General features: G+C 38.0%; 2 protein-coding genes across 2 annotated transcripts; both read right to left on the minus strand.

Annotated features, from left to right (window-relative positions):
- Positions 1-205: 205 nt before the first annotated feature.
- On the minus strand, positions 206-14590 carry LOC149831808 (pectinesterase-like). Its single transcript, XM_090014155.1, has 3 exons — positions 13869-14590; positions 2379-2748; positions 206-1114 (listed from the first exon to the last, which is right to left on the minus strand). The coding sequence occupies exons 1-3, from the start codon at positions 14544-14546 to the stop codon at positions 426-428; spliced, it is 1737 nt and encodes a 578-aa protein (XP_089870281.1). The 5' UTR covers positions 14547-14590; the 3' UTR covers positions 206-425.
- A 40348-nt stretch (positions 14591-54938) lies between these two features.
- Positions 54939-57238, minus strand: LOC149831809 (pectinesterase/pectinesterase inhibitor 3-like). Its single transcript, XM_090013083.1, has 2 exons — positions 56564-57238; positions 54939-55355 (listed from the first exon to the last, which is right to left on the minus strand). Exons 1-2 carry the CDS (start codon positions 57236-57238, stop codon positions 54939-54941), a joined length of 1092 nt encoding a protein of 363 aa, XP_089869209.1.
- Between the last annotated feature and the right edge of the window lie 14851 nt (positions 57239-72089).

Below are 72089 nucleotides of genomic sequence, written 5' to 3' on the forward strand. Positions count from 1 at the left end.
TACATACAGATAACAACAGACAACAAAACCAAGCTCAACCAGGATCTATTGGATTAGAAGGAACCACCGATGAGTGAACGTTGATTAGAGGGAAGGAGAGGTCTTTAAGATGCATACTTAGAATCACATATACATCAACCAAAATTTTATGGACAAGATTATTAAGGAGAATCGGAGTTTGACGAAAAATAGCATCATTGAGTGCCATCCAAACAAACCACAGATATGCTTTTATTATAATTACCATGATCAAATACATGATAGGACACCAGGGCATACTGATTAAAGTCCACCTAGATAGAGAGGCATTTTGTAGACAAGATAAGGAACTATATGGCACACAGCCAGAAGTTGCTACATAAACCTACATTTCAGCACTTAAAAAAAAAGTTTCCACACATGGACCTAGCAGCAGCAGCAGCAGCTCAAACTTCTGTTTCCACGGGGAAGCCCGTGGCCTGTACCCAGTCTTTATCATACTCGAGGAACTGACTCACACTGAACTCTGAGGCCTCTTCATAGGTCATGTTGGTGATTGCCCATGACACCCTTCCGCTCGTGTTCGCACCCTCACCCGTGTTGTTGTACTCAGCATAGTACAGTGTGTCGGTGGTTGTGGAGCTATTCCATACAGTCCAGCCAACAGCGCTGACAACCTCACTTAATTCGGACAGAAGGTAGATGACTCTTGAGTAGTTGCGCCACGGGCGGCCTAGGTACGTGTTGTACTCATCCAAGACCGGGATCAGCTCCTCCGTCGCGTTTATTGAGCAATTCTGAAAGACGTAACCGGTGTCTTCGGTATCTTCATCCCTCTTCTGAGCTGTTATCGAGTTAAACTGGCCTTGCAGTGGCTTCCTCACGTAGATGGAGCAATTCTGGATGACCGCAGCTGCATTGCCGAAGATAAAGTCGACGGTCCCATATATTTCGCATTCCCTGAGATACTGCCGATAGCTGTGCAGGTAGAGGGTGTCTTGGTAGCCGGTGGCCTTGACCTTGTAGAATGCACCTAGATCCTTGCTCACACGAAGTGCTGTTGCTTGGTGATTCTCTGCGCCGGCAGTGTTCTCCACTGTCAGATCACGACCAATGAACCCTGATGCTCCTACACCTTCACCCATCAAACTACACTTTAATTAAGAAGCTACATGAATAGACTATATATATATATATAGGGTTCCTTTGGTCTCTTTTTTCGTTAAATCTCATTAGGCTCATTCAAAAATCTTAGTTTAAAGTATTTTTTTGCACGTCTAACACCGTAGATGTGATCTATAGGTTTTGTTTAGTAAGAACGGGCTTTTGGATCACCAGAATCTGACGTGCAAAATCAATAGCTATGAAAGTACCAGCTTTTCCCGGCTCATAAAAACGTGTATTTTTGTTGAAAAAACATGATCAAGGTGTCAATTCTCACTAAATGGATCATGCTAAAGACATCTAACGGTTCAAATCTAACATAAAATACTTAAAACTTATAGGGCAGAATGGAGCAAAACAAGAAATGGAGCGTAATATGTTCAGTTTTCATATATATTTTTCTGTTTGAGAAACCGGACAGCAGTTTCCAAAGGGTTTTGGAGAGTAAAGTGGGATTAGGATTTTGGAGGGACGGTGAAATGGATTTTGTTTTTCGTGTTTCAGGACAAACTGGGGCTTTATTAGATATCAGGTTAATGGGCGGGTCACCTATACCAGATTGACTCGGGCCAGCCTGATGTCTCCTCTCTCCAGTCATGTCATACTATCATCAATAACAGCTGGCACCTTACTTTTTTGTTTTTGTTTTACTGAAGAAACTGCCTCAGGTGTAGAGATCTAGGCGCGCTGGTCTTTGTTAATGTCGGCATAAAACTCCAAGAGCTTACCCCTGGACCCCAAAGAGTCGCCAAGCTTCAGCTTACGCAGGTAGGTGACGCCCATGGAATTTGAACATATGTGGTGATTTTTTGTACTTTTTACTTTGTGTTCATATGTGGTGATTTTTTTATGTAGCACTGTTGTTGATGACCATTCATCTCAACAATTTCTCAAGATAGACACCACACCCATCTCGAGAAATGTGAAGATCGGTGGTTGTCAAGCTGATCGCTGCATATAATATGAATATAATATATATAGTTTATATAACATTAACCTAATCAAAATGATTAGTTTTTTATAGACTTTTCATCATTTTTTCAGTTTGGACTAACAAAAAAAACAAATACTTAAAAAAATACCAATCTTTTAAAAATATTTTAATCATTTTAATAAGTTTGAATGCAGCTAATGTTAAATGCAACCAATCCCATTTGCCCTCTTGCAGGTCCCATTGCTGATGACAGCTTAATTAGTGGACCAAGATGATGATGAGAGGGGATGAAGAAACTTACAGAGAGTGCATGTATAAAATGTAGACATGTTGGCGGTGTTATAGTTGTTTCCTGTGAGTATGGTCTGATCGATCCCATCGCCCACGAACGTGATATTTTTCCTGCTCGAGTTCAAGGTGACAACTTCATCATAGGTTCCTGCTTTGATGTAAATCACGAATCTTGTGGTTTTTGATGGAGCTGCATCAACAGCTTCTTGGATGGTGCTGTAGTTCCCACTTCCATCTTCAGCCACTATCAGATCTGCTGTTATATTAAGTTCTGATTGGAAAAACTTTCGGTCTTCATGTGACAACCATTCCGGAAAACCTTCTTGCAGTTCCAACAAATCTGACACCATTTCTTCTATGATCCCCTCCTCGCTCCTCTTCTGTTCGTTCAGGAATCAAATGATCATTTTGCTCTGACTCCTACTCTTCATGGAGACACTATGCCACAAAGACACACCGACGCTAACACTTTTTTTTTTAAATTTTTAATCAATAGAAAACCAATTATGGATATTTCAATATTAAAAAATATATTTTATTGAAATAATACTTAAAATTTAAAAAAATATTAAAATATAAACAGTACGTGTTAGTGTTAGTGTCAGTGTGCACGTGTCTGAACGTGTCCGCTCGTGTCACCATGGACATGCCACAAAAAATGGCGTGTCATTGTAACATAGTCGAGATGGATTGAATCGATAACTGAAAATGACCCTCTCTCTCTCTCCACCCATAATTAATTAAATTAATGCATAAAACGATGAGTACAGCTGGTTCAGGGGTTCAGTCTGTTCGTCACATTCTATGCGTGACAATTCGGGTCCAATGAGCCCATATTTGATCTAAATTGGATCTAGGCCAAGCCAGACCTTATCCAAATTGATTAAAATCTGAGATTTGACTTAAGATGGGTCAGTGGACCTAATTGACTTGTAGGGCTGTCAATGGATTGGGTTTGTCTGAGGTACCTGAGACAACCAGAACCTAGATATTCAAGTATGGGCAAAACGAGAAAAAAATAAGGCCAACAAAAAATTTAAAAAATACCCTTTGAATTTTGTGAGCTGGGTGTGGGGTTCTACTTTTCGACCCCACATAACCCAAAACTGGGTGCTTATTATTTGGGTTGGTTTGGGCGCACCATGATGGGTCCTATACCTGACCCATTCAGAGCCCTAGATGTGGATCTTAGGCATGCCCTCGTGGGTCGCCATAGCATTTCTCCAATTTAATTTAGTATAATTTTCCTACTAAAATCACTAAGCTAGGCATTGACTCAGTCGACAGTGAGGGTCTGTTTGGGAGTCTGTGACAGGCAGCGTGGTTGGTGACAACATGGGACACGAATCAGTGTATTTCGCAACAACGTCATTGCGTGGATGTCGGAATCAGCCGATTTCTACTGCTTCACCCTCTTGATTTCTCTCCCAAAATCGGGAAACCAAGCAATGGAGATGGAAGGGGGAGTCCTTGAATCCTGGTCACCACTAGGGGTGGCAAAATCTGACCTGACCCGCCAACCCGCTTCTTACCCGGGTTAGGGTTTAGATTAAATGGGTTCGTGTCATAAACGGGTCGACCCGCCTAACCCGTTTATTAAACGGGTCGTGTTCGTGTTAGGGGTATGCCAACCCGTTTGACCAGTTTAATAAACGGGTTAGGCGGGCCGGTCAACCCGTTTACATGAACCCATCAACCCGCAACCCGAGTCCTACCAAATACACGAACACGAATCCTATTATGGTAATCAGGTCCCATCACCAAGACCGGCAGGTTCTTGAGGGAGATTTCGGCCGATGAGAGCCCCCCGTTGGAACCCTAATCCCCCACCCGAAGCTGACAACGACGTGCTTTCTCACCGAAAAGGCGCTCCTCGCGCAGATCTCGACACTAGAGAATAGGTCGTTGATCACGGCAGCAAACAATCCTGATGCCACCGCCGATCCATCGCGCTGCTCGGCCGCGACCACTCCTCCGTTCTCGCAGAACCCTAGCCGGAGACGATCGACCGATCCTCCGCCGTTGTTCTCCTCCAAGAGACCGTTTACCTCCAAACCCTCGCCCGTTTTTCGATCAAAGAAGGCACCGACATCATCGAAGAATCCGATCGACGACGATCTGGCCGTCTTCTTGATAGAGAATTTGTCGGCCCGGGGGTTGAACTAAACAAAGAACTTGGGGTCGCGGCCGTCGCGGAGGAGGTCGAACTCGGCGCTCATGGAGAGCGGGGAGGTAGCGTGGGAGTAGAAGGGGCCGATGTCGGTCTTGACGACGAAGTGGAAGGCGTTGGAGGGGTCGTTGGGGCGGTACGAGAGGCGGACGGAGGGACCGACATCGAAGGCGGTTGCGAGGCTCATGCAGAGCGCGGCGGCGGAATCTCTGGCCGAGACCCCTTTTATTAAACGGGGTAATTACCTGACACAACACGGTTAACCCGTTTAATAAATGGGCCGTGTTCGTGTTTGGCACATCCGACCCGTTTAATAAACGGGTCGTGTTCATGTTGAGGTATGCTGAGCCGTCAACCCGCCAACCCGACCCGATTGCCACCCCTAGTCACCACTCCGTCATGAACTCCCAAACAGAGCCCAAGACTACATCAGGGAAGCAGAACCCAATCAGGTGGAGCCACTTAGTGGAAGAGAGAATCGGGTGCAATATGATTGCACAAAAATTGTGCATTAAGCAAAGAGCTTCCCTAATAAAGAGCGGCCCAGCGTACTGCCCCTCCTACCTCAGCACTTCTAATCATATTCTAAGGGTGCGTTGGTGGAGCCAGCATCAGGTGTGTAAAATAAAAGAACACAGCAAAGAAGCAAAGAAGAAGACTTTACGTGGTTCAGCCAGTATGACTTACATCCACGGTACAACCAGAGAGAATCTTTTTTCATATGAAGAACAAAAAATACAAAGGGCTTAATATAGCCCAGCCATAAGAGGCGATAAGCATAAAGAAAAGGAAAGCTAATCTTTCCAAAAAAGAGAAAAGGAAAGCAGCTCAGGTTGCACAAGGAAAGACAAACTTAACACTCCCCCTCAAGTGGGGAATGTATATCAAAACAACCCCACTTGTTCAAAATGATTTTAAATTGAGCACAACTTAATCCCTTAGTGAGAGCATCGGCAAGCTGATCTTGACTCTTGGTAAATGGAGTACATATTTCTCCTTTTTGAATTTTTTCTCTAATGTAGTGGCAGTCAATCTCGATGTGCTTCGTTCTTTCATGAAAAACTGGATTGGCAACAATATGAATAGCAGACTTGTTATCACAATACATATTTATTGACAATTCAATGCTAACTCCTAATTCAGTGAGAAGAGACTTGGTCCATATCAATTCACAAGTAGTAGAGGCCATTGCACGATATTCGGACTCAGCGCTGGATCTTGAAACCGTGTTTTGTTTTTTGCTTTTCAAACAAGTAATATTTCCTCCAACAAAAATACAATATCCTGTGGTAGACTTTCTGTCTGAAGATCCTGCCCAGTCGGCATCAGAATAGCCTTCAATTTTATGATGGTTATTTTTGGTATAGAGGATACCTTGCCCATGACTACTTTTGATGTATCTGAGAATACGATCAATAGCGTTGACATGGCATGGCTTTGGATCATGCATGTATTGGCTAATAACGCTGACAACATAAGCAAGATCAGGTCTTGTCATAGTAAGATATATAAGCTTTCCTACCAGCCTCTGAAATTGTTCAACATCTCTTTTTGAAAGACTTTCTTCATCAGTATCAAACCTAACATTAGTCTCAATAGGAGTATTGGCAGGCTTAGATCCAGTTTTACCTGTTTCTTTGAGAAGATCCAAGGCATATTTTCTTTGAGATAGAAAGATTCCCTTTTTTGAGTAGGCAACTTCTATTCCAAGAAAGTAGCTCAATTTTCCTAAGTCTTTAATATCAAAGGCTTCATGAAGGTACCTCTTGGTATTGAGAATTTCATCCTCATCATTTCCTGTTATTATAATATCATCAACATATACCAATACAACAGTGAGATTGTGACGATTTTTAAGAACAAAGAGAGAATTATCAGAAATACACCTTTTGAAACCTTTTTTCTCAAGAGCAAGACTGAGTTTAAGATACCAAGCTCGTGGAGATTGTTTTAACCCATAGATAGCCTTTTTTAATTTGCAAGCAAGTTCTGGATTTCCTTCTTGGGGGTGTCTAGGAGGTAACTGCATATAAACTTCTTCTTCTAGATCTCCTTGAAGAAAAACATTTTTAACATCAAGCCGAAACATTTTCCAATTATAATTGCAAGCCACAGACAAAAGAATCCGAAGACTATTCATTTTAGCCACTGGGGCAAACATTTCTTCATAATCAACACCATAAGTTTGAGTAAATCCCTTGGCTACAAGGCGAGCCTTAAAGCGCTCTATAGTACCATCACTCTTATATTTTGTTTTATATACCCATCGACATCCTACAGCCTTTTTATCTTTGGGTAGCTTGCCGATTTCCCAAGTTTCATTTTTATTCAAGGCATATAATTCTTCCATCATAGCTTTAATCCAAACATCTTGACTTTTTGCCTCATTAAAAGTGCTAGGTTCTTGCACAATAGAACTAAGAAAAGCAACATACCTTTTTGAGAGATTGTTGTAGCCAATGCATTTTTCAATAGGATGCTCAGTTGTCATGTAAGTGACAAAATCTCTAAGATAGCTTGGTGGCCTAATAGTCCTCTCAGATCTTCTTATAGATTGCTCCTCTGACTGATTTAATGAGTCACTTGGCTGGGTGGCTTGGATATCACTTGGCTGAGTATGAGTTATAGCTTCAGTGTTGCTAGCTTCAACAGATATCACATCATCAAAAGAGCTAACATTAGGAAGGACAATAGAATCAAATATATTTTTCTCCCCCTGATGAAGATTTTTGGTTTCATCAAAGTTTTCTGAAAAATAGGGAGAAACTTCATCAAAACTAACATCTCTAGAGATATATAAACGACTATGAGTAACATCATAGCATTTATATCCTTTCTTGGACGAAGAATATCCTAAAAACATGCACTTAATAGCACGAGGAGTCAATTTGTCCTTTTCATATGGGCTGGTGGATACAAACACAGAACAACCAAAAGTCTTAAGATGACTAAGACTCAATTTCCTTCCTTTGAGAATTTCCATCGGAGATTTTCCATTAAGACGTTTACTAGGGATCCTGTTGATTAGATAACATGCAGTAAGAACAACATCACTCCAGTAGTATTTAGGAACATTCATTTGAAAAAGTAAGGCTCGAGTTTTTTCCAACAAATGCCTATTTTTCCGTTCGGCGACTCCATTTTGTTGAGGTGTCCCAACACAAGAAAATTGATGGTCAATACCATTTTCTTTTGCAAAAAACTCAAAGAACTGATTTTTAAATTCAGTTCCATTATCAGACCGAATAGCTTTAATCTTGGCCCCATATTGAGTCTCAACAAACCTGTAAAACTCCCTGAATTTAGAAAGCACTTCATTTTTGGTTTTCAACAAGAAAATCCAAGTAAGTTTGGAGAAATCATCTATAAAAGTGACGTAGTATCGAAAACCAGAATATGAATCAATAGGGGCTGGTCCCCACACATCAGAATGAATCAATTCAAACATGCAAGAAGAAACAGTCTCTAAAGTAGAAAAAGGACGACGTGATAATTTTGCAAGTCTACAAATATCACAATTATTGCAATCAAACTTATAACCAAAAAATAAGCTTTCAAGAGCATAATTGGATGGATGTCCAAGACGAAGATGCCATAATTTACTCTCTTCTCCCCTTGACATGAACGCTCTACAGTTTTGCTCAAGAATATAAAGCCCATGAACTTTTTTTCCTTCACCAATCGTCCTCCTCGTCTTGCGGTTCTGAAATAAAACATTAGTTGAAGAAAAGGTGACAGTACAATCGAAGTCTTCAACTATTCTGGCAACAGACAACAAGTTTGATGTAAACTGAGGAATGTAAAGAACTTTGGAAATAGTCTGATTGTTAAAAAAGTGGATTTTTCCAATCCCTTCCACTTGAATGACTTTTCCATTGGCAACAGTAACAAGTCTCTTTCCATGATCATAACTGAAATCTTCAAGAAGAGAAACATTTTTTGCAATATGTTATGAAGCTCCACTATCAATTATCCAGGTGTCATAAGAGTTAGAAGGCATACCTTTATTTGTAGAGCTTATGGCAGAATGGGAGAAAGCAGTTCCGGTCTGACCATCTTTTAGAGATTGGAGAATATCAAAGATCTTGTTTAAAGACCGAGTGTTATCAGATCTTTGTTCTATAGCAGCATGCACCAGTTTTTGCTTTTCAGTGCCAGGTCGACCATGAAGAACCCAACATCTCTCACGAGAGTGTCCCTTTTTTTTGCAATGAGTGCAAAACCATTTCTTGTTTTTAGCCTTTCCACGATCATCAAGAGTTTTCAAGGCTTCTGTTTTACACTGAAGGCAGTTTTATCAGAAGTTTCAATCCTGCTGACATGGTTCATAACCTTCCTTCTTGATTCTTCTCTCATAAGAGTAGCAAAGACAAAGTTTAATGAAGGAAGCTCAGAATTCATAAGGATCTGGCTTCTCATTTGTTCAAAATCAGATCCAAGGCCAGCGAGTAATTGAAAAATGCGTTCTTGCTCTTTGGCTTTATGGAGAAGCCTAAGATCAGTGATAGTGGGAGAATAGGAGTCCAATTCATCCCACTTCATACGCATTTTACTAAAGTACTCACTAAGAGGAAGATCACCCTTTTTTAAATCATGTATGTCTTGAGATAATTGATATATTCAGGCAATATTATATTGTTCTCCATACAATTCACTAGCTGACCGCCAAACATCTTCAGCAGTATTAAGAAACAAAAAACCTTCAGCAATTTTTGGTTCCATAGAGTTAAGTAACCATGACATAACTAAGTCATTATTGGATTTCCATTCATCATATTTTGAATCTAAGGTACCAGGATTAGTGATCTTCCCGTTTATAAAGCCAAGTTTAGATTTGCCACTCAAATAGAGTGAAACGGCTTTAGACCAAGCAATGTAGTTTGTCCCATTCAATAATATAGAAGTGATTTTGGAGCTAGGGCTGACCTGTTCGTGCACAAAAACAGTTGTGCTGGATGAAGACTGACTAGGATTTTCATAGTGTCGATCCGCCATGATAACAAGAATGACAATCCCTCTAACTAATCTGACAAGCTTCAGCCCTTCTAACTGATCTGATAAATTCCAGCAATATGAACACACTATTCGGACAATACTGGTAGCAAAAAAACACAGGCGACTATTCTTGGATATGCAGCAGCGAACTCCGAAGAGGCAAACACAAACAGGGAATGCAGCAGCTACTCTGGCTGGAAGCATCAATCAGAAATCTGCAGAGATCTTTTGAAACACAAAAGAAGTGTGACTGCCTTCTCTCATTCAGCAACCTGTAATCAGATCTGGGTGCAGGAAGGCATCAACAATCAACAAAAAAAAACCCGCAGAAGTGTCTGCTATCATATCCGGATGCTGGAAGGTGTCGGCTATCAAATCCGAACACTGAAAGTCTCCACAATGATGATCTGGAATAGTAGCAGATCACCCAAACATGCAGGAATCCTGAGAGCTTTGATACCATGTAAAATAAAAGAACACAGCAAAGAAGCAAAGAAGAAGACTTTACGTGGTTCAGCCAGTATGGCTTACATCCACGGTACAACCAGAGAGAATCCTTTTTCATATGAAGAACAACAAATACAAAGGGCTTAATATAGCCCAGCCATAAGAGCCGATAAGCATAAAGAAAAGGAAAGCTAATCTTTCCAAAAAAGAGAAAAGGAAAGCAGCTCAGGTTGCACAAGGAAAGACAAACTTAACAAGGTGCCATTACATGACACACTTTGAGTATGCCAGTTGAGGGCAGCCAGGTGCATAGACACACTCAAACTGTGCCATCTGATGGCACCTGATCCTGGTTCGCATTAGTGTAATGTGGACGGGTACTCGATGCTGCAATCTATGCAGAGTGTCCTTCCACGGTAAATAAATCGGGCCAACCCCTCATGGGAATAGTTTTCGTGACATGCAAACGGGCATTAAAAGATACAAAGGGCTAAACAGAAACCGTCACAAAAGAAACTAGGGGCAATGGCGAGCTCTTTCTTTGTTTTTTTATTGTTGATGATTCTCCGGTGTTAAAACCGTAAACTGTTGAGGTATACTATTAGAAATATCAGCATGGCGTGGACAAGAACTGCTTGTCCTATTAGGGTGTGTTTGAATGCGGAGGATGCCACTGACGCGTGGGATGCGCCCGCATTCAAACAGGGGACGAGGAACGTGCGCCCCTGCATCCCTGGTACGCCGAAACGGCATAACACCCCGCCTGGAACAGAGAAGACAGAGACGTTATTCACAGCAAAAAAATAACAAACTCAAGAGGGGAGGGTATGCCCCCACTCTCTCTCTCTCTCTGTATGTGGGTAAGGGGAATCAGAAATGTAAACCATAAAATGAAGGTGGTGATGAAGAACAATTTTAGGGCTAAACATTGAGGATTTTGAATTATTTGTGTTTTTGATGCATTTTAAGGTTTGATTGTGAATGACATGCGTTTTTGTTCAGATTAAAGTTAAAAGTAGGTATAAAATTAGGCTTTGGCTATTTCTAATGGAATTTGACTGATTTTAGGGTTCAAATCTAGGGTTTTTGCATATTTTTTAATGGATTATTTTATAGTTTATTTTATGCTTTTTTTATTTATGGTTTATTTTTTTTACAGTTTAAGGTTTTATATGGTTTATTTTTCTTACAGTTTAAGGTTTTATGGTTTATTTTTTCTTTAATTTTATCACTTATTTTTCTTGTAGCTTAGGGTTTTATGGTTTTTGCATTGGAATATCAAACAATATGATTTTTTTTCTTTCAAATTACCCAAAAGTTACATATTTTTTGATACTTGGATTCAGTTTGAGATCCATATCTGGGGCTAAGATCCATACTTTTTTGATAAATTTTTATAATTAGATTCAATATGATACCGATTAAAGCATTTATATATAAAAAATGTCAATTCTTATTTTTTTTAAATTACCCAAAATTTTAAACATTTTTTGGTATTTGGATCTAACCTGAAATCTATATTTGAAGCTAAAATCCATAATCAGTGTTGTGAAAAGCATTGAGGCGTAGCGAGGCGCTCCACCAAAAGTCAAGGCGAGACGTAAAGTGTAAGCCTCAAATAATTTTTTAAAAAACTTTAAAAAAAAATCTAAAAATCTAAAAAAATAAAGAAATGCTTTATTGATGAAATAACAACCAATAAAAAATAAAAAATCTTAAATAAGTACTAACATATAAAAGTAAAGATAACTAAAAAAATATGAGATTAACAAAAAAAAGTTAAAATATACTAAGAAACTGATTACATAACTGAAATAACTAAAAAATATATGAGATTAACCTACAAAAGTTAAAATATATGAGATTATTCTAAAAAATATGAAATTAACATATAAAAGTAACTAAAAAAATGATTACATAATAGAAAAATAAATGAGATTAACCAACAAAAGATAAAATATACTATGAAACCGATTACATAACTGAAAAATATATGAGATTAACCTACAAAAGTTAAAATATATGAGATTATTCTAAAAAATATGAGATTAACATATAAAAGTAACTAAAAAACTAATTATATAACTAAAAAATATATGATATTAACCAACAAAAGTTAAAATATACTAAGAAACTGATTACATAACTAAAATAACTGAAAAATATATGAGATTAACCTATAAAAGTTAAAATATATCAAATTATTCTAAAAAATATGAGATTAACATATAAAAGTAACTAAAAAAATGATTACATAAATGGAAAATATATGAGACTAACCAACAAAAAATAAAATATACTAAGAAACTGATTGAAATAACTAAAAAATATATGAGATTAACCAACATAAGTTAAAATATATGAGATTATTCTAAAAAATATGAGATTAATATATAAAAGTAACTAAAAAACTGATTACATAACTGGAAAATATATGAGATTAACCAACAAAAGTTAAAATATACTAAGAAACTGATTACATAATTGAAATAAGTGAGATTAACCTACAAAAGTTAAAATATATGAGATTATTCTAAAAAACATGAGATTTACATATAAAAGTAACTAAAAACTGATTACATAACTGAAAAATATATGAGATTAACCAACAAAAGTTAAAATATACTAAAAAACTGATTATATAACTCAAATAACTGAAAAACATACGAGATTAACCTATAAAAGTTAAAATATATGAGATTATTATAAAAAATATGAGATTAACATATAAAAGTAACTAAAAAACTGATTACATAACTGAAAAATATATGAGATTAACCAACAAAAGTTAAAATATATTAAGAAACTAATATTACATAACTAAAATAACTGAAAAATATACGAGATTAACAAACAAAAGTTAAAATATAGTAATATAGTAAGAAACTGATTACATAAATGAAATAATTGAAAATATGTGAGATTAACCTACAAAAATCTTGTTGATCATGTCTCAAAATTCTTATTGTAAAAATTTGTTTTTTTTTGTTTCAGGCTTGCGCCTTGAGGCACAGAGGGCCGCGCCTCAAAGCACATTTTTTGATAACAATGTCCATAATAAACATGTTAAAACACCCGTATGGTGGGGGTGAATTGGACCGTATGATTCAAAATAAAGCTATCCAACCCATTATCCTTATGTATCCAAGTTGTCTGCACACCAAGCAATTAAACACCAAACACAATGAACACGTGTCCTTGTCCAATAGAATGCTGAACAAGTACATTTGTTGTTGTTGTGAAAAAACTTCTGTTCAGCTTTAACAAGCAATCAATCAGACCCTTATCTATATCCATTTATAAAGTCTTTGCTCTTTCTCTCTCACCAAATACACACAGATACACGTAACGAGGCCAAATCAGGGAAATCACGTTGCAGCTGCACCATACTGCCACCCAGCCGATCAAGTGCAAAGACGCTTTTGGTATGCTGTGCATGTGCAACTGATCACCTACCGCCTGTTGATGGGCCCCACAGATCACAGGCTGTATCTCAAAGATGATGGGTGATCAGGTATTGACAGTATACTAAAAGTGTGCAATGCCATTGCACTTGACCCTCATAGCTCACTTTGGTCAAGTGCAGTTTTGCACATGCACTTGCACCTATATCCTTCAGCGAAAAAACAGACATGCTCACATACATGAAAACTTAGGGTGTGTTTTATATGCAGGGACCGACCGACCGGTCTCCCTTCCTGCGCACTATCCTGCCTTTGATGCACAGGGCGTGCGGCGTTCAGGACAGGACAAAGCGCGTCCTATGCAACGCTTTATAAAGCGTCTGCACAGAATTAATGCTCCGATTCGCACCCTGTAGGGGTGCGGCGGCTGGCAAGTCCAGGACAAACGCCATGTGTTGTTCTATGGAAATTCGGGCTTACTGACCTCATTTAAAATGCGACCAGAAACATGGGCATCATCACTGTTACCATAGGGCTGGTTTAACACACCCTTAGCCTCCTCTGTCAGCTTCTTTACCACGGCCAAGCCAGAGCTCACAAGCCTCACCGTGCCATCCAACCTCTGCCTCATGTAGTAACTAAAACTCGTACCAACCTCATCACTCTCCTCCAAGCAAGTCAGGTGGTTTGTCTTCACAGCACTGAGCAACATGTTCACGTACCTCCCCTTGGAGTAGGCCTCTCTCCCCTCCCCACCTAGCCATCTTAAGTTCTTGCTCACCTCTTGCACTGCCTCCAAGCTATCCTCGAGGAAGTGAGCACAGTCTATGGTTATAACCTCCTCTCTTAAGCTCATCTCCCTTCCAAGACGAAATCTTGGAATCCAAGCACGAGAACGATCGATCGATCTCTCGATCGAACGGGCTAACAGATCGATCAGATCGGCTTTGGTCTTGGGGTTGCGGTTTGCCGAGACCTTCCAAAGTGTTGAGAAGCAGGAGTTTGGGTCGGCAGCATACTCACACGAGGATTTGATCAGGGAAGTGGTGGATGGGTGTTCCTCCTTGGCATATGATAAGCATGAAATGGCCAAGAAAGTAAATATGACTAGGAGGACAATGGGAGGGTTAAGCCTAGGAGATGGAGAGAATTTGTGAGTCATGGTAGAAGGTTATGTATGAACCAGAAGAAAATGAATTGAGGGGAAGAAGTACAGAGCAGATGAGGTGGTAGGTTCTTATAGAGGAAGAGAGAATCCAAGATCTATGTAAAAACACACAACTGCAAGCTGTGTAGACAAGTTAATTTTTTTCTTATTCGTTTTTGTTTTTTCTTTTTTTGGCATCTTCTTTCGTTCGTGGGTTAATTTTCTCTTCAAGGACCACTAAATATGTTTCAAGAATATACTGAAAAATGTGTACGTAATGACTATCCTAGAGCAGATTAAATGATCTGCCAAATCACTTTAAAAAAATGATCTGAAACCATTGCTTTAATCTAGGGGTGGCAAAATCTGACCCGACCCGCCAACCCGCTTCTTAGCCTGGTTAGGGTTTGGCTTAAACGGGTTTGTGTCGTAAACAGGTCGACCCTCCTAACCCGTTTATTAAACGGGTCATATTCGTATTAAGGGTATGCCAACCCGCCAACCCGTTTGACCCGTTTAATAAACGGGTTAGGCAGGCGGGTCAACCCGTTTACATAAACCCGTCAACCCGCAACCCATTTATATATATATATATAATTAACTTATTTAACCCTAATTCCTAACGGGTCGGGTCAACCCGTTTACATGAACCCGTCAACCCGCAACCCGAGACCTCTCCTCTCCAGTGGTGGTGTGCGCCTGTGCGGTTATCGTGTCTATGTTATCGGGTCGACCCATTTAATAAACGGGTCACCGTGTCGTGTAGTCGCATCGACCCGACCTGTTTATTAACTGGGTTAACCGTGTCATGTCGGGTTACCTGTTTAATAAATGGGTCGTATTTGTGTTTGCCACAACTGATCCGTTTAACAAACGGGTCGTGTTAGAGTTGAAATATTCTGACCCACCAACCAGCCGACCCTACCCAATTGCCACCCCTACATTAATCCCATGGCACCTTATGCAAGTTGTAGAGCCTACCAAAAACTTAATGATGACATCATCATTGACAGTCATTATGAGGACAATTGATAGCCACGAACAGTGTGGATGTCAAATCACTTTTGGAAATTGATTTGGCAGATCACCTGATCTGCTCTGTAAAAAGTTGTGAAGAAAAAGGAGGATACTCCATAAATTTTGTCATCCCGGCCTACATTATTGGCATTATTAAAGGGGGAAGTCTTGGATTAGTTAAGACAAATGAGTTCATTGCACCCGTACGCTTCGGCGCTATCGGATCCGCTTGTTCCCTATGTCATCCCTATCTTTGTACCCCTCCTTGGGAATTCATTTGATGCAAGTTGTTGGACTCAGATGCGATTTACATCATTTGGTCTTCAATTTAAGAAAAATGAGTTCACTGCACCCGTATGCTTCGGCGCTGTGTTATCCAAATGGGATCTGCTTGTCCCCTATGTCATCCCTATCTTCGTACCCCTCCTTGGGATTTCATTTGATGCAAGTTGTTAGACTCCTCAGATCATGTGGTCCACAGATCAACATTTAAATCTGCGAAACCCCACTTGTATATAGGAATTTTGGTGAGTAAAAAAGCAACTGATGACAAGATACACAATTGTCTGATTTTAAAAACTCATATTTTTCTGTTGAAAAAATGAGATCTAAGGGTTGATTCTTATTAAATCCACTATGCTGAATCCATCTATAGGGTCAGATTTGATCAAAACAAATTGCATCATAATATTTATGAGTAGTATGAATATGGGAGATGACGTAGGGGATGAGTGGAACTGAATTCGTTATCTGAGGATCTCTTATGTGAAACAGCCAATCACAAAACTGCATTTTGAGTGGGGCCTCCATTCTTTTGCTTGAGACCCATGAAATGCTGTCATTGATTGGTTCATGGCATATAAGCCATCAGTTAAGTGATCCCTAGATCCCTTCTAGGTAAGGGGTGCCCTTCAGGGTGTCCCTTGGATACCGTCCATTCAGGGGCACTTAATTGCACAGACAGAAATGTGTAGAACAGTCCTGTCTGAACTCTACTCATTGGGCACAGAGGTGTCTTGGATAAGTGGAGTTTTTGTCTAAAGTGTTCTGCTCCTTTTTCTTTAATATATATATTTTTACTTTTTTGGTTTTCCTTGCAGGTATTCTGGACACCACTGCTCTAGGGGGTGGGGTGGAACATCGCAGGACATAAAAGGAGTCTTGCTGGATGCACAGGATGCCTTATTCAAAGCGTCACATGTGTCTGATGTTTGCATTGGGAGTGGACAACAGCGACCTATGGACACTGCTGTCTGCACAATCAAACGCCCCCTCAATGAACATCACCAAACAAATATAATTTTTGCTTTCCTTTTATGTGTGCGCTCATTGTGCCGTAGATGCCATTGACCGCGAGCATCAATGGCTCTAAATTTTGTTTTTAGGGCTCATCTGACATGTACAGATCCATGTATGCCATTGAAAGCTAGGTCCATTAAAAAAAACTCAATATCTTGAAAACTAGTTGATGAAACAGCTAGCAAATTGCAGTAAACGCCAGGAGAGTTTGCGTTCCCGCACCTGTGACATCTTTTAGAGCTCATGTATCTTGGATATTTGGTGGACCTTAGATCACCTCCCCACACCCATTTCCATCGCATTGAATGTAATGTCTCAACACAGGGTACCATGCAAAACGAGGCACAGTCGGCTTTCAGTTTGTCCTCAGTGATATTTGGTGGTGACCATGTTAATGCCACTTTTTCCATGACCTTTTGGACCACCTTGTGGTCCGGTAAATCAGTTCCACTCATCCCCAAAGTCATCTCTATCTTCTTACCCTTCCTTGGGATTCCATTGATGCAAATTGTTTTGATCATGCCGAAGTTCATAGAATTAAACTATATTATGGGTTTTAGTGAAGATTGACATTTAAATCACCGAAATCCGATTTGTATGCAAGGTTTTTTTGGCGATTCAAAAATCAATGGTTGAAAAAACACAAAATTTTGTGACTTAATTAAATAGTTACATTTTCTCATCAAAAAATTCAAGTATTGATTCCTGTTAAATAAACCATGCTGATTCCATCCATAAGGTCAGATTTGATAAAAACAACTAGAATGATAAGATTTAAGAGGGGTATGAAGATGGGAAATGGCATGGGATGAGCGAAACCCAACTGATGGTGCATTAGTTTTTTTGATATTCAAGCTGGAAGTTTAAAGGCTCCGTACGTATACTTACAGTAGACATGTCCTACTATGGTGAGATCTGGTGCACCCTTCCTGTGCTGCATTCATACGAGAAACCCAACCTCTGTTATTTGAATACCCAGAATTTGTGGCCTGTACCATGCATCATTTGAATCAAATCTTTTAGGATCCAAATTTCTAAAAACAAAAGCTCCTCGTGACGTTGAATGACACCTATTGCCAAATGATGGCCAGTGGCATCCTGCATAGCAATTGTGTGGGATAGAAGTTGAAGGTCAATGACATCGTTGGGAGGGGAATCCAACGATTATGAATAACATTATATATGTTCCCTTGCGACTTACAGTGTACAGTTGCGCTTAGAGTCTGTTTTGATTTTGTTGAGTCTGATATAAGCTGCCCGGTTCAGGTGAATCAATACCCCGAAGGGACAGCCCGTATACTTGAACTGTAATGGCCTGCAGGCAAAATTGTGAATGAAGTAATGCGTTGAGCTTTCTTTTGTTCACCCTCGTTGTGATTGCTTCTTGTGATTGCAATTTCTCTCCCTCTATTCTCTCTTGCTCTCTTGCACTCTGATTCCAAGCTTCCGCGATCGGCAAGCGAGCTGATGAGTAGGCTTGCGGCAGTGAGGAAGGACCGTCGCGCCACGCTGGCCCATTAAAGGAAATAGGCCCGTGACAAGTGGTACCAGAGTCCGTTCTCGTGCTGGGGAAGGGACTCCAGAGTCGGTGTCGACAGACACGCCGACAGGCTGCGATTTCTGAGCAAGACATCGTGGCGCCTTCTCAAAACTTGCGCAACACCAAAGGCAAGGCAGTTGCTGAAGCTGAGGAGATGGGTTCACCTCGGGGCCAAGAAGAGTTGGCTGCAACTGTTAACAAGCTGGTGGAAGAGGTGACTTCTCATGATGAAGCGATTTCACGCGCATGTGAATCATTCAATGGACTGAATGATGTGGTGGCGAGCCTGCAAGAGCAGATAACCTTATTAATGGGGCAGGTCACTTCGTTGACGACTACAGTGCCCGACTTGCAGTCTGAAGTAAGGGAGCTTCAGCTGAAGAACCGCACGTTGCAGCGGATGGTGACCCTAAATGGCGGAGAGACCATCAAGGATTGATGTGCCAAGACCCGCAAAATTCAATGGTTCTCGCGACAACAAGGCCATTGAGAACTTCTTGTTCCAAGTAGAAGACTACTTGAATATCCAGAATGTGACCCTCGAAGATTTGAAGATTAAGGCTGCAGCAACCTTACTTGATGGGGATGCTATCGCTTGGTGGAGGCGGAAGCGCAATGACATGGAGAGGGGTCAATGTATGATTGATACCTTTGATGACTTCAAAATGGAGTTGCGCAACTACTTCATGCCAAGAAATGCGCAGAGGTAGGCTTATCGGATGGTTCGTGAGCTCAAACACACTGGTTCGTTGCAAGACTATGTCAGAACGTTCCAGAAGCTTATGATGGAGATATCTAACATGCCAGAAGACGACATGCTCAACTGGTTCATTGTGGGGCTTCAGCCATGGGCACAGTCTGAAGTGGAAATGAGCAACCCTCGTATTTTGGAAGATGCATATGTGGCGGTCGAGCGCTTAGTTGACACTCAGCGCAAGCCTTTCATCCCATCAACTAAAGTTGGGAAGAAGCCTGACCACGAAGGCAAAAAGGATGGGCAACACAATGATAAAGGTGAGGTGTCGACACGCCATCAATCCGAAAAGAAACAGAACTTTACGAAGGATAACAATAGCAACAAGGGTGCGGTTGTGACATGTTGGTTCTGCGGCGATAGACATATCGCCAAGCAGTGCCCAAAGCGCCTTGTAAAGGACGACGGGCAAGCCAATGCTGCACGGGAAGAATGCAGTGATACTGAATGCAGTGACACTGAGACAATGCAACCAAGGATGGGGGCCATGCGATCGATTAACGTAGCTAGAAGTTACACAGCTAAGAACATATATGTCAGTAAGGAACTTATGTATGTAGAAGTCATTATGAATGGAAAGTCTACTTCAGCAATGGTAGACTCGGGGGCCACACACAACTTTGTCTCACAAGTAGAGGCAGAGCGGTTGGGCTTGAAAACTGGGCCAAAGCAGAGGACTATCAAAACAGTAAACTCTGAGGCCAAGCCCATCCTTGGTGAAGAAACAGATGTGGCTACTCAAGTGGGGAGTTGGGTTGACAAAGCCAACTTCTCTGTGGTGCCCCAGGACGATTTCAAGGTGATTCTCGGTATGGAGTTTCTGCGAAGCTAGAATGTTATGATGCTGCCAAAGTTTAACACGTTGACGATCATGGGGTCAGACCTATCACACACAGTGCAGTGCCTTACGCAGAAAGGCAAGTCTTCCGTGTTATCGGCAATGCAACTGAAGACGGGTGTTAAGCATGGGGAACAAACATTCTTAGTTGCAGTGCGTGCAGATGAAGGGAAGGTAGAAGCAACAGTGCCGCCGACCCTAGCCCCACTATTGGAGGAGTTTCGGGGGGTGATGCCCCCGGAATTGCCAAAGCGTCTTCCGCAAAGACGTGAGGTCGACCACATGATTGAGTTGACCCCGGGAGGGAAGCCTCCTGCAATGGTTCCATACCGTATGGGGCCAACTGAGCTAAAGGAGTTGCGCAGGCAGCTAGACGAGATGTTGGACGCAGACATTGTTCGTCCATCAAAAGCCCCATTTGGTGCCCCAGTTCTTTTCCAGATGAAACATGATGACTCTAAACGATTATGTGTGGATTACCGTGCTTTGAACAAGGTCACAGTGAAGAACAAGTACCCATTGTCATTGATAGCGGACTTGTTTGATAAGCTAGGCAGTGCCCGTATCTTTTCCAAGTTAGATCTGCGATCGGGTTACTGGCAGGTGAGGATTGCCGAAGGTGATGAGCCGAAAACAACTTGTGTCACCCGCTATGGTGCTTACGAATTTCTAGTAATGCCATTCGGGTTGACAAATGCTCCAACTACGTTCACGACTTTAATGAACCAGATCTTCTACCCTTACTTAGATAAGTTTGTGGTAGTCTACCTGGATGATATCGTGATCTACAACAGTAACATGGAGGAACATGTCGGGCACTTGCGAACAGTGTTTCAGGTGCTGAAGGAGAATGGCCTTTGTGTCAAACGAGAGAAGTGTCTCTTCGGGCAGGAGGAAATCTGCTTCCTTGGCCACGTTGTGGGGCGTGGTGTGTTGCGTATGGATGGGCAGAAGATAAGGGCCATCCAAGAATGGGTTCCGCCAAACAAAGTTCCAAAATTGCGGTTATTACTCGATTTGGCAAACTATTATCGGTGTTTCATCGAAGGTTATTCCCTCATTGCTGCGCCCCTCACAGATTTGTTAAGGAAAAATTGAGTATGGCTCTGGACAGGAGCGTGCCAAGATGCCTTCGATGGCTTGAAGAAAGCCTTAGTGAGAGAGCCAGTGCTGCGACTGCCTGATCATTCGAGACCCTTTGAAGTCCACACGGATGCCTCAGACTTTGCCATTGGCGAAGTTATTATGCAAGATGGTCATCCGATCGTATATGAGAGTTGCAAGCTGAAAGATACAGAGAGACGTTACACAGTGCATGAACGTGAGATGACCGCCATTGTGTATTGCCTTAGGACCTGGCGGCACTACCTTTTGGGTGCTAAGTTCGTCGTCAAGACGGACAACGTAGCCACGAGCTATTTTCAGACGTAGAAGAAGTTAACACCTAAACAAGCTCGATGACAGATATTTTTGGCTGAGTTCGACTTTGCCTTGGAGTACAAGGTTGGAAAGACCAATGTTGTGGCGGATGCCTTGAGCCGTAGGGCTGAACTGGCAGCTGCGCGTGCAGAGTCTTCTGAAGTGCATTGCTGAGCCACATCCGCGAGGGTACGCAACAGGATCCGACCGCACAACACCTTGTTTCTCTGGCGCAGGCAGGGAAGACTCAACGATTTTTGCTATAGGATGGCCTCCTCATAACAAAAGGGGGACGCATCTTTGTACCACGGTGGGGAAGCCTTCGCCGAGAGCTACTCAAGGAGTGCCATGATACACTATGGGCTTGCCATCCTGGTCAGGAGCGGACCTTAGCACTCCTTGAGCGCGGCTACTATTGGCCGCAGATGAGAGATGACGTTGAGGGGTATGTGCGAACATGCCTCATCTGTCAGCAAGATAAGGAGACAAACCAGAAGGCTGCCGGTTTCCTTGAGCCTCTACCAATTCCAGAACGTCCTTGGGATAGCATCTCCATGGACTTTATTGTTAGTCTGCCGAAGGTAGAGGGCCTCAGTTCTATTTTGGTTGTGGTGGATCGTTTCTCAAAGTATGCCACCTTCATCCCAGCTTCCAAGGAGTGCCCTGCAGAGAAGACTGCAAAGTTGTTCGTAAAGCATGTGGTGAAGTACTGGGGCATACCAAAGAGCATTGTGAGTGATCGCGATGCTCGCTTCACGAGCAAGTTCTGGCGTGAAGTATTTCGGCTACTTGGCTCTGAGTTGCTGTTTTCAACAAGCTTCCATCCGCAGACAGATGGGCAGACAGAGCGTATCAACAGGATACTGGAGCAGTACTTTAGGCACTTTGTTAGTGCCAATCAGAAAAATTGGGTGAAGCTCCTTGATGTGACACAGTTTTGTTATAATCTGCAGAAGAGCGAGTCTTCAGGCCATAGTCCGTTTGAGATAGCCACGGGGCAGCAGCCACTGACCCCGCACACTTTTGCCACACAAGAAAAGGGAAGGTCATCATTCGCCTATCAATTTGTTCGCGACTGGCACAAGCAAAATGAGTTGGCGAAGGCATTCTTACACAAAGCGGCAAAGAGAATGAAGAAGTGGGCGGACAAACACCGTTGGCCCGCAGGGTTCCAAGTTGGAGACCAAGTGTTGGTGAAGTTATATCCTGGTCGCACAGGCATCTTCCGCGGGCGGCACCGCGGACTACTCAGAAAGTATGAGGGACCCTTCACCATCACAAAGAAGGTGGGCAAGCTGGCATACAAGCTGGAGTTGCCCCCAGACTTCAAGGTGCACCCGGTGTTCCACGTGTGCAACCTCAAGCAGTTCCATCCAGATGATGGAGACCCAGAACACAGTGTGCCACAATGCGCTCCCATCATGCAGAGGGCCCCGGCAACACAACGGGTCAACTACTTGGGACAAGCGAAGAAATACTTCTTGCAGTGGGAGGAAACAGCGGAACCAACGTGGGAGCATGCATTTTGAATAAACAGCCGCTACCCGGCGGAAGTCAGAGCTTACCACGAAACAGATGGCGCCGAGGACGGCGCATGATTTGAAGGGAGGAGCATGTTCCCTTGCGACTTACAGTGTACAGTTGCGCTTATAGTCTGTTTTGCTTTTGTTGAGTCTGATGTAAGCTGCCCGGTTCAGGTGAATCAATACCCCGAAGGGGCAGCCCGTATACTTGAACTGTAATGGCCTGCGAGCAAAATTGTGAATGAAGTAAATGCGTTGAACTTTCTTTTGTTCACCCTCATTGTGATTGCTTCTTGTGATTGCAATTTCTCTCCCTCTATTCTCTCTTGCTCTCTTGAACTCTGATTTCAAGTTTCCGCGATCGGCAAGTGAGCTGATGAGTAGGCTTGCGGCGATGAGGAAGAACCATCGCGCCCATTGAAGAAAATAGGCCCGTGACAATATCGAACCTACTAGAAAAATGAGTGAACGTTTGTCATCGGCCCACTTCATTCTCAAGTAATTTTCTTTGCATGAGTGCCACAATGAATGTACCTCTGCCATCTCAATTTCTCACCATTATTAACAATTAGGCTCCTCAACTTCCAGATGAGACACACCACTAGATGACAGGTTTGTTTCCAGCATGTCTATAGCCAATCCTGTTTGAACTTCACGTGAAGCCGCCATTGCAGCTCATGGATTAGAGATTGCATTAAGCTCTTGGACCTCCCAAATTTTTCATGATGCTGCTCCAAATTCTGTAGGTAACAGAATATAACAGAAAAATGTGTTGATTACTTTACTCACTCTCACAACATCATGGGCATCGATTAGCTAATGGGATGCCAATCCTCTGGAGCCGATCTAGGGTTAAAAGCTTGTTTTCACATGCTAAGTACAGGGTCCAGACTGCTCGAGGGATATGATTCTTGATCCAGATGTGTTTACGCCATTCATCCACATTACATTAAACTGGTGGTGTGGTAGTTGCCAAGCATTATTTGTGAGATAGTTGCATTTCATGGAGGCATTGTTAAAGGGATATATAGTTCTGTTTCATGGTGGGACGTCAGGGTTGGTCTCGAAGCATTTTTGGACGTTGACATAAGGTTGCCATAATTGGTTAAAAGCGTAAGTAATTGATGGAGCAAATGCATGATGCATACAACACTTTGGGATGCTATTTGTGAAGCAGTTATGGATCTTGAAATCTAAGCTTACAAAGGTTATATTTTTTTTGAAAGAACTTACAAAAGTTAGAACACCCACATGTTTTATATAAGATACCGTGGGGAACTGCCAAGTTGATAAGCTTTTGTGGTCTTAAGAATAGGGGTGTCAATGGGTCGGTTTTGACCCGGCCCGACCGGTACCAACCCTATAGGTTTAGGGTTTGGTGATAAAGACTGATGTCTGATTAGAATCCAGGTCGGACATTAAGGGTCTCATTAGTATATGGAGGTGGGTATGGTTTGTAAAATTTCATACCAGACCCGGGCCTGACCCGAGTTTCGGTTAAGAATTTTCAATTCGATGAAAGATAAAAAAAATATTATTTTAGAGGGTATGGATCTGGTCTGGTTCATGTAATTCTTATAGGGTCTGGGTATGGTAATTTCATAAGGCAGACCAGATAGAACCCGGTCCATGACTTGGTACCGAAACCTTTAGTCAGATCCGGGTTTGAACCCATCATGGGTCCAAACCAGATCCGATCCACTTACACCCCTACTTAAGAATGCCTATAGCAATTACATCTGCATGTGTGCCAGCACCAGCTCATAATGTGTGACCTATGGGGGAGCTTCGCAGTTATGCAACAATTAAATATCTGCAATATTTTTGAAATATAATGATTTTTTCATTATATTTCAATGGCTCATGTAACATATTTAAAAAATTTGCATATTGAAAATGTCACGTTATACACGCACGGTTAATGAGATAAAAGCAGTTTTAATATTTTCATGTATTCTATGGTTTATATTTTTTGTATTTTTTATAGTTTTGTGTGTGCCAATAATTTCCCAAGACTCCCCACAAACCAGTTTTTCCAATATATTGCTAGATTTTCCCTTGTCAAGATTTCTCGAAAACGAGATGTTTTTATGGCATTGCTTTGCACAATAATGACAATGGGCAGTGGCATGCCCTTGTTGGAGCTTTGGAGTGCCTTATCACCTGTGGCCGCACACACATCTACAAATGTGTGGTCATCAAGACAAGTCCCCCTATCTTTAATTGGTATCTTATTGTTTTGATATTTACATGGAGAAACCGCCTTCCAAGAACAGAGACCTAACCACGCTGGCTCTGCCTGCCCTACTTAAAGTCACTATCCTAGCAACGTAAAACTCCCTTGTCCTGGTACCTTATTAATTCATGAAAGTATGCATCATACTATATCAAGCTATGTTTTCTTTCTTTTATAAATGATTAATAAGCGACAAACCCTAGGAATGAATTTCGGTACAAAGAAAATAATTACCCAATCTGGAAATAGCCAATTGAAGTCTTGAAGTATAACCTTGTTGCAAATTTCATTATTTACTTGCGATGAATTTGAAGGTTAATTTTACATGACTAGGGATGGCAGTGGGTGGGGGTGTGGGACAAAGACAAGGTCGCCACCCCCACCCCATCTCAAAATTCTGTCCTTCATCCCTGCATGAGGTTTGATTTTAACCTCCATCCCCCATTCAAATGGGATGACGTGGGGCGGGGCTTCGGTCTACTGCCATCCCTAAAAAAAAGAGAGAAAAGTTTCCTGATGGGGATCGGGGATGGGGCGAGGCAAGGCAAGGCAGGGAAAAACGTAAGTCCATCCCCGCCTCCATCCAGCATCTGCTTGTTCATATGCTGCTATCTAGATTTTGGTGTTATGCGGAACCCGACATGTCTGCTCTTTGTTTCTGTTTCGATCTGTTGAAAATCGTGATTTGTATTCTGCTGCATATTATGATTTATATCATGATGATGATTGTGAAACTGTGTGATCCGAAAATCAATTCACCATGTTTCATGTCCTCCATTCCTGATTCAAACGGGGTGGGGTGGAGCCCAGTTCCCCCCTTGATCGACTGCCATCCCTATATATGACCAAGCAAATCAATTTACTAGACGCAGAATGCTCTAATTGGTTGTCTTTTCTTTTATATGGCATTGCAGCCTGTTGTTATATCAATGTGGAAAATATAGGAAAACAAACCAAAAGATGTAAAATATTAGGGTGAAAGGTGGTACCCAGGATCAACATGATTAGGTCTAAATTCCAAACAAAGTGTCTCCTTTGCAGCTTGTTTCCCAATGCCTTTTAACTATAATGGCCTCTTTATTTCAGGGGCTTTGGCGAGGGTTCCTTCTCATAAAAAAAAGTTGGGCAAGATGAGAAGGTTCAGATGACATATGGAAAGATAAGCCTCCTGAATGGTTTGCTTCCTCTGCTAGTAACTTTTTTTTCTTTTACCAACTGTCGGTGTGGTTGGTAGGAGCTGTCGGTGCTTGTCTCTTTGTTGCAGGTTCAAATCCCTGTGGTACGTTAAATAATAACTGGTAGGGTCAGCCTAACCTTAGTTTGTCATTCACAAAAAAAAAAAAACTTTTGATATTTTTTGTTTTTTTGTGTACTAGTAAGGGTCTACCTAACTCCAGCTTGATAATGAAAAAATTATAATGCCTTTAGGGGTAGAATGAGACAGCTGGATAGGAGATCACGAGTCCAAATCCTGTGGGCATTATTTTCCTGCTTGTCTATCCAAAAATTGAAAAAAAAAAACACTGGTTTGCCTCAAAGTTTGCTGGGAACGGTCAATATTTTGATAATTTTTTTCAACAGAGAAAGCTGGGGTTAGGCAGACCAGCTATACAACTATACCATTTGCGGTTCGAACTTGCAACGTCCCAACACAACCGGTTGGTACCAACATTTTGAGAATTGCTAAAAAAAAATCTTGCGTATTCTTATTGGCTTTCTTGGTCAACTTGACTACATAGTGTGAACGCACGCTAACTTGGTCAAGATGCTAATTAACCCATCCTACTTTGGATAATTTTACACTCGCAATGGCAGTTTTGTACATATTTATTTTGAAACCCCACATGTAGGTCTGGTAAACGAGTTGAACCAACCGAACAGGCCATGCTCAAGCTTTGCACGTTTATCAATGAACCGAGCTTGTGACTGGGTTCTTATTCGTGTTCAGCCGAGCTAAGCTCAAGTTCAGCTCATCCCTGAATGAATCGAACAGAACAAAAGTTGACTTGTTTTAAAATTTCTATGTTGTCTATCTCTGCCAACCACTTTTTGAGCCTACCTCCAGCCTACTACCAGTAAATAGGTGTTTTTAGGTTGCTTTTGCAAAGTTGACACTGGGGCACGGTCCATTTGCTAGAAAATGCCACTTGGATAATTTTTTAATTAATAAATATATTTTTAAGTATTAAATATATTTAAAAATTGTAAACCATTGATTTTAAATCTTATAAAAACTTACCTGCAAGCAAGGGCGGAGACAGGAATCCAAGTTAGGGTGGGCGCAAGCATGCACACACACACACTCATATATATATATATATATATAGGGTAACTGAAATATGTAAACCATCAAAATATATAAATTGATATGCACTGAGATTTTTTATAGGTTTTTTATATTTTTTTTCTAAAATTTTACCATACGGATGCATCTAGATGCTTGGTTTTATAGAAAAGAGACTCTTAGATAATCCCATTACAATGTATAAGAAGAATCTTTTAAGGCTTAAAAATCAACCCTCAAAATTTTTGTAAATATTTAAGCACATGAAATCATATTTCTTGATCAGATTACGATAATCCAATAGTCGATTCCAAGCAAATGGACCATGCCAAATGCATCTAAAGGTTTAGATTTGCAAAAAACCCTATGAAAATCTTGGTTCATATTAGTTTACATATTTTGCTGGTTTACGAATTTCAGTTTTTTGCTGGTTTACGAATTTCAGTTTTTCAGTAACTAAAATATGTTTGCCAACCAAATATATTTATTGGTATAAACAAAGTTATTCATACATTTTTTCAAAAATTTTACTGTACCGATGTGATCTAGAAGCTTGGTTTTATAGAAGACTCCGGGATTATTCAATTACCATGTATAAGAAGGATCTATTAAGGGTTGAAAATCAATGACTTTGATTTTTTCATAAATATTCAGTCATAAAAAATCTATATTTTTTGATCTGATTAGAATGATTCAACAATTGATTCCTAGCAAATGGACCACATTGAATGCATCTGTAGGGTAAGATTAAAAAAAAAAAACTATGAAAATCTCCATACCAGCAAACATATAAAGTTTCTCTTTATATATATATATATATAAAGAGAGGGAGTGGGTCGGGAGATGCCACAACATTTGGGTCAGGGTGGGCAATACCACCCTGACCCAAACCCCTTTATTGAGGATTTTTAGGCCAGGGTGGGCCCACTCTGGCCAGCACGTAATTTCCCCCTGCCTGCCTGCATGTTGAAATTGAACTATCTAAGAGTTGATTCTTATAAAATCAAACATGTAGATGACTGCATGGTCAGATTTTAGGATAAATAGAAAAAATCCTTTTAAAGCTTGGTTGACTAGAAAAGTAGTAGACAGTCACCACACTCTCTCTCTCTCTCTCTCTCTCTCTCTCTATATATATATATATATATATATATATATATATATATATATATATATATATATAAAAATTTGTGAACCATGAGGTTGTCCAAATTTGACCTCATGGTCAAAATAGTAAAAATAAACCCTTAAAACATGACATAAGAAAAAATATTTTTTATGTTTAAAAATTTGGTACATTGTATGCTATTGATTCTTCAACCCTCATGTATACATCAGAAAAACATGATCCAAAGGTCATCTTCCAAGCTCACTACTCTTTTAAGCTAATCTAGCTGCTCGTAGCTGAACCGAGCTAGGTCGGGAACTCTTTGGTTCATTTACCACCCCTACCTACAGAGCAAGCCATTTGACTCGATGGACAAAGTTCAGTAAAATATAAATTGTTGCAAGAGTGGAGCAGAAGAGCTGGGTCCATAAGGATCCATTAGAAAGTCTTTATTAAAATTGTATCTCACGTATCAAGACCATGAATAGCAAACTCGGATTAGGCAGACCCCCACCAGTTATAAATCATTCCATTGGAATTTGAACTTGCAACATCCCAACACGAGGTGACGTGTACTATCAGCTCTTACCAAACAAGTGAAGCCCTCGTTGGTGAATGTGTTTGGCTTTGACATATGTGTAGCAGTCGAGAAATGGAAACCTACCAGATAGAAAACATACCTACCCTACCTACAAATTTTGTTTGGCATTTTTTTAGAATTCTGACCTTACAGATGTGTTCAACATGATTAATTTAGTATAAATTGATACTTGGATCATGCATTTTAGATGAAAAAAATGGTATCCTAAAAAATTTATGAAAATTGTGAACAATTGATTTTTTAACCTTATAAAAACATATCCATACATCAGTATCAAATTTTAAGTAATTTTGCCAACTATTACTCGTTTCTAAAAGGAGTCAGTTTGTTGTTTGGACGTCCAATTTTAAGTTACTCAGCAAGGAAAAAATATCCTAACGACTGTTTGGAGTTTGGACCAAAAAATGAGGATTCTCTACGCAAAGAAAAGTATGTATGGGCGGAATTGCAAGAAAAACAACAACACACTTTTATCCAAAAATATTCAAATTTTGATTCCTAAAACTCCATATACAGTTCAAATTGGACAAAAACAATTAGCAGTTGTAGCTCAAATTGTTTGTAGGGGAACTCTACCTCCCTTAATCCACGAATAGTTTCTTCCAACTGAGATGTCTTACAATTTGTACCTTTTGTTTTAATTTGCTTGTTTTTGTTGATTCAAAATCAACACCCTCTAAACTAAGGTGTGTTACAAATTTAAAATTGTGTAATTACTTTTAAGGATGGATTAGGTCCTTTATATATAAAAAAAGTAACAAAATATTTTAGTAATTTGAATTTGAAAGGTAAAAATTAACAAATTTTGCCTCAAAAAATAAACTGCATATTTTAAAAAATGTGTCTTCTTCTAAGGTTGTTGTAGTCATTTCAATCAATTGAAGGTTGCTAATGTTAATAAAAACATTGAAAATGCATATGAAAAAGAGAAAAAGAAGAAAAGTATCAAAAGATTAAAAAAAATAAAAAAAGCAAAAGCACAAAAAAAAAACAGTACATTTAAGCTAACACCTATTTTGAGTCTATGGCGAGGTGGCAGACTCCGATCATGAGATTGCCTTAAGATTAGATGTTAAAATAGAAACATGTGTGTTAGGAGAAAGTCAATACTTAAGTATAGACTTATGGTAATGGGATAGACATTGATCATATGAGTTTTAGAAGCAAAAGTTGGATAGATAGGAGCATCCCGCCTGAGCTGAAAAGTCATGAGACCTATTATTGTCAGGCCTTAGTTCAAAGGATGACAAAAGTGAGAAATAAAGCCCTCTGAGCTAAAAACAAAGACCTCAAAAAACTTATCTATGGGTAGAAGGTGCACTTGAATGCATTCTTATCAAGCCCTAATCTTTCAGAGTCCAAGCCTTAGTGAGGATCATTAAACCAAACATAAAAAATTTAAAACTTAATCATATGTCCCTATAACAAGTCACTTAAAAACCAAGATAGAATTAGAGAAGAAAATTTTTAGTAAAAATAAGTGTCACTATATTAAACCAACCCGAGAGGAGGAAAGTCTAAAATATAAGAATTTCAAGTGTAGGAATCAACTTGTTATGATGATTTTAATTTTTGAAAATAGAGAAAAGAGCAAAAATCCTAGACCTTATATGATCAATCATTCATGGTTGTCGTAGGCTACAAACTCTGCTACAAATGCATGAGTTACACTACATATAATAAAGTTCATTTCATGCAACATAATGCACCAAAGAGTCTAGCCATAGAGATCCTGAAGCTGAGAAGTGCACAAAAAGATTAGTCATTTCTTAGTCCCACATGACCAAAACCTACCTGACTCCCCTCACTAGGGGTAAAAAGTCTTATGTCTCAACTAATCATCATAACAAAGCCACCACTACCGTAAGGCCTTACTGGGGCAACTCTACCTTATCCATGAGCCCACAAGAGGTGTATGACTTCTGATGTTTGCCCCATAAATTCTAAAAACAAAATCACTAAAAAGTATCAAAAATCAAAATGAGCCAAAAAGGCATAAAAGAGAGTTACATTCCTCACGTGCTACTACTGCCTTAAAACCAACATTTTATCTCTCTACCATAAATAAAGTAGTTCTTGAATTAACCCAACCTCGTTTGGCAAGACCACTAAATGGTTTCGGCAAACCAGTTGTCCATGCACTAGCATCAACCTCGTTCGGCAAAACAACTAAATTGTCTCGACAATCTAGTTATCCTAGCACTAGACCGACTTTGTTTGGTGGGACCACCAAAAAGGTTTCGACAATCCAATGGCTCCAATAATTGACCAATCTCTACAAGTGTCTACTTCTTTGCCATAAATCGAACCACATTTGATTAATGCCAAAGAAAGACATTTGTAAACATTGCAATTTTGACCAGGTCATTATAAAGTTCTTCTAGCTTAAACTTTTGGGATCTAAAAGTATATCTTTTAGACTTTTATTAAAAATATCAATTAAACTAGATGATCTTAGCTTTCCAACAAGATAACAATTAGATCAATACGATATTGGAGTAGGAAGTTATGAAAAAAATAATATAACTTGTTCAATAAAAATCTTGTTTTTCAGGTAGGGCATATTTTGAGTGTATTTTTGACAACCAAAATGATTGAATTTTGTTTTTTACTTAAAATATGAATTAAAGTTAGGGTTGTTAGTTTTCCAAATCATCAGACTTTGCCTTAATCTGATATATAAAAAAATGTTATGGCCAAAACAAGTTACCGTGCCATAATGGATTTAAAGTATGACCTGATTTAAGCGTGAAGATCCAAAATTCCATTATCTAATCTACAAAAAACCTTAAAAAACCCCATCCAAACGTAGTATTTGGATAAAAAGCACCTAAGAGCCTTAGAGCTTAAAAAAATAGAATCATATCCTACCTAAAGTCCTATCACAAGCAGAATTCTTCTTGGATGAGTCTTATCCTCCATAAGGATAAAAACATATCCATTTGGGTTGGATTAAAACCCAGTAATTTCTGAATCCATATCCCATATAGAATTCCTATAAATAAAAGCAGCCCTTTATAGTTTGGAGGATCAAAAAAATTTGAAAATCCTATACCTAAGTGTTGGCCCTGAGAAGAAGCTTACCCAAGCCCTACCTGTACTTTGTCCCAAAGCCATCAGAGAACCATCATACCAACGCGGATATGTTAACGAACGAAAAAAAACATTAGAGTTAAATAGACCCTCCAGTCTAAAAAGGGTAATTTTCGAGATCATTTAATTAAGTTTGTTCGTTCATTTCAGTTTTCAATATTTTAGAAGAGATACTTACACACAGGTCTTTATTACATATATATCTGGGTTTCTCGATGATGCAATCCTAAATCTGAAAATCGAGAAACTTGTCTGGGCTTTACCTTTTCCTTGGGCAAAGGACAATCAAGACTTGCATACGATGTCCCCACATTTCTTAAAAGAATTTTGTGAATTCGAGTAAGTCAATCCTTCTCCTCCATAAATTTTTATCAATAGTTTTGACAATCACAATAGGACACCATATTTTTTTTTTAAAATTTTCGTAGTTAGAAGTGCATTGTCGATAGAATTTGGGTTTTAACGAATCCAAAACATTTAAATTTTGGATTTTTTTGGGATTGAATGGTAAAAAAGCTCCTTTTTGCCATCCGGGATAAAAAGCAACAAAACAATTCGGTTGTCCAGGGACTAAAATGGCAAAAGTCTTTTGTCGCTTGGTTTATGTAATTTTTTTCTTAACAGCTACTCTTCTGAAGGGTGTATCTCTATGCTTTGATATAAAAAACAAGCAATTTTTATATATTGAAAAGCTGAAATTCTCAAATTTAGTTCATCTTTTGGGTCTTTTTCATAAAACTATAAATTTATACACCCAAATTTTTGAACAATTTTTTTGTTTCTATTTTGAGACAAAGTTTTGGACAATTTATGTTTCAAAAAAGAGATATTCGTGCTCTGGTGTCAAAATCATATGATTTATTTTTCATCTGAAAGATAACTCACTTTTGTAAATTTTATCTTCTGTAAGTTTTTCTGAAAATGAGAATTTTTGGGTCTAAATCACCCAAGAAGTTTCTATTCCAGAAAATGTTTCTCTAGTTTCGGGTGTTAGATATGAACAAGTCAGTTTCTTTTGAAAGCTGACATCCCAAGTTTTTTTTGATATTTTGAAAGAAAAATCTATAAAAATAAATTTTTTGGTTAAAAATTCTTGGAAAAATTCTGTTATGTCATTTTGGGGCAGAAAAGCTCATTGGTGTTTTGGCATTTCGAATAGTGTATCTTCGCACTTCAGAACCCAAATATTGTGATTGTTGTCTCTTTTCAGAGATAATATTATCCACTTTAAGGTTGCTTCATAGTGTCTTGCATGTTAGTTCCTTTTATTTGAATATTTAATATATAATTTGTATTAGGTGCATGCATAGATATCAGGTTTAGGTTTTATCACATTTTAAAAATCCTTGTTGGAGAAAATTCATGTCACATAGAAAATATGACAAATATATCCTCCAACAAGCTAGAGTTGATTGAGACCTTGTTTGATTCATTGTATGATCTTCATATTTTAATTTTTATCCCTTCTCTTAAGTTAGAGCCCCTTTTTTGTTTGAGAATTTCAAAAATCTCATGTCCTATCATTTGGATCTTCAAATATCCCTACGATTACTTTTAAGTTGTTAGCTTGGGTATATTAATGGTAGTATCATTGGAGTTGGATAATTTATATCAGTACCCTTAAGTTGTTAGCTCAGGTATATCAGTATAGACCTGAAAAGAAATCGTGAACCCTAAAAAATTGAAGAGACCTCATAGATCTGTGGACACATCTTTCAAAGAGAATTATGGTACTCATCAATTTTGAAAATCTCTCGTTACTTGTTTGGGCATGTGTGATCCAATTGCTTGGGGTATAATGAATACTTGAAAACTCCAAATCCAATCTATCTCAGAGTAACCACCTCTAAAGAATCCCACGTACGAAATGCCACCCCATATGATGTCGATCATATTCGATAACGATCCTGAAAAAAGGACCCACACTGACATCCCTGATCACTTTATGAAAAATTGAATAAGAGAAAAGGCCCTAATGTTCCCTGAGTCCAGCTCACATCGGTATCCTTGTCGATCTTGTAAAGTCCTCCATATGGGTTATGAGACGTATAATTCTAGCACATATAAGTCTACCAAAAAATGAATTCCAGAGACTTCATAGTTCAAATCTTGCTCCAAAGAAAGACACCTTGATTGGTCTCGTAAAAGTCCTCATATAAGTTACAAGACGAGCAACTCTAACACAAGTGAGTCCACCAGAAGGTGAACCTCTAAGACCTTACATTTTAAAGCCCAATCCAAAGAAAGGGATGTGCTAGAACAAGCTAGAAAAAACATATAGCAGATGGAGACAATGAAAGAAATTCAAGAAATTCAAGAAATGTTGGATCATAAAAAAGCATGTGCCAACAGAAAGGCTAGAAGAGTCTAACGATCATAACACGAAGTAACATGTGCCTACCAGAGGGATAGGAGGGCCAAAGAGTCAGATTTTGAGAAAGCCTACAACCAGTACAATGAGTCCCAGGTGTCCGATGGGGAGAGAAAAATTCAAACTCTGATTGACTCGCTCAATTTATGCCATATCTTCAAAACCAGACAGGAAAATCAAGTCTCTAGAGGATATGGTCTGAAACATGTGCCAAAATGAAATACATGGATCTAAACAAAAAAAGTACTCCATAGAGGATTTCTTGCCCAAGGGGTATGATGATTAGGACGATGATGACACTTTCCTTAAGTTTTTAAAGTTCAGTGGAAAGGGAGATCCAAGAACACATATGGCTCTGTTCACAGAGAACATAACCAAATACTAAAATAACGATAGGAGGCTGATTAACTGGTTCTCCAAGAGTTTAGAGGGAGAGACACTACAATAGTTTGTCACCTTGAACCTTCAATAGGTCAGGAAATTCAAGCAAGTGATAAATCTTTTTATAGACCATTTTTGCTTCAACTTGGAGACCCTCTTGACCATCAGCCAATTGTACGACCTGAAATAGAGAGGGATAAGAAGGGTCATGAATTTATAAACCGATGGGCATCCATGACTAATTGAATGAAGAAACCGATCTCAGACTCTCATGCCCTAGTGATAGTCATGAGCAACTTCTCTCAATCTCTAAGGAGCCTGATCAGTATATCTTAGGTTGAAACCTATACCGAAATCATTAAGAAGGCTACCTGTAACACCCTAAAATTTCTATCCCAAAAATCATGTAAATTTTTTTTAAATGGTTTTATAAATTGCAATAAAAATCCGAATGGGATAAAAGTTTTGGCGTATTACATATCGATTACATCATTTTCAAATACACTTAGAATTTAAAAGTACTCATCCATTACACTTTGAATAATAGTCATTTCAAATTAAATAAATATCAGAGTCTTGAGCACTTATAAATGCTCACAATTCAAAACAAGTCCCAAAATGGGAAAGGCCTGGCTCAGTCCCCTTCGCAACATCCTGCTATTGCATGATCATTTATTCACTACTTGAAAACATTAAATAATAATAGGGTCAGACAATTAAGTCCTCAGTAGGGCAGAGCTATTCAATACACATAAATTAAAATACTTATGAAAAAGGTTAATCCAATACTAACATATTCAAACAAAAATTAACCACACTAAGGATACATACATGTATTACTATACAAGACTTGTAATCACTTATTTATATAACTTTTTTGATCAAAGACAAACACTTAACCATAAGCATGTAAACATGCATGAGCAGTTAAAAAAAATGCATGCACTAACCATTGCAAAATTCAAATTGTATGCATGAGTCGATTTAACATCTTTAATTAAGTTTTATTTTTAAATGATGCATGCTATGCCTAACCAAATGTATATTCACTTTATATTTAAGTTCTTATCCTTGTGGGTACAAACACAAGCAGTAACCTGGATCAGGACCACGACGCGGGTGGTATTTTCAAACAATTATGGCTTTGGCTTGGTCGGGAACCATTCACCAGTGCCGAGTGAGGGATGACAAGAGTAGAAGAAGCTCTCAAAACCACTATCCCGATGCATCAGACTTTATTCATGAGTTTCTGTTCCTCTATACCACAGTCTAATGTGGAGAGTTTCTTTATCTTCATGACTGAGGAAGAACGCAACCTTTCGTGCTCAAGTACGGTATCCACGAAGTCAGACTAGTACCACTTAACCTATTCTTGTAAGCATCAATATTTAGGGTTACATGTTTAATTCTTTAATCCATTGATTCTGCGCAATACTCTATTCAGTCATATTTACATAATTCGACCCCTTCAGAGCCCATGGATGCACATGCCTCAAATGGGAGACAACACTTATGTGTCAATGCATTTGTTTAACTTTACATTCATTTATGAACATGCAGTGGTCATACCAAGTTAGGCATCCACATTCATTTATATTACATATTCATTTCGCATAATTCAAAAGTAAGTGGTGATACAGCCAATTCGTGTATAACCCTTTTATTCAATCGATGCATAATTATTTCATTCAATCGATACATAATCATTTCATTTAATGCATAATTATTTCATTCAATTTGTGCTCATGATGATCACTCAATCCTTGCATAAAATTAATTTGACAATAAATATACAACATGATACAATTTGCAAAAACATACTCGAAAGTCGTATTGAGATCACACTTATTTGTTAACTGAACCTTTAACCAGTTCAGAACCCGTCAGACCTCAGTTTTGTCCAATTGTTACAACTATCATAGAAAAGTGCATATTCGTTAGATAGAGCTAAACTTTTTACAGGTTGCAGATAATTCTATCAGATTTTTGATGCCATAAACCTTTGTAAAAATTCTTCCGGATGAAAGAGATACGACTGGTTTAGTGCATGCCTATACTTTTCGGTTCCAACTGTCATGGTTCAGTGCTCGGTCCAAGAACATAGCTCAAACTTTCATAAATTGTGTAAAATTTTGTTAGATTTTCAATGCAATAAACAATTCATAAAAACTTCTGCGAATGAGAAAGATACAAACGATTTATTGGTCAGTTGTCAGGTTGAAAATACGTAATAGTGGATACTATTTATTTGGGTGAGCAAGATTTGACCACCCGAATTCACACTTTCATTTGTTTCACATAAACTCATCAAATAAAATATCAAAAATATCAATATATGAGTTTTACATAATCTATGATAGACAAATCTCACTTTCACAGCCGTTAGGTTGAAAAATCGATTTGTCTTCCCAAATACTATTTCTTCATAAATAATTTTGGTACTTTTGCAATTTCAAGCATAGAGATGCATATTTTTTCATGACAAAAATAACAAAAATATGAAAAACAACATACCACATGCATAAGAACATTATATCACGAATTCTAACTAAGATTTATGCAAGAAAACAATAGATTTTTACCCTACTCATTCAAATATGGTTTTTGTTTTTAAAAACTCATAATACATGACATACATAAATTTATTTGTTTCTTTTTCAAGTAGATCCTTCTTTCTAGAGGATAAATCAATTTTTCTCATGGAAGGTCGGATTAAACCCCTCTTCACTAATCCAAATCAGATTTTATAAAAGCTTTTCTTTTTGACAATTTGATAATTCGAATAAAAAATTTAATTTTTAACAAAAATGATTTTGAGAAGGGTTTTCTTCCGAAAACCCTTTCTATTTTAATTTTGACAAATCCAACGCCAATACCACACATGAGGGGTTTGATATAAGGTTTGTTTTATTAGAAATTAGATTAAACTCGTGCCTACGAGTTTCGATTTACGTGTAAAGAATAGAACCCCCTACCTTTGCACGAAAACACTCCTTTTGATCAGAAAAGTGATCCTCCCAAGCAAACCAATTGTCCACTTTATGTGGTGGCTGCGTCTAGATGCTTAACCCGCTCTACCAATGTACGTAGGTTCACTTCTTGGTTGCACAAGAGAAAATCCACAAAAGCGATAGAAGAAAAGAAGAAGCAAGAAGGAGAATGAGAGATTAAGGAGCAAACAATGAGAAGTGTATCCATGCACACAAAAATCTATCACATAGGACATCCAAATTTTAAGAAAAAATAAGACAAAGCCAATGTACTTTAATTCGATAGATCTAGCCTATGAGTCTATAAGAATGAATTAAAGAGCACAAAATTATTATCAATGCATGAATGTAGATCCAATGAAAACCCACCTAGGCAACCAACTCTCTAGGAAAAGGGTTGAGTGTTGAATACCTTCGATGCCAAACAAGCTCATAGGTTGGCCCCTTAGGGAGCCTTTTTCTTTTATCTCGGTGAAAAAAATATTGAAAAAGCATGTAAAAAAGAGAAAAAGAATAAAAGTATAAAAGAAAAAAATGCCAAAAAAGAAGCAAAAGCATAAAAAAAGCACATGTTTTCAAAATTGAGTCATGATATGGAACACCCCAGCCAGGATCTTGAACTACAAATCCAAACCCTCTTCAATTACCTATAACAAATAAAAAAACATTTAAATTAGAACATTTTTCAATACATGATAAATTTTTTCATAACAGTTAAATCCATTATCGAATCATATATAACAAGAAAATTGAAAGTAGAAGCCCCCTTTTTCCCATGTCATAGTGAAATGAAAATCTTAAGGACAAATATTTTTAACTTTTATGATCTATGTTTATGCATAGACAAACAATATATATTAATCTATGCTAATTCAAGAGGGGCTGCACTAGATGATTTGTTAGATGAAAGGTGAATGCTCAATTGTAAAAGCAATAAACATTCTAATTCTCAGAATAGTGAAATCATGACCTAGGATTACACAAAAATTAAAGTCAAACTTCCATTAAGCAAACTGTGGCTCCTTAAGTATGTTGCTCTCTTCAAATCCATCAGAATTCTTAGTGTTGTGATCCTACACAACCAATAAATTTTCAATGACACCTTTCTCTGTCAAAACCATGTAGAGACATGTCAAAGGAATTTGAACTGATCATTAACCTAGGGATAGGGTGTTGTAAAGTCATCTAAAGTTCAAATCTCTTGAGCAAGAATGAACCTCGAATAATCAAGCATATAAATAGTCACTCCCAAACTGGCTGGACCTTATTCAATGAGACCTAAATGGTCTTGAAGGCCCAATTTACCTCTGAACACTGGCCTGACCTCATTCATTGAGACTTATAACAGTTTCTACACCCAAGTTGCCCTTGAATTGGTCTGGCCTTGTTCAGCAAGGCCCAAAACGATCTTGATAGTCCAGTCTACTTTGACTCCAATAGTCATAAGATGATAGAGCTTCATCATAATGCTAAGCATATCATTAAAAGTTAGAGATCTTTCAAAACAGATCCAGCTCTCTTCAGGACGATCCTTCATACAAGTGTATATCTGCACACAAAAATCTCACGCAAAACATCCAATTCTTAAAAAAAAATAAGGCAATGATACAATGAGGTCAATGTATTTTAATCTAATAGATCTAGCCCACTAGGCAACCATCTCTTCAGGAAAAAAGTTGAGTGTTGAATGCCTTCGATGCCAATTTGGCTCATAGGTTGGCCTCTTGAAGTGTTTTTCTCTTTTATCTCAATAGAGAAAAATATTGAAAAAGTATGTGAAAAATATAAAAAAAAGTATAAAAAATGTCAAAAAAAGAAAAAAACAAAAACACAAAAAAGCGCAATGCATTTAGGCTAACACCTACTCCGAATCCATAAAAAAGTGACATGCTCCAATCATGAGTCTGCCTTTGGAGTAGATGTTAGAATAAAAATGTGTGTGCTGGGAGAAAGCCAATATTTACCTTTAGACCTATGACAAGGTGGCAGATTCCAATCATATAACTTTTGAAGGCAAAAGTTTGATAGATAGGGGCATCCCTCTTGAGCTTAAGAACCATGAGACCCATGATTGACAAACCTTAGGTCAAAGGATGGCAAAAGTAAGGAATAAAACCCCTGAGCTAAAAACAAAGACCCTAAAAAACTTACTTAGGGGTAGAAGGTGCACTTGAATGCATTCTCATCAAGCCCTAGTTCTTCAGAGTTCAAGCCTTAGTGAGAAGTATTAGACCAAACATGAATGTTTTGAAGCTTGAACACATGTCCCTATAACTAGTCACTTAAAAACTAAAGCAAAATTAAAAGAAAAATTTTTCAATAAAGCCAAGTGTCAGTGTTTTAGACCAACCCAAGAGGAAGAAAGTCTCAAGTATAAGACTATTTTAAGTGCAGGAATCAACTTGTTAGGATGGTTCTTATTTTTGAAAAAGGAAAAAAAGCTAAAATCTCTAACCTTTATGATCAATCATCCATGGCCGTCATAGGCTACAAACTCTGTTATAAATGCATGAGTCCCACTACGTGTCATAAAGTTTATTTTATTTATCATAATGCATCAAAGAGTCTATCCATAGAGATCCTGAAGTTGAGAAGTGCACATAAAGATCAGTCATTTCTCGGTCCCATGACCAAAGCATGCATGACTTCCCTCACTAAGGGAAAAAAGTCGTCTCAACTGACCATCCTAGGAAAATCACCTCTACCCTGAGGTCTTATTGGGGCAACTAAGAGGTGTAGTACTCTTGATATTTTTCCCATAAATTCTAAAAAAAAAAACCAAAAGTTATAAAAAATTAAAACGGGTCAAAAAGGCATGTAAAAAAGTTACATTCCTCTTGTACTACCCTTGCCTGAAATCCAACATTTTCTCTCTACCACAAATAAAGTAGTTTCTAAACAGGCCCGACCACATTTTGTGAGACCCATAATGGTCTTCACATCCCAATTCTTTCTCTTTTTGACATGCATCAACCTCATCCGGCAGGACCACCAAGTGGTTTCAACAATCCAATTGTTTCTATACTGGCACCGACCTAGTTTGGCAGGACTACCAAATGGTCTCGATAAAGCAGTTGTCCCAACATTGGACCGACCGTATTCGACGAAACCACTAAAAATTGGCCAATCTCTATGGGTGTTTACTTCTTTGCCATAAATTGAGCCACATTCGATTAATGCCAAAGAGAGACATATGTAAACATTGTAATTTTGATCAGGTCATTATAAAGTTCTGCTAGTTTAAACTTTTGAGTTCTAAAATAACATCCTCTATATTTTTATTTAAAATCAACTAGAGGATCTTGACCTTCCAACAAGTTAAAAATCAAGTCAATACGATATCAGAGTAGGAAGTTATGGCAAAAACAATGTAACTTGTTCAATAAAAATCATATTTTTCAAGTAGGGCCTATTTTGAGTATATTTTTCACCACTAAAATGATTGATTTTTGTTTTTTACTTAAACAATGAATTAAAGTTGATGATATTAGTTTTTCAACTCATCAAACATTGCCTCAATCTGACATCTAGACAAAAAGTTATGGCCAAAACAAGTTACTCTATTATAACATATCTAAAATATGACCTGATTTAAGCGTGAAAATTTATAATTTCACTATCCAATCCGTAGAAAACATCTAAAAACCCCATCCACATATGTCATTTAGATAGAAACCACAAAAAAGCCTATTTATATTTTTTTAAAGCCAAAAAACTAGAATCATATCCTACTCAAAGTACTATTCTAAGCAAACCTCTTCTTGGATGAGTCTTATTCTACACAAGAAGGAAAGCAAATCTATTTGGGTTGGATTCAAACCCAATAATTATTAAATCCATAACCTATAAAAAATTCCTATAAATAGGTGTAGCCTCCTATAGTATGGGGGATCATTAAATTTGAAAATCCCATAATTAATTGATGGCCCAAAGAAAAAGTCTATTCAAGTCGTGCCATTAGAGAACTATCACACCTACACAGAAGTGCTGATGGACAAAAATGAGCATAAAAGCTAAACGGACCCTCGAGTCTAAAAAAGGCAAATTTTCAAATAATTAAATTAAGTTTGTTCGTTCATTTCAGTTTTTGATATTTTAGAACAAACAATTACACACTGTTGGTTTTTATTGCATATCCGGGTTTCTCGACAATGTGATCCTAACTCCAAAAATCAAGAAACTTGTCCAAGCTTTACCTTTCATTTGGGCAAAGGATGGTCAAAACTTGCATCAGGCATCTCCACATTTTTTAAAAAGATTTTGTAAATCCGAGTAAGTCAATCCTTCTCTTCCATAAATTTTTATAACACTGTGTGTTTCACCTATAAATTACATATACAAGAAAAGAAAAAGGAAAAGAAGCATATGTTGCATATGATGGTGGAGATCGTCTGTGACTCCACACAGTGCATTAATAAGCTTTCTCAATATTAAGTTGCAACAGGTCATTAGCCTATTAAGATCTAAGGATTTCTTATTTAAGGGATTTCTAGTTAGGGAAAACAAATCTTTAAAATGAAGATAAAACATGTTACTTATGTTGCTTAGGCAGCTAAAAGAAAAGAATTAGCCATGATGGCATAATCAAACAGGCAAATGAGCCTTTATGTGGCTTAATTGATCTTTGAAGGCCTTTCTTTTTATGATTGCAGAACAACTAGGCATAAAGTTTTCTCTTTCACTCAGCTGTTGTGGATGATTCCTTTAACACAATATAGAAGGGCTCTTCTTTTCTCTTATTACCTATGGGTGATGAAAACAACCCATAGTAGGATGAAAAAATTAAAAAGATCAAAATATAAGTTCAATGTGATAGCCTGGATTAGTTGAATCACATTACTGCAAGGTAATAACAATTGTAATAACATCAACCAAAATATAAAAAACAACAAAATTTCTTGTTAGCTTTTTTTCTTCCAAAGTGATTAGCTGCAAAAGACAAGAATACATATCATAACAGCCACTAAAAAAGAACTTGGATATGCATAGGTGTGCGTAGCCCTTATAAGCAATCCTCCAAATGTTTTGCTTGTACATATGCTATCTAAAGAGCCTGCATGCAACAACCAGATTTTCAAATGATGCCCAACCACAGAAGGTTAATACTTATCTCTATGTATCTACCAAGATATAGAAAGTGTATGATCCTGTTCATTTTATCTAATGCATTCCATCCTATATGGAAGCAGAATCGGATAGTCATTTTCATAAAATGCAGATTTTTCCTGTCCTCAATAGAAACTAACATTTAGAGTTGTAAACAAGAATGCATAGACTAAATATAATGACAACTTAAACAAATCCTTGATGCTTTATTTTAACAGCAGTCAGTTAACATAAGGCATCAAACCATCTCATATTCATCCACTAACCATCATTTACTTGATGTTATCTCACAGGAACATGTAAAGAAGCAAGCAACTTCTTCTAGCCTAAAGCTTGAAGAGGAGATCCCAACAACTCATGCAATCAGATAAAACACAAGAAATTATTGCAAACCCTCAAATTCACAAAATTTCGCCCTAATATGTGGAAGATCTAAACCAACAAAAAAAGGAGACAAGTAGCTGAGTATATAACACGCACCATAAAGAAAACAAATATACACTTGGACCCTAACATGCATCCGATCTAAACAACACAAGAGGAAAAAAAGAAGACAGACATGGGTACAAGAAACCCTAAGGGGGTGGTTGCTGCTGGATGGATGCCAGAATTGAAGGGGCTGGTGTAGGAAAAGATATGTATCTTGATGATGACTTCCAAGTTGCTGTCATCATTGGGAAACTGCCAGATTCTTGAAAAGAATATAGGAATCACCTAAAACATAAAAATGAGAAAATCACTTTAGATGGTCTTCTTAAGGACATCCGAATTGAGGAGGAGACTCGCTTTTGTGACAAAAAGAATTCGAGTCCTAAAGAAGGTTATCCTAAAGTGAATTTTGTTAGTAACAAGGGTGGAAAAATCATGAAAATCTAGAAAATCAAAAAGAATTTTGTGAAAGGGAAAAAGCCAAACTGATAAAAAGAAAGTTAGTTGCTATGTTTGTGGAAAGTTTGACCATTTTGCTAGAGAATGCAGAGAACGGAAGAGGACTGGTCCTAAGCCAAATGAGTCAGAAGAGAGGCTTGCTGCTGTAATCTCTGAAACCTTTATGGTGGTTGCAAATAAGGACTGGTACCTAGATACTGGAAGCACTGTTCATGTAGCAAACGACAGGAACTTGTTCAAGTTGTATGATGTAGTGAGGGAGGGATGCAATCTCTTATGGGAAACTCTTCCTCAACTAAGGTGCTAAGAAAAGGGAGTGTGAAAATTAAGTTCACCTCTGGGAAAGTCCTAACACTTGAGAATGTCCACTATGCTTCAGAAGTTCAAAAAAATTTAATCTCTGCAAATCTACTGTCACAAAATGACTTTAAGATTGTTATTGAGTCTAAGATTGTAACTGTGACCAAAGGGAAAATCTTTGTAGGAAAAGGGTTTGCCACTGGTGGTATGTTCAAGATGAGCATAAATGAAGCTACTACTTTTGTTTATATGGTTGACTCCTATTTTCTTTGGCATTCAAGATTAGGACATATAAATTCTTATTGCATTCATAATATGAATAACTTTGGTCTTCTTCCTTGTCATGTTAGAATAGAACATAAACATAAGTGTGAGACATGCATTCAAACTAAGCTAACTAGACTCCCGTTTCCTAGTGTAGAAAAGAATTATAAATTGCTTGAATTAGCGCATTCTGATGTGTGTACGATGGATAATGTTTTAAGTCGTGGTGACAATAGGTACTTCATTACCTTTATAGATGATTACTCAAAATTCTATTATGTTTATTTGATGAAACATAAATCTGAAGCATTTTCCAAATTTCTTCTTTATCTTGCTGAAGTACAAAATAGGTTTAAAACAAATATTGTACATTTAAGAACAGATAGAGGAGGTGAATACTTAGGAGGAGAATTTGATAAATTATGTGGAGATAATGGCATTATCCATCAAACTTCAGCATCTAGAACTCCTGAACAAAATGGAGTAGCAGAAAGAAAAAACATAACACTTGTAGAAATGATGAATGCTATGCTTCTTAATACGGGTTTGCATTTCAACTTATGAGGAGAGGCTATACTTTCTGCTTGTTATATTCTTAACCGAATTCCTTATTCCAAATATGAAAAATCACCTTATGAATTGCGTTTTGGTAAGAAACCTAATCTTAGTTATTTTCGTGTTTGGGGTTGTTTAGCATATGTTAAAATTCCAGAAAATAAAAGAAAGAAGGTTGGACCTAAAACATTTAAATGTGCATTTGTTGGGTATGCTGAACATAGTAAAGCATATAGATTTCTGGACATTGTTAATGATGTTATTATAGAATCTAGAGATGCATCTTTTATAGAATATAAAAATGCATTTGATTCTCTTCTTGATGGCAATCGCATTATAGTAGATGAACATCCTGTTAATGACATGATTAAATATTCTAATGATTGTACTGATGAACCAGAAACTGGAGTTAGACACAGTAAACGCATTAGAAAACCAACTAATTTTGGTTCTGACTTTTATACATTTCTAATTGAGAATGATCCTGTGTCTTTTCAAGAGGCTATGTCTTCTCAAGATGCTGCCTTTTGGAGAGAAGCTATTAATGATGAAATAGAATCAATTATGTCTAATAATGTTTGGAAATTAGTGAATTTACCTGTTGGTTGCAAAACTGTTGGCTGCAAATGGATTTTCAAAAAGAAATTAAAAGCTGATGGTACAATCGATAAATTTAAAGCGCGTTTGGTTGCAAAAGGCTTTAAACAAAAAGAATGTATTGATTATTTTGATACTTTTGCTCCTGTAACAAGAATATCTACTATTAGAATTCTGATTGCCATGGCTGTCATATATAAGCTTTAAATCCATCATATGGACGTGAAAACAACCTTTTTGAATGGAGAATTAGATGAAGAGATATATATGGAGCAACCTGAAGGTTTTGTAGTGCTAGGGCAAGAGCGCAAAGTTTGCAAACTTGAGAAATCCTTATATGGATTAAAGCAAGCCCCTAAGCAATGACATGAAAAATTTGATAGTTCTCTGATACATAATGGTTTTAAAATTCATGATGCGGACAAATGTGTCTACAGTAACATAGATAGTGGCTCAATTATTATTATCTGTTTATATGTTGATGATATACTTATTTTGGGTAACAATAGTGAATGCATAAATCAAACAAAAAGATTTTTATCTTCCTTGTTCTGTATGAAAGACTTGAGTTTTGCAGATGTTATTTTAGGAATCAAAATTATAAGAAATAAAAATGGCATTGTATCATGTCAATCACATTATATTGAGAAAATTCTTACAAAGTTTGAATATCTTAATAGTTCACCAGCATGCACCCCATATGATCCAAATATGAAATTGACTCCTAATGTTGGTGCAAGTGTTCAACAATTAAAATATGCCAGTGTTGTAGGTAGCCTTATGTATGCAATGAACTGCACAAGACCTGATATTGTCTATGCAATGAGTAAAGTGTGTAGATACACTAATAATCCTGGTCATCAACACTGGATTGCAGTGAACATGATTCTTAGATATCTAAATCATACTTTAGACTATGAAATTCACTATACCGAGTTTGCTGCTATTATTGAAGGGTATAATGATGCAAGTTGGAATACCGACTTTGAAGATTCCAAGTCTACGAGTGGTTGGATTTTTACCCTTGGTGAAGGAGCAGTTGCATGGGGCTCTAAGAAACAGACATGTATAACTCATTCTACAATAAAATCTGAGTTTATTGCTTTGGCATCTGCTTGTAGAGAAGCTGAATGGCTTATGAATATGCTAGTAGATATTCCACTAGGTGAGAAGCCTATACATGCTATTTCAATGTTTTGTGATAGCCAATCAACTATATGTAAAACAGGTAATATGAAATACAATGGAAAGTCTAGACATATTGGTCTAAGACACAATTTTATAAGACAAATGATTGATGACAATATTATTTCATTGAAATATGTGAAGTCATGTCAAAATTTGACAAACCCATTTACGAAAGGCCTTTCGAGAGATATCATCAATAAAACATCGAGGGGAATGAGAATTAAGCCAATTAAGTAATCACCTAAGGATACCTAACCTAGAGCGCTGGAGATCCCACATGCATAGGTTCAATGGGAAACAAATTGGTGAATGACAAATATTGAGCATATTTATGTAAGCCTATTACTGATGTGTGCTCATGAGCTATAACTAATATGAGGGTTGAGCTAATAACTCTTAATGAGTTTGTAGGCCTTAAGGCTAGGATGTGTGTTACAGTACACCTAGACAAACTCACCTATATGAGTGTAGAAATGTGAGCCATTTCTTATGAGAATTGACAATTCTCTAGAGCAATCATGAATCTAGAAAAGCACAAGGCTCTAAATGTGCCAACATGAAATCCACACAATCGAACTTTTGGAAACCTATGTATGATTGAAAACTCCGTTAACAATATAAGGAGCTAAGTTCAAGGTAAGTCCACTTAGCACCTTGGTTAATTTAGGTTTTCTTTCAAATAATGGGGATTCAAGTCATGCAGATACTCTCACTGATGCATAAGTTTCTATGCAAGCCAAATATATTTTAAAACTAGTGGGGGATTGTTAGGAAAGTTTTAAAATATTAATGATTTTGTTTACTACCAAAAGTGTTTTGAAAAAGTTTAGTCCCATATCTAAGAGAGAAAAGTTTTTCAAGAGGTTTAAATAGAGAGTTTGTTATCTATTCTTTACTTTGGTAAGCCTTAAGTCTTTAGGTGGATTGCGGACGTTGCTGTGCATCGTGCAGCAACGAACGCGCCATTCGCGCAAACGCGCATGCGTGCGTGCGTGCGCGTGTGCGCGCAAGGGCGCTTGAGGTGCAATGTGGCATTTTGATGGCGCACTTCGCACTTCACACGCTCGCAGCGGTGCAATGTGCATATGAGGTGCAAATGTCCGTTTTGGATTTTTGGTTTTGAGATATTTGGCCGTTTGAAAGGTTTTAATAGCATTTATATTGAGTTTATGTTGCATTGTAACTGTTGGATGGTTTTGAAGGCCTTTGATTGAGAGTCAAAGGTGGGTGACCATTCAAGGACCTTTTCGTCCTATTTTCAAATCGTCTGGATTATGACCATTAATCTCATTTATCTCAAAATGTTTTGGCCTTTCTCACAAGTCTATAAATCTCTTCCTTTTCCGTCTTTTGATTTATCGAAATTTCTGACTCTCCAGTTTTTTCCTTTCTTTCTTCTCGGTTTGACTTGCAGAGTTCATGTGTGAGAGAGGTCATCTGTTCTTGCGAAGCAGTGACTCTCTTGAGGTTCAAGCCTAGTTGTATCCTGGGAACTCAGTCGTAACAAAACCCTTTTTCGCATCTTCGGAATTCCCGAAGTGGGGCGATTGAAGTTCTAAAGATAGCGATCTTAAGAACGTGCCTCTAGGCTTGAAATCTCTTTTCTGAAATCCATTTTTCACAAGGTTGGAATAACAGACTCGTTTTTTACAAAGTTGTGTCTCAAGCAATGCAGCACCCACTTGGTGAGCAGATACAGCTTGAGGAGTCACCTCCCCCACCTATTTTGGGAGTGCTCCTTCATGCGTGCACTACTTCATCAGGTGCGGGGAGACTTGTACCTCACTTGAGACTGCGTACACTTTTCCAAAGGTGCGTTGGTTGTGGATTACATGTCCTCAAAAAGCCCAAGATGGAGGTTCATTTGGAGGGTTTGGATCCTTACAGCTTGGTGGTTGCTGTGGCTGAAAAAAAATCAGCGAATCTTTTGAGGCTGCAAATACGATCAGGGCGGCCTGCTAGATCTGTTAAAATGGGAAGTCGCCGACAAAGCGTGACACAAATGGCCTGGTCAGGACTTGAGATGGATTGGAAATAACAAGGCATTCACTGATAGTGCCTTGTAGCATCATTCGGTCCTTGATGTTATTTTCTCTGTACTTTTTATTTTTCTCTATTGATTATTACACCATTTTTGTGTCAGGGTGATACCTGCGGACTTCTTTTACTGATTCAACGAATCACTAATTGGGATAATGCTTAAGCACAATTTCTTTGTTTGCTACAACCTCTCTAATGAAATGATACCTGAGTTCAATGTGCTTTGTTGTGCCATGGTATATTGGATTTTTTGTCATTAAAATAGTGGCTTTATTATCACAAAAAATTTTGTTGATTGATCTTGACCATTATATAAATCTTCAAGGATGCGCCTCATCCAAATAGCTTGACACATTGATGCAAATGTTGCAATGTATTCAGCTGAAGATAAGGCCATGGAGCTTTGTTTTTTTGAACTTCATGATTCTACTCTCGATCCAAATTCAAACACGAATTCACTTGTGCTCTTTTGATCATCCATCTTGACTATCAGTAAAACCAAGCAATTTAAAGTTAGTAATTGGTTTGAACCAAATTCCATAATCAGATGTGGTTTTAATGTAACAGAGTATCCGTTTTGCTACTCCCAAATGATGCACGGTTGGGTGTTGCATGAATCTAGATATCAAACTCATAGGGAACATAATGTCTGGCCTGGTATGAGTCAAATACATCAACCCACCAATCAAACTTCTGAAATAAGTCTCATTTGCCTTCATAGTTCCATCATTCATTGTCAATTTCTCATAAGCATTTATGAGAGTTGAGGATCCTTTGCAATTTGTCATGTTGAACTTCTTAAGTAGATCTATTGCATACTTTTCTTGTAATACAAAAATTCCATCATTAGTTTGACTTACTTTAAGATCAAGAAAATAGTGTAGCAGTCCCAAATCAGTCATCTCAAATTCTTGCATTATTTTACTTTTGAATTCCTCTATAAGAGCATTGGATGATCCTGTATAAATAATATCATCAACATATATACGCACAAGAAGAATATTTGATCCTGCTACCTTGGTGTATAAAGTGGATTCACTTTCACTTTTTTAAAAATTATTTTTGTGGAGATATGCATCCAACCGACTGTACCAAGCTCTCCGATCTTGTTTAAGGCCATACAAAGCCTTTTTCAATTTGTATACTTTTCCTTCTTTTTCTTCAATCACAAAGCCTAGAGGTTACTCTACATATACATCTTCATCCAAATACCCATTTAGAAAGGCTGATTTAACATCAAACTGAAATACTTTCTATTTTCTTTGAGCTGCCAAAACAAGAACATGTCTAATAGTTTCAAATCTAGCCACAAGTGAATATGTTTCAAAAACGTCTACACCATATTTTTGCACATATCCTTTAACAATCAAATGAGACTTATATTTTTGTACTTTACCTTCTGCATCATATTTCACCTTGTATACCCATTTCATGCCAATTGGGTTCTTTCCCTTCAGGTAACTTTGTTAGTTTCCATGTATCATTCTTTTCTATAGCATGCAATTCTTCTCTCATAGAATTTTCTCACTCTTTATTCACACACGCTTCTTCATAAGTCATGTGCTTGACAACCACAAGAGAATAAGCACACTTATATATGTCATCCAAAGTACATACCTTTTTAGGTGGCGTGTCTCTATCTAGAGTGGATTCAATGCCCTAGTTACTAGATGGTGGAGATCTAACAACATTCATTGTCTCATCATGAGTTGTACTAGCTTCAGACACATTTTCTCTCTCTTTATTTCGCATCACCTTCAACATATTTTCATCAAATGAAAAATACTGAATTTCTTATTTGCTCTAATCCCATACTCGTTCTTCATAAAAAATAACATCTTTGTGAATAATTAATTTTTTTGTGACAGGATTGTATAGGAGGTAACCCTTTGTTTCATAATAGTAACAAAAAAATGCATTTTCACTCTTTTTATCTAACTTAGAGCGTTCACTTGGATCAATCAATGCATAAGCGACACAATCAAAGTTTCTCAGGTTACTTACATTGGGCCTTCTCCTTTTCCATGCTTCATAAGGAATTTTATTTCTTACCACCTTTGTTAGAGATATATTCAGTAGATAGACTGAGCTAGCTACAACTTATGCCCAAAAATTATTTAGAAGTTGTTTTTCACTTAACATACTTCTTGTCATTTCCACCACGATTCTACTTTTTCTTTCTGCGACTCCATTCTGCTGAGGGGTCTTTCTTACCGTTAATTGCCTGTGGATGCCATTTTTCTTACAAAACATACTAAAATTGTTAGACAAAAAATCACCACCCCTATCTCTACAAAGAACTTTTATGGCATACCCACTTTCTTTTTCAACAAAAATCTTGAATTCTTTAAACTTTTCAATAACTTCTGATTTTTTTGAAAGAAAATATACCTAATTTATTCTAGTAAAATCGTCAGTGAATAACAAAAAATATTTATTATTATTCATTGACATAGTTCTCATTGAGCCAAAAATGTCAACATGCACTAATTTCAATGGGCTTTTAGCTCTTCATGCTTTTCTAACTAGGAATGGTTGTTGGTGTTGTTTTCTATAAACACACCCTTCATAAACATTTTTTGAAAAACTAATGAAAGGTAATCCAGAAACTATATTCTTTTGGCTTAACAATTTCAGCCCATTAAAATGCAAGTGACTATACCGTAGATGCCAAAGAATAGATTGCTCATCAACGTTGGCTGCCAACGCATACTTATCAAAACAGAAAAATTTAAAAGGAAACATTCTATTTTGAACCATTTAAATTTTAGCAATAAATTGCATAGATTTTTTAATTTCACAAGCACCATTATCAAACAAAAGAGTGCAACCACTTTGAATCAACTACCCCACACTAAGAAAATTTTATGCCAAACCAGGAACATAATATACTTCATGAATTAATTTTTCAATACCTGATTTTGTTTTCATTACCAATGATCTTTGCCATCAACTTGAACTTGATTATTGTCCTCAAGCCAAACCTTCAATTTCACTGATCCATCAATATATTGAAAGTGACTCATTTTCCTATCATATGGTTACTATATCTACTATCCAAAAATCATATATCATTCTTACTTATATTAGAATCTATACAAGAAAAAGATTTTTGTCTTCTACAATATTTGCTTACGGTTTTGCTTTTTCAAAACAGTTTGCCTCAACGTGCCCAAATTTCTTTCAAAAATAGCATTGCCTTCCTTTATAATTTGGATTATCTTTATCTCTACTGCTGTATTTTTGGTAGTTCATATTGAACCCACCTCATCCTCTTCCTCGATCATGATAGCCGCCATGAAAACCCTCATGTGCATGACCTCGTCCATCATTCTTGGCTTCACTATTTTCTTTAACTTTAACTTTAGATGAAAAAGCTTGCTTCATTGTACTTTCAGATGACCTCTTTATACGTTGCTCATGTGTTAAAAGAGAACTCATTAACTCATTAAGTGTATAAACTAAAAGGTCCTTTGACTCTTCTATTGCAGTAATAACATGATCATACATAGATGGTAAAGATCTTAAAACCTTTTCAACGACTTTTTGATCAGGAATTAATTCATCGAAAATTCTAATTTGATTCACAACAACTGAAAGTCTTGAAAAGAAATTTTAAACCGACTCATCGCCCTTCATTGAGAAAGTTTCAAATTCTCTGCGCAAAGTTTGAAGCTTTACTGTTGTGATCTTACTATCACCATGAAACTCTTGTTTGAGAATGATCCACGCCTTCTTGGACCTAATAACATTAGTAATTCTGGAAAAAAATGGTGTTCACTACTACTTGCTGCAATACTAACAAGACTTTAACATCCTTTTTTCGATACTCTTTAATTTTATTTTTCTTTTTGGAAGATTCAATTTTTGTATAACCATTTTCTACCAAATCTCAGAGTTCTTGTGAGATGAAAAAGATTTTCATCTTAATACTCCAAAACTCATAATTTTCACCATTAAGAATTGGCACAAAAGACTCTGATATATTGAGAGTATTAGAGTTAGTCGCCATACCAATTTTGCATAAATATTTCTTACTCCAACTTCAGCCCACACGCAAAACCCTCTTCTGTCGAATTCCCTTGCACACTTTTCTTCACAAACAAAATGCCCAATCAAGTCAAAACCTGACTGCTCTAATACCACAAATGTTAGTAAAAATCAACTAATTACTATAGTTGATGTCACGTAAGACATAAAAAAAATATACTCTTGCTACTACGGTAGCCTTGAAACTAAAAAACAACTTTTTATTTCACACATGTAAAACAAATACATTGATCTATTTATAAGGAGAGAAAAGAAAAATAACCTAACCATTACTTCACGTCAGTGGTGGAGCCAGAAGTTTTTTGTTTGGTGGGCAGACTTCGGGTCTCGAGGACAATGCTATGGTGTTGAAGGACAATCCATTTATTCGAGAGACAGGGTCGACAATCAGGGGAGGCAGAGGAAGCAAAGCCCTTGCCGACAATCGAGGGACAAGGGGGGCAAAGCCCCCTATCGGGAAGGGCTCGCAGAGGCAAGGAGGGCGGGCAACCATGCCAAGGTTTCTAATTCGGAGTGGGGGGGGGGGGGGCAGAGCCGAACCTGTCAAGAGGCCAATGAGACTTGGGCCTCAGGGCCCCTGGGCCAAAAAAAATTTTTAGGAGCCCATTTTTAATAGGGATTCCATTTTTAATGGGGACCAAAAACAACAAAAAAAAATTTAGGGGCCCCAAAAAAATTAGAGGCGCTGCCCTCGAACTCCTACTATTAATAGGGGACTCAAAAAATTTTGAGGCGCTGCCCCAAAACTCCTACTATTAATAGGGGGCCTATTTATAGGGAGCCCATTTTTAATAGGGGCTCAAAAAATTTCGAGGCCTTACCCCAGAACTCCTGCTATTAATAGGGGGGCCCATTTTTTCCCTCTGCCTCAGGCCCCATAAAACACAGGTACGACCCTGGAGGGGGGGGGGGGCACCCATGCTTGATTTTTCAGAAATCGGCTCTTGGATCGTATAATTACAACATGCGAGCAAGTTTTTTTAGCGTTTGAAAATAAATGGCCTAGAACTTTCATTAATATTCAAACCTCAAAAAGTTATATTTTTTCGTCTGGAATGTGTTGGTTCCTAGCAAATGTGCTATGTGGAACACATATGTGCGGTCAGATTTGTGAAAGTAGTATAGGAAATATCCAGTTTGTACCCAAATTGCATATTTAGTAGTTTGTATCATGTATCTATTTTGTGTGTGGTTTTTAATTATTTTAAAAAAATGTTTTGTGTTGTTGATGCATTGTACTTCAGCTAGACAAAAGGTATTTCTCTTTAAATTTTCTTTGCCAAAATTTTTACAGGATCTTTGGAAAAGAGTGACTATTTTTCAACTAAGAATGTTGCTGATAGCAATATTGGTGAATGGTGACTGACAAGTTAGAACAAGTGTGTGCACACGCACAAAGCCTTTCTTAAGATATTGACCTTTCTCAATGTTGGTTTATGCAAGTGAGAAGATTGTCATTGTAAATTAGGCAAATTATAATGAGGACAAGAATCAAGTCTAGGATGTAGTGGTAAACAAGAAATTGAAGAAATGCTTGACTCACCCATGCCCACCGCCCTTGCCTCGGTTTCTAATTCTGGGGTGGGCGACGCCCACCCATGCCCACCCCTGGCTCCGCCAGTGCTTCACGTCTAATAACTTCTACCACTATCCCATTTTCATAAAACAAGGAAACCACTTTTTCTAACTTTTACCATACTTTCGCTTCTGAAACTGCTATTCAGGTGAATACACGATTTTTACATCACCGTTATACTGCACCCATCAAACTACACTTTAATTAAGAAACTACATGAATAGACTATATATACATGTGCATGAGCAATTGGTTCCTCCTAACCGTAAGCGGGTGTGGACAGTCTTAATTTTCTACATTATTCTTTTTTTAGAATCTAACCTTATAGATGTAATCTAAACTCAACCAATCCCATTTGCCCTTTTGCAGGTCCCATTGCTGATGTCAGTTTAATTAGTGGACCAAGATGATGATGAGAGGGGATCAAGAAACTTACAGAGAGTGCATGTATAAAATGTAGACAGGTTGGCGGTGTAATAGTTGTTTCCAGTGAGTATGGTCTGGTCGATCCCATCGCCCATGAACGTGATATTATTCTTGCTCGAGGTCAAGGTGACGACTTCATCATAGGTTCCTGCTTTGATGTAAATCACGAATCTCTTGGTATTTGATGGAGCTGCATCAATAGCTTCTTTGATGGTGTTGTAGTTCCCACTTCCATCTTGAGCCACAATCAGATCTGCTGTTACGTTAAGTTCTGGTTGGAAAAACCTTCGGTCTTCATGTGACAACCATTCCTGAAAACCTTCTTGCAGTTCCACCAAATCTGACACCATTTCTTTTATGATCTTCTCCTCACTCCTTTTCTGTTTGTTCAGGAATCAAATGATCATTTTGCAACACATGCTCACACACTCACACTCCATCAAACCTGCGGTCTTTATTTTTATTTAATGTTATGGTTTATTTAATTATATGGTTTGTTTTTCTTGTAGCTTAGGATTTTATGGTTTATTTATGGCCTTTGTATTTGTATATAAAATAATATGACAAATTTTTTTCTCAAATTAGTTTGAGATATATCTCGGCTAAAATCCACAAATTTTGACAAAAAATTCATAATTAGATCCAATATAATACCGATTAAAGTATTTATATATAAAAAATATTAATTCTTATATTTTCTCAAATTGCCCAAATTTTAAACATTTGTTTTATATTTAGATTCAATATGAGATCCATGTCTGAAGCTAAAATTCATAATAACCATGTTAAAACACCCATATTTACGATCCAAAATAAAGTTATCTGACCCATTATCTCTCTGTGTCCAAGTTATTTGCACAACAAGCAATCAAACACCGGAAACAATAAACAGGTGTCCTTGTTCAGTTAAAACAAATGCTGAACAAGTACAATTGTTTCTGTTCTGAACAGAACATGTCTGTTTTGTTCAACTGTGCTGTCCAAGCTTGACAAGCAATCAAACAGGTCCTTGTGATGCATCATCTATATCCATGTACAGAGTCTAAACTCTCTGTCTCTGTCTACACACAAACACACATAACGAGGCCAAATCAGTGCAATGACATTGCAGAAAGTACAGCTGCTGCTGCACCGGACTGCCATCCATCAAGTGCAAACACGTTTTTGGTATGATGTGCAAATGGTCACCTTGTAGGGCCCCACAGATTACAACAGGCTGTATCTCAAAGATGGTTGGTGATCAGGTGTCGGCAGTAAACTAAAAGTGTGCAATCACATTGCACTTGACCCTCACAGCTCACTAGCTATCAAGTGCAGTTTTGCACATGCACTTTGTGCAATGTGATTGCACAAAAAACAGACATGCTCACTTACATGCAAACTTAGGGTGTTTGATATGCGGGACACACCTGTGCAGGGACCGACCGGTCCTGCCTGTGCACTATCCTGGCTTTGATGCACAGGGCGTGCCACGTTCAGGTATGCAACCTTTATAAAGCGTCTGCTCTTATCGCACCCTATAGGGGTGCGGCTGGCAAGTCCAGGACAAACGCCATGCGTTCTGCGATGAAAATGTGGGCTTACTGACCTCATTTAAAATGCGAGCAGAAACAGGGCCATCACTGTTACCATGGGGCTGGTTTAACACACCCTTAACCTCCTCTGTCAGCTTCTTTACCACAGCCAAGCCAGACCTCACAAGCCTCACCGTGCCATCCAACCTCTGCCTCATGTAGTAACTAAAACTCGTGCCAACCTCATCACTCTCCTCCATGCAGGTCAGGTGGTTTGTCTTCACAGCACTGAACAACATGTTCACGTACCTCCCCTTGGAGTAGGCCTCCCTCCCGTCCCCACCCAGCCATCTTAAGTTCTTGCTCACCTCTTGCACAGCCTCCAAGCTGTCCTCGAGGAAGTGAGCACAATCTTTGGTTATAACCTTCTCTCTTAAGCTCATCTCCCTTCCAAGATGAAATCTTCGAATCCAAGCACGAGAACTATCGATCGATCTCTCGATCGAACGGGCTAACAGATCGATCAGATCGGCTTTGATCTCGGGTTTGTGGTTTGCCGAGACCTTCCAAAGTGTTGAGAAGCAGGAGTTTGCGTCGGCAGCATACTCACAGGAGGATTTGAACAGGGAAGTGGTGGATGGGTGTTCCTCCTTGGCATATGATAAGCATGAAATGGCCAAGAAAGTAAGTATGGCTAGGAGGACAATGGGAGGGTTAAGCCTAGGAGATGGAGAGAATTTGTGAATCATGGTAGAAGGGAAGAAAATGAATTGAAGGGAAGAAGTACAGAGCAGATGGGGTGGAAGGTTCTTATAGAGGGAGAGAGCATCCAAGATCCATGTAAAGACACACAACTGCAAGCCGTGTAGATGTTAAATTTTTTTCTTATATTCGTTTTTGTTTTTTCGTTTTTTGGCATCTTCTTTCGTTCGTGGGTTAATTTTCTCTTCAAGGACCACTAAATATGTTTCAAGAATATACTGAAAAATGTGCACGTGGAAATGACTATCCTAGGGCAGATTAGATGATCTGCCAAATCACTTTAAAAAAATGATCTGAAATCTTCGTCATCCATTACTTTAATCCCATGGCACCTTATGCAAGTTGTAGGGCCCACCAAAAACTTAATGATGACATCATTATTAACAGTCATAATGGTGACCATTGATCACCGCCGGACGGTGTGGATGTCAAATCACTTTTCTAAATTGATTTGGCAGATCACCTGATCTGCTGCTATGAAGAAAAATGAGTAAATTTTGTCATCCCGGCTTACATTATTGGCATTGTCAAAAGGGAGAAAAGACTTGGATTAAGACAAAGGAGTTCATAGCACCCGTACGCTTCGGGGCTATGTTATCCAAATCGGATCCGCTCATCCACTATGCCATCCCTATCTTCATACCTTCCTTGGGATTTTTTTTTTGAGAGAGAAAAACGAAATTGATTAGATCAATTAAAACGATACAAGATGGCCACATTGGTGATGAAATATCACCCTGTTGTCACCAGTGAAGAGTGTAGATGAACACAGAAAACAGGTAAAGTTTACAACAGTGAATTAAGTGGAAATGGATCTATGAAGCACCATTAACATATTCCATCCAATCCAACTCAAGCCTTGTCCGTCATCTCGCATTTTAAGTGATCCATCAGGCCAGCCAAATCACCTTTCCAGCCTCTGAAGATTCGTCTCTATGATGTAAAAATCAAAACCCGCCAAATGAACTACCATCTTGGGCCTTTTGTAGACATGTGATCTGCCACCAGCTCGCCTCTAGAAAAGATTATACAATCCCAAGAGATGTACAAATCCCCCAATGCCTCATTGAGTAGTGTGCACATGCATGGGCATTCCCAAAAAAGATGTAGAAGTGACTCTTCCTTAGAAAGGCACAAGCAACATCTGCTGGCCAAGTGGGTACCACTTCTCTTGATGCGCAACTCTGTATTCACCCTTCCATGTAGGATGAAACAGCCCATGAGCGATCCACGTAAGGGTCGACACCCTCGCCAGAGTGCATTTTTTGGGAGCCAACTAGGCGTCGGGTTGGATAATGCTGTATAGAACGCGGATACATTGAAAATTCCATCCTGCTAAATACCCTCCTTAGGATTTCATTGATGCAAGTTGTTGGACTCCTCAGATGTGATCTACATCATTCATGTAGTGAAGATCAACATTTAAATCAGTGAAATCCGACTTGTGTACATGATTTTTTGGTGAGCAAAAAATTATAATGGTTGACAAGATCCAAAATTTTGTGATTTAAAAACTCATATTTTTTTGATGAAAAAAATTACGATCAAAGGGTTGATTCTTATTAAATCTATGCTGAATTCATCCATAAGGTCAGATTGGATCAAATCAACTTGGAGGGTGCTAAGGTGCAGCGGCACAGCCGGTGCATTTAAGTCATTCTTGTCACTTGGAAGTCACTGTTGTGGCATGTACCTCTATGATGAATATTACACAAATGCAATGAAGGGAGTGAGAGGGAGAAGAAAACCATGTTGCATAAGGTCAGATATGATCAAAACAACTTGGAGGGCGCTAAGGTGCAGCGGCACATGGGGTGCATTTAAGCCATTCTTGTCACTTTGAAGTCACTGTTGTGGCATGTACCTCTATGATGAATATGAAACAAATGCATTGAAGGGAGTGAGAGGGAGAAGACACATGTTTCTCCAAGGTGTGAACTGTGAAGTGACCGTGTTAAGGAAGGTGGTTCGGTCACACCTATCAAACCAGAATTGATGCCTATCCATAAGGAAGATCAAATCAATTATGACAAGGATGAATCAACAGATAAATCTGATGATGGCAATCCCAAAACCAAAGATGGCAATCTCAATCACAAAACAGAATGTACCAAACTTGGAAGATCGTGTGACACTCTTGCTGTAATCAAACATGATAAGAATAGGCAATATATTGAAATGCATGTAACGGAAAAATCTTGTGTATCTAAACAACAACAGATTGATCTTTTAAAGAAACCTCTCACTTCACGATATAGTGCAGTGTGCGAGAAAGAGATTTCTGGTTGTGGATGTAGACTCTAAAAGAGTCGAACCACATTAAATGGTGTGTCTTTGATTTATCTCATAGTTTTTACATGGTATCAGAGCACAAGTCTGATATGTGAAAATGGCTCTCGGTGAATCAACAAGCAGCTCCACAAGCAACGCAAGCACATCATCTTCTGCATCTGGTGCGTCTGCTTCTTCACCTATTTTGCCTGCCCCGACCAATCTGCAATATTTTCTGTAGGTAAAACTATCAACATATAATTATTTATTATGGGAATCTCAATTCATTCCTTTGCTGAAAAGTTATGATTTAATGGGCTATGTTGATGGCTCTCGGGCCTGTCCTACACCTTTTCTTCCTGCTGAACAAGGAAACTGTGAACACCCCAAATTTTTCAAAGTTTTGTAAAAATGACCCTTTTGCCCCTCACCCCATTTTCTGAGAAAATCAAAGCAATTTCAAAGCTGAACTTTAGATTTTCTGAATTAAATTCCATATTGGTATATTCAAAATTTATTCCGGATCCGAATCCTGTACTTTAAATCCATATATCCTCAAAATCCAGATCCAAACCCATTTCTGAAGAAATTTTCTCAAAGTAGCTTTTAAATTCTTAGAAAAATTCCCTTTTGTAAATATTTTACAAAAACACAATTTTTTTTTTTAAATCTTTGATTTCTCGTAAAACTTTAGGATTTTATTCTAAAAATACAAAATTTTTTTGATTGAAAAACAACGCAAAAACCTAAAAAAAAAAAAAAAGAAAAGAGAGAAAAGAAGAAAAAAATTGAGAAAAGCTACAAGAAAACGAGTGATTTTCGAGCTTTTGAAATCTTTTTAAGACAATTTTTCTGAAAACCTCATTTCATAACCATTTTTTCAAAAATTCCCTAAAAAGGAAACCTCCTTTTGGAAAAAGCGGAGAATTCCCAACGGACTCCTCCCGCGTTCTCCTTTCTTCTCTCCATCGTCGATCTGAAACAAACTCATCCTTTCCACACCTTCCATCTCCAACGAGTTTTTCACTCGAACCTTCCACTGCTCCTTTAAAAGAAGGCATCCATCGCTTCTCAAGGGGATCATCCGGCATCGATTATCTTCCTGGGGACCCATTTTTTTTCATCTACTCCTTGCTCTCGCATTCTTCTTCTCCTGGGGATTGAAATCCATCACTGAGTATTCACATCCTTGGAGAAACAAACATTCGTTCTTCTCCTCCGAGGTCCAGCATCTGCAAGTATTCGTGGAGTTTCCCTGATAGAGATCCATCATCCATTGCTCTTGCATCCTTTGGACACCAACTAAAAGAAATCGGCTCTCCTTGCAACAAGCCACAAGAGAGACAAATCTTCCCCTCCCTCAATCAAAGCTGAGCCACGGTAGGTACCCCATTTCTCTACTATTCCTGTTCTTCTTTTGATTTCCCCATTCGTTGCCCCAAATAGAACACTCACGCAGCATCGGTTTGTTCATAGCAAAACCGATCTACGTATGTGTGACAATAATGGAATATGTTAATTCCAACATTTTGAGTATTTGCACTTCTTTCGGTTGTTAAGTTTCAAATAGTTCTATATACTTTGATCTTAGAATAGATTGCGATTCTAATTCTCGCTCTATTAGGATTTCTTTTCAGTACTCTTATTTCTCTTGGATTTCTATTTTTTTTTATCTCTGTCCAATAATCGGTCCATCGATCACTCGTGGATGGTCGACTTCTTGGATGTTCAGATCATCTGCTGGTCGTAGAATTGGGGACCAGTCAACCTCGATGGTTGCGATGACCTGGATCTCCCATCTAGCCATGAGTGATTTGATTTCATTTTTTTTATCATCATCTTTGTTTTCTCGCATGTTTCTTCTTCCATATTTTATCCCTCTTCAGTTTCTTTCACGCGCCTTCATGCATCACTAGTTTCAATAGTTTTGTGTTACATAATTTTCCATTTTTCATTATTGAACTTCATCTTCTGTGAATTATTTTGATCCATCCCTGTTAATCCTACCCATCCATTTAATTTATCTTTCAATTTCATTTACATGATAACCTTTTGTCCTGATTTTCTGTAGTTACTGTAAATATCGGACTATGCTTTCATAAATTATTGTAGTCCCTACCCTTGTTTTATCAGACTATTTCAGGGTCTGCCAGGATCTTCCATGTTTATCAGTGATTCTATCGGATTAACCCAAATCGCTGGCGTGTGTTTTCCAAATATACCTATATATATATATATATATATATATATATATATATATATATATATATATATTTCTTGTTCTTTTCCTTCACATCCTCTTCCAACTGTTTATACCATCCGTGGCTCTGTCAGTGTTGTCTGAAAACAAGGAGACATGTCTTGCCCTCTGTTGTAAGTTGACTACCCATTCGCCTTAGCTCCCGATTGCCTAAGGGCAATCTTCATATCATCCAGATAGTGTTCATATGAGTTACCTGTGGTATCAATACGACACTCATATAACAAAAAAATGTCACGATATATAAATCCAGTAATGTAAGAGCAATGACGCCATGTAGAGGGACCTATCTGCATAGCTCCAGATGTTTTCAAGAGTGTACAGGGAAATCCATTTTCCTTCTTTTCTGAAAATATAGTTACAACACATGTTCTAAAAAAAAAAAAAAGAGGGGGTAACATTGCCTGGTTCAAGGGAGTAATATCCTTAGTTCTTTTGTTTTGTTTTATTGACCTTGCCAATATAAGTCTTAAACATTTTATTATGTATCTCTTTTTCTGAATCTGGCCCAGATCTTCACATTTTCAATTTTGTCAACATCACCAAGTTTATCTCATTTCACCAAATGCTTCAGTTTAGATCATCCTCTGATCAGATTCGTTCTGATTTGTCCTTCCTGAACACCGTATCCACATCCCTTTCCTACCTGCATAATAAAGTTTGAAGGTGGTGGCGTTGCTAGTGAAGGTCTCTATGAATTTATACCATGTATTGCAAGGATATCTGTTGCAGTTGGAGTAGATGGGATCTTTATGGAGGTGCATGATGATCCCCTAAATACCCTGTTGATGGTCCTACATAATGGCCTTCACGCCATTTGGAGGAGCTATAAGAAGAGCTCAAAATAATAGCAAGTGCCAACAAAGAGAAGCAGAGGTTCAAAATTTATCTCACACCATGTAATGAATCCGGGGATTCTTGAAAGCTGTTAGGAAAGAAAAGAAGACTAGTTTATGCAATTCCTGTTACTTCTCCTGCATATATTTATTAATTCTGGATAATTCTTTGTTTTTTTTTTTTTTTCCTCCTGCAATCTGATTATGTAGACTTCATTGCTTAAACCAATGCACTTAGATTTACTAAACTCCATTTTCACTATCTTGGATGCAGGAATCTTGTTTTCTGCTGTTATTGTCTAACTGTTAAAAAGCTCAGGATTTAAGCATCTACTGGCACAGAGTCCGTTCCAACCACCAATCATATATTGTACATTAATTGGCCAAAAGGCCATTGTGCCAAATTTAGCACACAAGGAGCCACACTCTGTATTCATAGCTCGGCGAGTCTCCCGATTCAGTCCATCCACCACTACCCAAATTAGGTAGTCCTGCTGCAAATAGTACTACAGCAGCACCCAGAACCCGTTGTCAGGCTCCTTGCTTCCCCCAGCCAACACACAGTTTCCCAGCATGTCAAGGTTTTAATCTAATGTGACATCCACTTTCCATGCTTCACTGCACCTCTGTGGAGTTCACCCACATCCTGCACCTCTGCAATACCATGCCTATCCCTTATCACTATCACCACATTTCACACTTTACACACGTCACCTTTTACCTATACTCCTCCTGTTGCCTTCCTATTTATCAAATCTGTATATATGTCCACTGTAGCACCTCTTGCTACAGCCCTTACCCATGTTATGGCAGTGTGATACCCGCTGTAGTAGAGTGATACCCACCTCCTAACCCTGCCTCTGCGTCATCAGCAATACCCATCATTCCACAGCGGCATCTACCTTGCTACCACGGTTTTGCAGAGAACACAGTCCCAATACCATCCTGTCTACAGCCATCCTGTAGCTATGTCCCCGCTGCATTGATACACAACATGTTTGTGAAATCCTCTGGTTTACCGACCCAAACCCTTGCTGGATTCTTCGAGAATTTTGGGCTATAGCCATCCATTCCTCACACACAATATTAACTTTCTTTTACTGCTGTCAAAGTGTAACATCCTGGAATTCAAGAAGCCGATGATGATGGAGGCTTTCTACCTGCACAACCTGAATACATTTTGTTACTACCTCTACTTTAGCAGGCTCCAACCCTTCACCTGTTACACTCTTTATGTTCACGGCCCAACATCCCCTTCACAATACCTACCTATAGCATCCTGCTATAATGTTAAATAGAGTTTTGTTGTAAAACTCTGATCCAGCAGCCAACATGTAGATATAACATGAAAGCAGCGGATATGTTTGATATCTGACTTTTTAGGATTACATGTATTTTGGCTTAATGTTTTGATGTATACTAATATATATTTTCTGCAGGTAAGGCTTCCATAAGCTTATTACACATTTATTCCCAATTACCATCCATGCTTTCCCGTTGGTGTGGCCTGCTATATGTGCTTTATCTCACTTAAATTGCCATTAATTTAGGATGTTATCAATATATTCTGAGATGCACAATGTTTTCCATTCACCCCTTTAGAAATGCATACATGAATGGTTAGTTTTCAATATGATTTTCCTTTTCTACTTACCTCGTAGTAATCCTGTTTTGCAGGAAATATGGAAACGATATCATTATTTGGGGTTGTACATTTAATTTTATCTATTGTAATAGTTAGATTGGAATGAAAATTTTACATTTCCTGTCTTAGATAGAATGAATGAGCATTATAAATATCATTGAATTACTTGTTTTTCATGCATTTTGCCTTTATTTTTCAAATTCTCACAAATGGGAACACGAATGGCACGTGCACCATTTCGTAAAAGATAATTGATACTAAGTTGATGATCCACGTCAATGACCATAGTCAGGATGTGGACAAAACTTAGCATTTTTATCTTTTACAAAATAACACTGGATCCATTTTCAAAATTCATCATATTTCTCATAAAAATTTTATTCTTTTATCAGAATTTAACCTAAAATTAACTCAAAATATATACCAATGGCCATAGTCAGGGTATATTGAGGGTTAATTTCATTTTAAATTCTATAAAAGCACCAAAAAAGTATTTTATCCTTCATTTGAATTTAGATATGACTATTATATAATACATTCAATGACCATAGTCAGGAGTGTATTATATCATTAGTCTTATTTAGATTCATTTGAAGAATGAAATATAATTCTCAAGTCCAATTTCAAACTTATTCAAATTCATTCATCATATAGGGTAGAATTGCATCATATTTTCAAAATTCTCTTTCAAAAATCCAAGTGATCTCAAATATCTTTCTTCAATCTATAGTTTAATTCATTCTTCTATCTTATTTCAAAGATTTAAATTTTAAGTTCAAAGTCCAATTTGACTTTGAAAATTCAAAATTCAATCTTTATATTCTTGATTCATTCCAAATTCAAAGCTTCAAATTCAAAGTCCAAATTTGACTTTGAAATTCATTTATAGTTCGAATTCTCAAATCAATTTAGAAATTTCAAAAATCCAATTCAATTCAAAAACTCAATTTCAAAGTTCCATTTAAACTTTGAAATTCTTAACTCATTCTCAAAAGTTCATCTTCTTATCTATTCGAAAACCACGGTATGAGATTGATTCTCAAAAGCTTGACCTTTCTTAAATTTTAAATTCAATCTGGGTTCTCAAAACCCAGATCCATAAATCAAAAGTCCTAGTTGGACTTTCAAAAGCCCAAATCCAAAGTTTAAACTCTAAATCCCAACTTGGATCCAGATTTCCAAGTATGAATCCAACTTCATCTTGGATCTCAAATTGAAGATCCGAATTCCATTTAGGATCTAGAATCCAACTTTACTTTGGATCCCTGACTTCAGATCCAAATTTCATCTTGGATTCCAAATCTCGGATCCAATTCCATTCAAAACTTCAGATCCAATTCTATCTAGGATCCAAAGATCCAACTTTATTTTGGATCTCCAATTACAGATCCAAATTCCATTTAGGATCCAGATCCCCATTCTACCATTGGATCTCAGATTCAGATCCAAATTCCAATTCTTAGGATCCAGAATCCAACCCTACTTTGGATCTCAGACTTCAGATCCAAAATCCATTTCTTTAGGGTCCAGAATCCAATTCTACTTTGGATCTCAAACTTCAGATCCAATTCCATCTAGGATCCAAAGATCCAACTTTACTTTGGATCTCCAACTTCAGATCCCAATTCCATTTTGGATTCCAAATCTTGAATCCGATTCCATTCAAAATTCCAAATCCAAATTCCACTTTAATTCCAAAAGCCAATTCCATTTCATTCCTGATTTCAAATCAAGTTCCCATTTCAGATCCTAAATTCAAAATTCAACTTTGAACTCTATTCAGAATCCAGATATTGAATTCGGATTTCATCTTGAAAATCCAACTTTTAAATCAATTTCTCAATTTTTGTTCAAATTTCCCAATTCTATATTTCCTCCTGATTCAATTCCATTTTCATTTTTATTCTAATTCAAAGTCCATTTATGACTTTGAAAATTCCTTTTTCTCAAAACTTCAAAAATCATTTTCCAAAATCCAGATTTATTTTCCCAAGCTCTTGATTATTCTAAAAACTTAGAACTTTAATCTTAAGTTTTAAGTTAGAAATCATCTCTTCACTTTATCAGATTCATCTCAGAAACACTTGGGAATTCTTCAAAACATTTTCAAAAAGAGCATACATCTTTGCATTTGCACAAGCATGACTCTTTGTGCATTTAGACTTAGAATAATTTCTTAGATAATTTCTTAGCAAAAGAAAAGGCATAAATTCGACCCTTGGTTCGATTACCCCTGGTAAAGGCGCCAGGAACGGTCGAACCTCGTACCGACGAGCGGATCCCGTCTCCCAGTTTTCCCGCAAATATTTCAAAAACGGAGGCGAGTTATTTCAAAAAATTTCAAAATTAAGGTCAAGTGAGACCCGCAAAAGAGTTCCTCTTCTTTCATTTTCTCTTTCTCTTCTCTTTTCTCTTTCTTTCCGTCTTTTATTTCCTCCCTTCCAAAAGGAGGAAAATAGAGGTTAGAAAGGAAAAGAGAAGGAAGAGAGAGAATATTACGAGAGAAATTTTTTTTGCGATGATCACAGAAACCATGTTGTTGCCAATCCTGCATTTGTTGAATGGCAGCGAATGGATCAACTTTTATTAAGCTGGATTTTATCTTCATTAACTGTCACCATTCATAGTCAAGTAGTGGGTTTAAACACCTCTTATTCAGTCTGGTCTGCACTCAAAAAAATGTATGCATCACACTCCAGATCTCGTATACAACAATTAAGACATCAATTACAAAATTTAAAGAAAGAGTCTGATTCTGTTGCTGAATATTTTCACAAAGCTAAGGGGATTACTCATCAGTTACCAATGGCATCAAAACCAGTCGATGATGACGATTTGGTGATGCATATTTTATCTGGTTTACCATCTGAATATGCTGCTCTTAGAACTTCCTTAAACACTAGAGTAGAACCAGTTAATCTTGAAGATCTTCTTAGTCTTCTGTTGATTCATGAAGCTCAATTAAATGAAGCTACTGGATTAGAAAACTCCATGGCTAATCTCACTGTCAAGACATCAAATCAACCCAACACAAGATGCAACAATCAGAAATATTTCTTCAATACCCGTGGTCGTGGAGGAAAATTTCAAGGAAGAAGAGGTAACAATCGCTTCCAAGGAAACTCTACTTGTTTTTCATGTGGAAATATATGTCATCATGCTGCTGCTTGCCGCACCATATGTCAAGCATGTAAAGGTCAAGGACATGGAGCCCTTTATTGCAAAGTTTATAGCTTCCAAAAGGATGCTCTCATAGTTGAAGCAAATACGACTGCTACCACATCTGTTCAGGAAGGAGGATGGTACCTGGATTTAGGTGCCACTCACCATGTGACTGCTGATCTCAATAATTTGGCATCCCACAATGGATATCAAGGCAGTGCTCAAGTTCGAATTGCAAATGGTACTGGTCTCAATATTTCTTCCATTGGTAAAACAATTTTACACACTTCAAATTCAGAATTGATTATGAATGATATTCTCCATGTTCCTGCCATATCCCGAAATCTTCTTTCTATCTCTCGATTTACTAAAGATAATGGCACTTATTTTGAGTTTTATTCTGACTGTTGTTTTGTGAAGGACAACAAGACAGGCAAAATAATATTGCAGGGCATCAATAGGAATGGGCTGTATCAAGTTGAGTTGGCTAACAGAAGAAATGCTAAACCCGTGGTATGCTTTGGAGAACGGGTGAAGAAATCTCAATGGCATGAGAAATTAGGACATCCTTCCTATAAGATTGTCAATCATGTGATAAATAAATATGGGTTGCCAGTCTTCCCTAGTAGTGATAGTTTTTGTCAAGCATGTCAACAAGGGAAGAGTCATGCTCCTTTAGAGTTAGTATTTGCTGATGTTTGGGGGCCTGCACCAGTGTCGTTTATGCAAGGACATATCTATTATGTGTCTTTTGTTGATGCCTTTTCTAGATACACTTGGATTTTTATTATTAAGCAAAAATCAGATGTGCATGGTGTTTTTCAAAATTTTCAGAAGTTAATTGAAAACCAACTTGGTCACCGCATTAAGGCTCTTCAAAATGACTGGGCAGGAGAATTCAGATCTGTTTCTAGTTATCTGAAAACTCAAAGAGTTGAACATCGAATTACGTGTCCACATGCTCATGAACAAAATGGGAGTGTAGAACGAAAGCATAGGCACATAGTAGAAACAGGAATTACCCTTCTTGCTCATGCTAGTGTGCCTCAAAAATATTGGGATTTTGCTTTCTTAGCAGCTGTTTATTTGATTAATCGAATGCCCACTCCTACTCTTAAGATGAAGAGCCCATTTCAAGTTCTATTTCACAAAGAGCCTGAATACACCTTTTTAAGAACCTTCGGATGTGCGTGCTATCCTTGCTTAAGGTCCTTTAACAAACACAAACTGCAATATAGATCCACTAAACATGTTTTCTTGGGGTACAGTAGTCAACACAAGGGCTATCTATGTTTTAATCATACTACAAACAAGCTCTTGATAAGTCGACATGTGATCTTTGACGAGAACTCATTTCCTTTTTAAGGTTGCATACCAACAAAAAATATACCCCCTCCAACTGAACCTATCACCATAAACCTTCTCTTTCCCACACCTACATTAAAAAGTAGTGTAGCCATAGAAGCTCCTACCATTTCTAATTACGAAGATTCAAATCCACCTACAAGCACTTTCTTAACATGTATTGGATTTGTCGGATCTCGCATTGATACATCATTATTCATATATGCCAAGAATAACAGTATTCTCTATCTACTTGTGTATGTTGATGACATCATTGTGACAGGCAATTCTAAGCAGCTTGTGACTCATGTTATTCATCAACTTGCCAGCAAATTTCCGTTGAAGGATTTGGGTCAGCTTCATTATTTCCTTGGTATAAAAGCCACTTTTACCAGCAAAGGACTCCATCTTACTCAACGAAAATATATGCTTGAGCTACTTCAACGTGTTCATATGCTCGAGTCCAAGCCAGCAGCCACTCCCTTACCCTCCAATCTAAAAAAAAGCTGTCATGATGGAGAACCATTACAAGATGCTAAAGTTTATCGTCAGGTGGTTGGTGCACTTCAATACTTGACAATAACTCGCCCTGATCTCTCGTTTGCTGTCAGCAAAGTCAACCAATATATGCAAACTCCTATGTCAGAGCATTGGATAATAGTGAAGAGAATTCTTCGTTACATTAAGTCCACTTTGGACCATGGTCTTCTTCTACAACCCTCTACTAAGTTTTCTATCACAACATACACAGATACAGATTGGGCCGGTAGCTTAGATGATCGCAAGTCTACAGGTGGCTTTGCTGTATTTCTTGGACAATCTCTTATATCATGGTGAGCAAGGAAACAAGCCACTGTGGCTCGGTCGAGCACGGAGGCTGAATACCGAGCATTATCTAATGTAGCAACTGAAGTACTATCATTTACTTATCTTTTGCAGGAACTTCATCTATCCATGGCTGACATTCCTACAATTTTGTGTGATAACTTAGGAGTTGTTTATCTTTCTGCAAATCCAGTTTTTCATCAACATACCAAGCACATCGAAATAGATGTTCATTTTATTCGAGATCATATTGCCAAGAATCATGTGACCGTTGCATATGTGGCTACAAAGGACCAATTGGTGGACCTGTTTACTAAACCACTCTCTGCAACTCGGTTTCATATGCTTAAAAACAAACTTCACGTGCATTCTTGCCCGTTCAGTTTGAGGGGGGCTGTTAAGGAAGGTGGTTCGGTCACACCTATCAAACCAGAATTGATGCCTATCCATAAGGAAGATCAAATCAATTATGATAAGGATGAATCAACAGATAAATCTGATGATGGCAATCCCAAAACCAAAGATGGCAATCTCAATCACAAAACAGAATGTACCAAACTTGGAAGATCGTGTGACACTCTTGCTGTAATCAAACATGATAAGAATAGGCAAGATATTGAAATGCATGTAACGAAAAAATCTTGTGTATCTAAACAGCAACAGATTGATCTTTTAAAGGAACCTCTCACTTCACGATATAGTGCAGTGTGAGAGAAAGAGATTTCTGGTTGTGGATGTAGACTCTAAAAGAGTCGAACCACATTAAATGGTGTGTCTTTGATTTGTCTCATAGTTTTTACAGACCGTGTGGGTGCACATGATTATAAATAGTCCATCCAACCATTTCCTTAGCATTGAATAAGAACAACCGTATCAATGTAATGTCTCAACTAGCAAACGGGAGTGTATAAAAGGGGACAACATGCAAAACAGGTAAAGTCCAATCAATTGCTGATGTTTCTGGCATTCCGTTTGTCCTTCGTGATGTTTGGTGGTAACCACGTGAATGCCACTTTTTCCATGACATTTTGGACCACCTTATGGTAAGAGAAATCAGTTCCACTCATCCCAAGGTAATCCCTATCTTGGTACCCCTCTTATGAATTTCATTGATGGAAGTTGTTATGATCAAATCAAACCCTTAGACGTGAACTACACTATGGGTTTTAGTGAAGATTGACATTTAAATCACCTAAATCCGACTTGTGTGCAAGATTTTTTTGGCAATTCGAAAAATAATGGTTGAGAAAACACAAAATTTTGTGACTTAATTAAATAGTCACATTTTTTCATTGAAAAATATGATCCAAGTGTCGATTCTTGTTAAATCAACCATGCTGAATCCATCTATAAGGCTGGATTTGATAAAAACAACTTGCATAATAAGATTTAAGAGGGGTATGAAGATGGGAAGTGACATGGGATAAGCGAAACCGAACTGATGGTGCGTTAGTTTTATTGATATTCAAGCTGGGAGATTAAGGCACCCCACCTATGCCTACAGGGGACATATCCTACTGTGGTTGAAAATCAAAATGCTAATCAAATGACTTATCTTTTCACATTACACAGTTCTCATCTTTAGAAATGAAATTCATAGCTAGACCTACTTTCAAATCAGGATCTCTAAATCGAAAGACAGAATGGCTCATGATGATACTCCTAGCTCTCACATGGTCCAGGGATTTGATGCACCCGTCCTAGGCTGCCTTCACATGAGAAACCCAACTTCTGTTATTTAAATTTACCCAGAATCTGTGGCTTGTACCATGCATCATTTCAATCAAATTCTCTAGCATCGGAATTTCTAGAAACAAAAGCTCTTCAGGATGTTGAATGACACCTATTGCCAAATTATGGTCCGTGGCATCCCACATAGCATATGCAATTCTGGTGCTACAGACCATGGTGTGGGATAGAAGTTGAAGGTCAATGACATTGTTGGGAGGGGGAATCCAACTATTTATTATGAATAACATTATATCAAACCCAACAGGAAATGAGTGAACGTTTGTCATCGACCCACATCATTTTCAAGTAGTTTTCTTTGCATGAGTGGCACAAGGAATGTACCTCTGCCGTCTTAGATAAAACAATCCGATTCCTCAACTTCCAGATGTGCTATACCACTAGATGAAAGGTTTGTTTCCAGCAACTCTACAGCCATAGTGAGCATCAATTAGCTAATGAGATGCAATCCTCTGGAGCCGATCTAGGGTTAAAAGCTTGTTTTCACAGGTACAGGGTCCAGACTGCTCGAGGGATATGATTCTTGACCCAGATGTGTTTACGCCATTCATCCACGTTATATTAAACTGATGGTGTGGTAGTTGCCAAGCATTATTTGTGGGATAGTTCCATTTCATGGAGGCATTGTTAAAGGGATAGTTCTGTTTCATGTTGGGACGTCGGGGTTGGTCTCTAACCATTTTTGGACGTTGACATAAGGTTGCCATAATTGGTTAAAAGCATAAGGAATTGATGGAGCGCAAGCA

This window comes from Nuphar pumila, chromosome 7 (genome assembly GCF_984573655.1).
Source record: "Nuphar pumila chromosome 7, dmNupPumi1.hap1.1, whole genome shotgun sequence".
Taxonomy (NCBI): Eukaryota; Viridiplantae; Streptophyta; class Magnoliopsida; order Nymphaeales; family Nymphaeaceae; genus Nuphar; species Nuphar pumila.

Bases quoted from the DNA above. Each gene is read 5' to 3' on its own strand.
- LOC149831809 (XM_090013083.1), bottom strand. From the start codon at position 57,238: ATGATTCACAAATTCTCTCCATCTCCTAGGCTTAACCCTCCCATTGTC. The intron at 55,356-56,563 runs GTCAGTAAGCCC...CTGAACAAACAG, and splicing joins CTGCTCGCATTTTAAATGAG to AAAAGGAGTGAGGAGAAGAT.
- LOC149831808 (XM_090014155.1), bottom strand. From the start codon at position 14,546: ATGACTCACAAATTCTCTCCATCTCCTAGGCTTAACCCTCCCATTGTC. The intron at 2,749-13,868 runs GTCAGTAAGCCC...CTGAACGAACAG, and splicing joins CTGGTCGCATTTTAAATGAG to AAGAGGAGCGAGGAGGGGAT. The intron at 1,115-2,378 runs GTAAGTTTCTTC...TGATGGGTGAAG, and splicing joins ATTTTATACATGCACTCTCT to GTGTAGGAGCATCAGGGTTC.